Genomic DNA, 72,089 nt, shown 5'->3' with positions numbered 1-72,089 from the left:
CTTCTTCACTGGTTCAATCTTCATATTTTATATTTTCTGTTAAAAATTCTTTAATGGTATTACATCCTGTACTCTTCTTTTGTACCGGAATGGTTTCATCTATTGAGACTATACTATAATTGATTCATTATCACTAATACTTTCATCTACAGGTGTTAAATCTTCATTTACACATTCTATTAGTATACTATTTTTCTCATGATTATTTTGTCTTTTTGGAAAAGTTCTAGCTAGATGTTCAGTACTATTGCAAACAAAACAACTAAGTTTGTTTTTATAATTTCTTTCTTGTTTGAATTTCTAAAATGTATTTTTTTCATCTAAATATGGGTTCCTTCAGTTAGATTTTCTTAAATAATATTTCTTTTAGTTAGTTTTCTTCTACTTTACATAATTATTGCTTTTATGTGGTCTGTTTCTTAATCCATAAGTTTGGGGTGTATATATTTCACTACAAAATTGTAATCAATCTGTTTTAGTTGTTTTTGTATTTGTAAATCTATGCATTTTTCTTCTAATATTTTTATTATAAATGGATCTCGTTGTGTTATAGTCCATAAATTAGTTGGATTATTTTTATCCTCTGGAAATTCATTCCATTTTGTATGAATTTCTAGTCCTAAGGGTACATGTAATTTATGAAATAATTCTTTTCCTATTTCTTTGTTACAAGTGTTTATGCAATAGTAGTTAGATAAACATAATGATTTACAAAAAAAATTTACATATAAGCTACTAGTCCAATTTTTTAAACTTAATTGTTCTAAGTCTCGCATAGCCTTTTTCTAGACTTTTACATGTCTTGAATTTAGATCTGCTGTAGTTGTTAAAGCAACTATTTTGTTAACAAAATTATAAGGATTACTTCCTAAATTTTTTAATTTTATATGTTCTTCTGTTTGTTCAATTTTATAAGCTTCATATATTGGTTTTACACTTTCTCCTAAAAATGTTTCTAAATATTTATATATTTCTTCTTATTCTAATTCTTGAAAATTTCTATAGTAATTTCCCATTAGAGTACTCTTCCAAACATTTATAACATTTGTCCATGTCTTGGGATCATGTGTTATTAGATTTTAAATATATCATTTATGGTCTACTTGATACATTATTGGTTGTTCTAGGGGTCTTTCTACCCCTTTTGCTACATATTCAAAGTATTTTGGTGGATTTTTATATTCAGTATAATTTAACTAAAAATGTAAAATAGAATTTTTGTATTTAGTATAAGTTTTATATTTAGTATAATTTTTATATTTACAACGTAAATGTTCAAATAGAATTTTTAAAATGTTAGAATATTCTAGTATTCTACTTGAATTGTTAGATATGTTAAAATATTCTAATATTTTACTAGAATTGTTAGAATATTCTAATATTCTATTGAAATTGTTTCAATATTTATAGTCTTTCTAGTAGAATATTTAAATATTCTAACAATAGGATTTTTCCACTGTTTTTTTCTAGATCCCTCCACCACCATTCCTACCATCTCAGACCTTACCTTCTGCTCTACCCCTGTCCTCCACTGCTTTTCTTCCACTAATTTGGACCGTCATTTGGTCGTCTCTGGTGAAGCCGACCACATAATGTATTGGCTTCACATAATTCTCTACAAAAATCGAATTGTCGTCATCTCCATAAGGAACTACCTCGACTGAAGCACCGTTTCATACTCTCTTATCTCCCATGCCCTAGCTGTTGAGGAAATCACCTCTTCCTTCCTTACTAATTTCGACCCATCAAATTATCTCGCTCTCTCCATCATCTTTGACAAAAGACAGTAACTAGGTATCCCCATCTTTCATTGTTTTCTGATTCCTCCTCTTACCTGTAAACAGTAGGTGTAATAGATTTATATGATATTTGACTTTATTCTTTTATGTACTTCGATCTAGGAAGGATTAGAGAAACATATGTTTCTTTTTCTATCCCCCAACTACTCGGTATAATGTCAAGGTGAGTTATATTTTAATGTTTTGACTTTTTACCCAATAGATTGAAGATCATTAACCATAGCTGGTATATTCAATGAACAACTGATCATTTGAAGATAATATAAGAGATTGGTGTCATGTTTTATTACTAATTGGAATTTTAATGATTGGATCAACATATGTATTTGATATATGAAAATATGCTCTCACTTGCATATCCATAGGTACATCTGTTGCACGTGGACAGAAACAGAGAAGACGAATATGGGGAGCTACTGATAATGGGGGTGGTGATAAGGTGGCAGACGAGCTTTAGAATTTGGAGGAAAGATCGTTGGATTTTGGGGAATCTAGTTAAGATGCAGGGAATTTTAATGTTATGGCATTCAATGTTCTTTTCAAGATTGTTATTAATAGTTCACATGCTCCATCATCTTGCAATGGATTTAAAAGCAACTGTGACTCATCATGAACCTGTTAGCTCCTATTTTTTCTTCAAAAATGAAAACTGGAATCGTTGTAGTGAACTTGGACCATTTCTTTATCCAATTGTGATAAATTAATAACAATGTTTACTACATCAACCTCCCCTAAGATGAAGGCTTGCTCCCTAACTGTTGGTCACAACTATGATCACCATGATCCAAAACCCAGGTAATTAATGTCATTCTTTAAGTACAACACTTTAATAAGACAAAAAAACATAAAAGTACAATGTTGCAATAAAAAAATGAAAGTATGTTGCTATTCGTCGCATTTAAACCCTAAAAGAAATGTCTAAATTTGGTTGATAACATTTTTTGTAGGAACTGAGGAAACTAGTTCCTGGTCAAAATGAAGTTCGCTTCTTTTATGCCTTCATTTGGTAACTGAATGCTAAAAACAGACTTACAATAATGAAATAATTAATACTTTGAAATTAACATATCTATGGTTAAATCCATTAACTACTATTTGTTTAAATGTATCATTTTCATATATCTTATGTAACGTCCTAAAAATACTGAGTAAAAGTTTCATTTTTAGTTAGTCAAAATCATTCATTCATCAACCCAAAGGATAGTCAGAGTAAAATTATTCTAGAAAACATCATAGTAAAATCATAAATAGACAATGCGGAATAAATCTCCAGGGAATGAAGTGCGATCAAGTTAGACCCATCCTTTTGAAACCAATATTACCTGAAAACATTTTAAACATAAATTGTAAGCATAAAACTTATTGAGTTCCCCAAAACACCACATATCATACATCATACATCCATATCATACTAAAGCATATAACAGGTCTATTTCACCCATGAGCCCCTTCCGACTCTTTGAGTCCCTTCCGACTCCTTTAGTATCTTTCAACCAGTACGGATCTATTTCACCCCTATAAATAGGCATACAATCATACTAGCAAGAGTCACAAAGACAACAAGCACATACAAGCATATCAGTAAGTGTCACAAAGATCACTACTATCCTACAACATAATCCAATGGGCTGACATTGATGCCTTCGACCTGAATCATAGGTTCCTATGACCCATTATTTCGAAACCATAAATTTGAACATCTCGATGATCCTCCAAGCATAATACCTAGTTCTCACCCATTTAGGTTTTGAATTACTACCAATTGGCATTGCAAACAAACCACATCTCAAACCGATTCAACCAGGTACATACCATCCCTGGCTCTTGGAATGTATAACATTACGCAAGATGATATTTCAGATAAAGGCCAAACAAACTCCAAGAGATACTGAGTCTCAGATGGAGACCTCAGAAACTCCCCAATCATAACCGCCTTTAACATCAAGAATCCCTTGCACATGTACAAGCAGTAATTTTAACAATCTATTCATAGCACCGGTCCTCTATCTAGAAACAAATGGGCTATCCCACACCTCGTCTACAAATCCATAGCCATTAATTCATTGAGAGAATCATTCATAAAACAAGAGGCATCATTCTCATATTTAGGATAATTAGAGACAAAAAAAAGTTGTCATTCCCAATCCACCTCCCTGATCACCAGAAACCATCAACTAGCACCTGACCTATCTATATCCAAAGAAAACGGACCCTTGATCTCACCTCAAGATAACCACACCACAAGAATCCTCTTTGTGCATTCTCATACTGCCATACTTTCCGCCAAAACTGCCACCGTCTAACCCCATGTTGGGTCTACATCCCAACTCTGAAAATCACATGTATGCTCTCCCTTTCCTCAAAACATGGAAAACTGAAAGAACATAATGTCACACCTTCCCTTTGCTGCTGGAAAAAATGTCGAATGGTGACGGTACATAGATTACCCAAATCACAGAGCAGAAATGATGATTATCTATTAAACAAAACCTTTCTATCTTCGAGTTGATAGTACTTCATTTCCTTATTCCTTACTCTATCCTAGGAACACATGTGATTTTGAAAACGTCAACTTGATGTTGGTGAGTTCACACGTTTTGAGATAAACATATAATAAACTTTTTCTGAAAACTTTCTAGAAATTTTTACGATTCTTAAATTTCTGGTTTTCTATGCTTTATTATATTATCTCTTGTCTTTTTATCTTTTCAAAATATTATGCTAATCCTATCTTATTATCTCTATAGGGTGCTTTACGAGTCCTAACTTACTATCTTTATAGGATACTTATCAATCCTAATTTACTATATTTGTAGAAAATTTAACGATCCTATCTTATTATCTTTTAGGATATTTTATTAATCTTAATGTGTTTTAACTACCACTCTAATGCATCCCTCTTAGTAGTCAGATCTCTAAGGTGTTTGTAATGTATTACCATGAGCCCCCATAATCGACACTGTTTGACTAGTGATTCCCTGCCACGACGCTTCATCGGAAGTCGAATAGTGATTAACAAGAAAGTTATCCTGTCGGGATTGTAGCTAGCAAATCACAGGTGGGGATGTCAATCCCCATATAGATATGTACATTGTTGGGTTTTTTATACTACAACATCCGATGGTGCACATACAACTCTAAATGCCTTGGATCTATGTTTTCTCTAATTATACATGTAATAGTGTTTCCAAAAGCATTAAGCCTATAACTAGCATGCAAATAACATATGTATAATAAAAACAAGTTTTAGACATACCTCTTGATGTTGTTGATGTTGCTAGAAAGACTTTGGCCTTTAAGAACTTAGTACCCCAAGTGTTTCACCCAAATGGAATCACAACACATCTAGGACAAAGGTGACTCTTGAGAGAGAATTTCCATGCACTAAAAAACACCTCCATGAACTCCAAGAACTAGAAGTAGTCATTTTTAGGTTTAGGAGCTTATATTTATATGTAGGATTCCAAGGGTCATGGGTATAACCCAAATCCATACCCATTGTTTATGATCCATGGTTCATGTGGCCCAACTCTTTATGTATCCATACATAAACTTAGTCCAATATGGATCATAAGCCCAACACATATAAATATAACCGATTACCATAATTAGTTCCCATAGATTTAATTAGTCTCATTTGATCACTAAATTAATTCCAAACTAATTCTTTATCAATAGTAATTAAATCATATGATTTCATATTAATATATTAGAACTTATAATATATTAATAAATCATATATAACCTCTTCTCAAAAGTCCATCCTAACAAATTGTCTTGATGATATGCAACCCAAATGGACCATGCTACTCTCGGGTCGAGTACATACCAATAATATTTATGGGCTTAGACATCTAATCCAGTAGTCTCCCACTTGGATAAGTCTAAAACTATTATTGAAAATACGACTCCAAAATCCCGACTAGTAATCGTAGCTCTTAAAAGCCGTTGTCGAACTCTGACCTAGTCAATGAGGTATCCATTAGATAAGGGATCATATATTCCTCCATTGTAGATATCATATGGACAGAGACATGGATTATAATCCTTCTCTTTGTCCATCTATTGTTTTCCATATTTCTGATTTATGACGACCGACTAATTGAACAAATCAAATCAGTCCAGGCCCGACCGAGCACTTAGGGTTGTCATCAATAAATCATCGAGGGCCTAGAGATATCGCTTTTATCCCTCCAAGGGTAAAAGGAATGGATAAACTTCGACTCATATACTTGCTCTATTTACTCATCAAATCACACACAACAATATGTTTTATAACACCAAGTAACTGGTGTTTTTTCACATTATCAATGTGCAACTGACTTGTAGACTGCAACTCATATCTCTTCGTTTGGAGAATATAAGATATTATCATCTCATGATCACTCGTGATAAAATCCATGAAGTGATTCAAATAAGCATGGGTTTAATCCAATACTCGAATCTTATTCCAGGAGCACTCATGAATACTGCAGCTATGTCTAAAACACCTAGACATACTACAAACCCATTCATGAAAGTCTTACCTCAATACCTACTTCCAAAGTATGATCGACTGTGGATGGTTTCAGTAACCTAGTTATTCGGGAAGTCAAAACATGCAAAGTGAAACACAAGAATAATACTAATCCTATATGGCCCCAAAACTTTTGAGTCATATTGATTACTCATTATTCATTGTATAATGTTTCAACTAATCAACTTAATACTTGAACTAAAACAACAACTGCCCCATGCTACAAGCATGCACACTATGTTTACCTATGGTCCTTTCTTTGTGGAATAGATCAATTGAAAACATTTCAATGATGCTCATTTCATAATTCCAAATCCTTATGATAAATGTAAGAATACAAGATTCTTTTCCATTTACTAAAATTTGTTAGATTCTAAACTTATATGCAATGATCCTCGTGAAATGGCTATGCACAAAAGTCACAAAGACTTGGCAATAGACACTACAAAGTATTCCAATGGAGAGCTATTCCATGGAAATGAAGTCTCATATTCAAAGTACATTCCTTTGAACATCCTTCTTGCATTAAGTTTTCTAATCTTACACAGATTTAATGAATAACTTCCACCTATGGAAACATTTCCATATTCCCATTTTGACTATCACTTCTCAACAAGTGTTGCCTCTTTTCAGAATATGTCAATATGGTCCTTTCAAAATTGACACTATACCTTCAACTGTCCATGAGCAACCAATCTTTGGAAAGCCTCAGATTGTCCTCGACAATTGCTTAATCATTTTAGTCATATCCAGTTCTATTCCTTTTTCCCTCTAAATTCCCTAAGCATTTGGAAAAATTAGAACACATAGAAATATTATAGCATATTCAATTGATCCTATGCCCGAAGCATATGGGATATGATTCATAATGTCTCACATAAATACATGATCCTAGACCAGTCTTTTACTATAACTTTTCTATTTGCCATGTTCTCAAAATTGAGACTATGAAGAGGGATGCCGTAATCATAATCAAAATTTGAGAACGCAATTAATATTTGCATATATAGAATTTCCTTATGTTGAACCATTCCAACATAACATTCATATATACACTTGACTAAATTTGATTAAAATCTCAATCTAAGCTTTTAGAATTGGAATGAAGTATAATTTCCTCTCCCTTAATTATAGCAAAACAACTTTTCAAACCCTGCAACTTTGCAAATTGAAACTTTTTTTTTTCTATAATTAACATTGCTAACTTGCAACACTTAACATAATAATCATGCTCCCACTAACAAGATAATTATATCCTTATCAGCATAACACTTATGCTCCCACCAGCTTTGACATGTATCCAAAAATCAGCTGGACTTCTAGAAATCAAGAATTTATTGACTTTCAATACCAAAGTTCAGGTTTCTGATACGAGAGGCTTCGATAATACTTTATCTAAGCTTCTCAAACTCATACACCTTTCCTTAGACAACTTACTTGTGTGTCTAAACAGTTTTAAGAACTTACAGCAATAACTCTCAAATGTTTAGACTTTTTGCCATTCATCACAATTCGAATTATGAAAAGGGATGTCGTAATCATAATCGAATTTGAGAATGTAAATATCACAACTGCTATCTCCTTAAAATCTACTTAGTGAAAGCGTTTCCTCACCATCATTTTCATGGATCGAAGAGAATCCTTATGAAACTTAGATTTTGTGGTGTATGTGTTCCTATCCATGTGAGTTTGTCATAACCATAATCATAAGACAAGGTTAGTGACAAATCCAAACCCATATGAACTGAACTTGTTCAAGCTTAATTTCTTGTCGCTGGCAGCACAAGGGCCTACCATGTCTTCCAATTTGTTATGCAAACAATTGAGAACTCATAGAACTCACATGCATAGTCAACTTTTAACTGGAATGAGCACGGAAATAAGAATATGTCAACACGACAGGTTACAAACCTCAAGTCTTGTGCTAGTGATAAACAACAAGTTTTATTCTTGATTAGTTCTTGAGACCCTTTTCAAGATCATTAAGACTCCCACTGACTCCTTGACATATAAGATTCACTTTGTCAAGGAACATTACTTGACAAACAAATATTCAAGAGTTAGTGCGGATTCTAATCAAGACAAACACTTCACTCAATTGGCCTTAGTTGGTCTTTGTTTTATCCAAAACATCACAACTTACCAATTTCAAATGTACAAGAGTAGAAAACATTTTACTCTGCATTTTACAAGTGTTATAAACCTTTCTTAAGATTATGTCACTCGAGTTACAATCTTAAAGTATGACTCTAAGAATTGTTTTTGGAACGAAGTATGACTCATCTTCTAACCATTTCAACAATTAACGATTCCTATTCTTAGCCAAAAAAATGCACCAAGATGTCCTTAGAGGATCAATTGTGATATGGCTTTCCATAATCTTTAAAATAATCATAAAACATGATACCGAAGTACTCTCCCATCTTTTCAGATTAGAGAAACTTTTATCTTTCTGTCACACCCCAAAACCGGAACGGCAGAAACGTTCTAGGGTGGATGACGTCATGTCAAGTATCACAACATATGCAGTATAGTAATCAAAGTACAACAACCATTGCATTAATAGTAATAATTTTACATAGGTTACATGTCATAGTAATATCAAGGTAATTACATAACATAACATATATGCAGCTCGGTACTAGGCTGACTTCGCAAAAGCTCCCGGGATGTACCTGTCTATCGATGACCTGTGAATACAAGTTATTTTGAAAGCGACTATCAGCATTTTATAATGCTGGTGAGTTCATAAGTATTTAATGACGTTAGTATAAATACACATTGATATTCAAAATAACTTCATGAAAATGGTAGTTTAGAATCTATAGAGTATTAGAATTCTTTCCAGAAAATCCTATATTTTTTAAATAAAAGCAATCTTCTACCAAGACCCGACAGATTTATGTTCTAAGGAGTAATTTTCCCCAAAATACTATAATTACCAAAATACGGTATTGACTTTAAAGAAAATATGAGAATATCACAAGTAAAAATACTAGGGGAAAAATAACATATACCTCAGCAGTAATACTGCTGACTAAGGCAAAAGAAATCATAGACTCTAGGAGAGTATCGAATGAATAATATGCCTGGCTCAGTCTAACGAAAGGAAGCACAGACTCCAGACATTATTGAATGAACAACACAGCTAGCAAAGTCTAAAACAAGGAAATACAGACTCCAAACAGTATCGAATGAACGAAACAGCTAGCAAAGTCTAAAACAAGGAAATACAGACGCCAGGCAGTATCGAATGAACGACACAGCTAGCAAAGTCTAAAACAAGGAAATACAGACTCCAGACAGTATCGAATGAACGACACAACTAGCAAAGTCTAAAACAAGGAAATACAGACTCCAGACAGTATCGAATGAACGACACAGCTAGCAACGTCTAAAACATCCGGTAATCCTAAGTGGGTTGTTTCAAAAATACCGTGTTAATTCTTGTTACCTTAAGGCCATGAATTATAAGGTAAACATAGAGATACTCGTAACCATACTGATTGACAATCGAATACTTGACGCCCTGCAAGCGTCGGAATGAATGTGACATTTGTCACCCCTTGGCTTGGTCGGTCGGGGACTGTAGCTAGCAGTCAGGGTGTGGGAGTGTCTGTCTCGTATAGATCTATACACACAATGCCCGCTCTCCCTCCAGGAGACTCTGGTTACCAACTTGACAACGGTGAAATCCGTGTCCTGAAGATGCATCTCATATTTCGAATTCTATTATAAGTATTGGAATAATGATATAGACTCACGAATGAACTGACTCCTTTGGAATTCTCCGTACTGGAAAGAGTACATAGAATCTCCTAACTATTCCTATAATAGTTACTAATGTTTCAGGTCTATGAATGATGAATGGAAGGACGCCCTTGCTACTCAAGGGAAATTAACTGGTCGATGGAAACCTTTATGTCTATACATGTATACATGATATATAGTTAATGTTTAAACGACCTTTGTACGGATAACCGATACCCACCAGACCACATCCCAACGAGGAAAAGGAAATAGGGCGAACTAGCCTTCCTAAGTCCTTTAACCATTATTTATATAACTATACAAATATAGGCATGCATTTAATGAAATAAAAGCATAGAAGAAAACTTTGATGAAAACTTTGGAAAACCTTTATACATAAGAGATTTACGACTTGGTGTCATTTTGTAAAACACGTTTTGAAAATCTTTGGAATCCTTTGAAAAACCTTTCATAACCGCTTTGAAAATGATTTTTATAAAACAGTTTAAGTGAAGAAAACCTTTGATAAGAAATTACGACTGGATGTCTCTTTATTAAATAAACTTTGAAAAACTTTGGATAACCTTTAATGATCTAAAAAGGGATATTCATACTTTAACAAGATTTGAAAACATGATTTGGAAATCTTTAGTTGGATAAACAGTTTAATATGCAAAATCTATTTTGCTATACAGTTATTAATCACATGTAATTTATCTAATAACTGTACGGTTCAACTTGTAATCACCCCCTATAAAAGCAGTTAAAATCATTTAAAAGGTTATTTCAGGGGTATGAACTCACCAGCTGCAAGTGGATCGGATGGAGGTGTCGGTTGGGTGCTCGGTGTCAAGTAAAGAATTGAACACACTTAATGACCTAATAACATATGAAGACATATGTTCACATATAATTAGTGATTATAACACTAATTAAACACGTATAAGCATCCTAATGTGCGGAAAAACACTTTGGTCAAGGGCTTGGAGGCTACTGGGTTACAATAAGGGGGTGTATGGCCTAGTTAGGGAGTTTACTCTTCAAGAGTAAACTCTTAAAGGAGATTTCGGCCCAATGACCATATCCCCATGAGTTTACGGTCGTAAACTAATGGGTGGTGTGTTCTTGGTTGCTCAAAGGTCTTATAACACTTGTGGAATTAGGCTAGGTTCAATTCTAGGGCATAGGAAGTGACTAAGTCCTCAAATGGACCATTTATGGGAGTTTACGGCTGTAAACATAGAGTTTACGGCCGTAAACTCTCACTTGTCTCCTCACTTCATGTTTTAAGGTCTTAAATGAAAGAATACAAGGCTCTATGCATTATTCCAAGCCATATGGGGAAGTTAGGGCATCATTTGACCTCCTTAAGGGAGTTTACGGCCCAGGGACCAATCCTTGGGGGGTTTACGACTGTAATCTCCTAAGGTCATGGTTTCCTTGGTAGTTAAGGGTCCTACTTCGATGGTGGTTGGTTTAGACATTACCTCAAACCATAGGAGGTGTTTAAGGGGCAATTTAACACCTTAAAGGGTGTTCACGGCCTATGAAGAGGGGTTTACGGTCCAAGAATGTTCTTGGGTCGTAAACTCATGTTTACTCCTCAAATGACAAGGTTTTGGTGTTCTAAACTCGGACATGCAAGCCCTTAAGTCGTAGCTAAGCACTAGGAGTGATTTGGAAGGGTTTTGGGGCTTCAAAACCCCATTTATGGGTGTTTGCGGTCCAAGAGTGTTCTTGGGCTGTAAACACATAACTTTGAGGCTTTTGGATGATTTAAACACGAATTTGCATGTATAACAAGCTAAACAACAAACTAGGATAGATTACTTACGATTATGGAGCTTGAAAGGGGCGTTTTTGGATCGAAATCGGCTTTGAAGAGAGGGAGTAGAGAGGGTGGAAAGGGTGTAAATGAGGTTCCCTCACCCTCATATAGGGGTTTGAGTTTGTAGCCTGGTGGAAATCTACCCGATACTGACGTTAAACGGGGCTTATGGTCGTACCCGATTAAGTGGTCGTAACTCGACGTGGTTGTAAACTAAAAACTTTTCAATTTAAATAACCTAATCCAAATGTTAACGGAAAGGTTTATAAGAACGAGTTGTATTAACGAAAGAAGAGGTTACAATGACGGGATAAATTTCAGGTTGTCACACTTTCTGCCTAATTTGATTCTTCACATTCGTCCTGCCATGCATTGAAACTTTTCCAATGTTTCATAATTATACTTAAATTTGTAAGCACTACCAAATTTACTAAACTTTAGTAAATCATGACAAGTAGCCTTATTGTTCTTTGTGGTGGACCTGATTAGCACACAACCAAGTGTACCCGATCTCCTAGTCCTTCACTTGACTCACATATACATGTGAACAAGGAATTAGTCTTAATTTCCCAAAGATGAAGATTCTCATTCATCATACAATACAAGTTGCATGATTCCAAGTTTCTATCCAACTGAAACATGGGTGATGAGAATCTTTCCTTATTTGGTAAATTATGACACTACCACAAACGAAAGAATCAAATCCATTTTCCAATATTTCTATCAATGGAATCATATAAACAACAATTTTCACAAATGCCATTGTAAGGATACTTAAAATAAATAAAAACCTTTCTTTATAAAATTTGCAGAAAAGCTTTTCCTTATAATGCAATGAAAACTATGTTGTTATCTATTCCTAAGAAATCTATCATAACTCTTAAGCAGCAACTCAAAATTCTGATCTTCGAATCATGCGATCGAAATCCATCTTTGCGATCAAATTCAACATACTCTTCTTCTAAGCTTCCTCTCTTTTTTCCGATTCTACAAAACATCAAAATGTGACCTAGTCACATCATGTAATAAGAATCTCCAAATAGGAACTTAATAGATTTAGATAGTGGACTTACCTAAAGTAGAGTCAAACTTTTTGACTTTACCATCCTTATGATCTCTCAGGTAAATAGGGAAGCTTCGCAATCAATGCCCCGTCTTTTGGCAATAGGAACATATGGACTGTTTAGGAATGGTACACATGACTATCTAAGACTTAGCTTTTCTCTTTACCATTTGGTCAACCTGGTTGACTATGACCGATCCCTTTCCATTGGGAAGAGAAGACTTTTCTGGGCTTCTAATGTTTCCATTGTCAATGTCCATGTAAGTTTGGGAAGTAGATCTTCCAATCAAATTTGCTTTACCAGTGCTCCAAATCATTGCTGATTCAGCAACATCAAGCAAACAGGTAAGATTATTAAGGATCATGTCGTGATCTGTCATCAAGGAATGACTGAAGAACCAAGTCAACAACCAACTTCCTTGAGACTGCGACACCCAACTCTCCCAACTTGTCAATATGTGACTTCATCTCCAAGATGTGAGCACATATAGACATTGCTTGTCAGTAGGGATTGGGTGACCTTGAACTTTTCAAGAACTTGTGGGCTAGCGAGAATAATTGGAGGAAGTGGAGGAAGTGAAATATGATTTGTAGTTCCCATTAATGCACAACAAATGGATTAATCTTTCAACTTGATCGCCATTTGGGATATATTCAAAAGGATATGGAAGACCATAGTTGTCATAACTAGACATCTATGAGGGAGAAATTCAAGTTTAGTTGATTTAAGTCCTTAATATAACACCCAATATGAAATATTAAGGCTAGGACCCAACACAATATTTTATAACTTGGAAGAAGGATGCCGCAATCCAAGCTACACAATATTTGAAGATAGGTAAATGACGATTTACCAATTTACACCATGAAAAACGAAATTTAACATTAGGTTTTAAATGAATTGAAACTCCTAGATCTTTTGAGATTCATTGAACTATTCAAAGGCATGTTTAAATCTCGATTGTGCCATTCAAGTTTGTGACTGGGATGTCGAGGATCACAAACAAGGAGTGAATAACCATGCAAATTAACTTGGTACACTTAATGTTTCAACCACCTAATCAATGTACCGGTTAACCACACACGCTCCATTGATCTATGATTAACATCGAGCTACCCTTTGCCACAAATTCTCAGTCCCAGATTAGTGTGTCGGTTAACCACACACGCTCCACTAACGACTTAACAAGGTGCAAAGTGTAATTTCATGGGTTAGCACCAAATTCACATTTTCCTAAAGTAAGTAAGATTGGGAATTCAATAAAGTTTAGTTACTTTATATTTATCATTATACTTTTAATGAAGGGATAATTAATGTCATGTCCTGCCCATTCGGCTAACGACCCTCCACCAGTTAAGGAAGCGGTGGGTGAGAGTGGACACCCATTAAACCACCATTTTATAGACAGTAACCTTATACCCCCCCCCCCCTTATAGACCGGCTTCGTAAATGAGGCCTACTAACGGTAAGACTGATTTATTCTTATACATATATATAAATATTAAACCTATAATATTATAATAGTATAAGGATTGGATTTTAAACTATTAAAATTCTAAGGGTTTGAATTAAAGTATACATGGGAGGGTAACTTTACAAATTCCAAAACTTGAGGGCAAGTTTTGAACAATTTAAAAACTTTTGGTTTCCATAACTTATGAGTTTAATATGGTTTTTATGGAAGACTTTTCAAGTTCCATAACTTGAGGACAAGTTATGGAAGACATAAAACTATTTTATGATGACATTTAAAACAATATCTTTCATTTTTTTCATAACTTATGAACTTTAATGAATCTTTTTAAAAGAAAAACTCTTCATTTTCCATAACCTGAGGACAAGTTATGGAGTTCATAAAAACCATTAAGATCAATTATTCCAATTAACACAATAATCAAATAATTTTTCTATGATCTAGATTAAACTCATAAGTAAAGATAATTCACATTAACAATTTTCAAGAAATTAGCTAATCACATAAACTAATACAAATCTTGAAACTTTGACAATTATCCTATATTTAGATGAGGATAATCACTACCATAGCATCAAAATCAAATTTTATGAACAAAAACATTTTGTGGTAATGATATTAATCCAAAACAAGCCAAAAAACTCAAAAATCTGCACTCAGGACAGCCAACTCATCGAGTCCCTTGATGTACTCGACGAGTCCAAGAGTATCTTCAAGCAACTCGTCAAGTCACCCAGTAAACTCGGCGAGTCCTGCTGACAGAATGCAGAAAATACGATTTATTTTCTTCGAAAACCAATAATAACATCAAATATAATAGAAAACAACATATGGCTCTGATACCACTATTGGGTTTTGTATACTACAACATCCTATGGTGCACATACAACCCTAAATGCCTTGGATATATGTTTTCTCTAATTATAAATGTAATAGTATTTCCAAAGCATTAAGTCTATAACTAGCATGCAAATAACATATGTATAACAAAAACAAGTTTTAGACATACCTCTTGATGTTGTTGATGTTGCTAGAAAGACTTTGACCTTTAAGAACTTAGTGCCCCAAGTGTTTCACCTCAAATGGAATCACAACACATCTAGGACAAAGGTGACTCTTGAGAGAGAATTTTCATGCACTAAAAAACACCTCCATGAACCCCAAGAACTAGAAGTAGTCGTTTTTAGGTTATGGAGCTTATATTTATATGTAGGATTCCAACACATATAAATATAACCAATTACCATAATTAGTCCCCATAGATTTAATTAGTCTCTTTTGATCACTAAATTAATTCCAAACTAATTCTTGATCAATACTAATTAAATCATATGATTTCATATTAATATATTAGAACTTATAATATATTAATAAATCATATATAACGTCTTCTCAAAAGTTCATCCTAACAAATTGTCCTGATGATATGCAACCCAAATGGACCATGCTACTCTCGGGTCGAGTACATACCAGTAATAGTTATGGGCTTAGACATCTAATCCAACATACATATCTTTCTAACTCTAGCAAGATTAACGATTACATGTTCGGGGTAGCAAAATTTAATAAGGATAAGGATGAATAATATCAGCTCACTAATGCATTAACCTTAGGTGTTTTATCTTTTATCTTTCTTACTTAGTGATCTGCTATAATTATCATAATATAATCCCCTTTAATTTTATATTTGATAATTATATCTTTTAGATCTAATAATTATCTTGTTGATATATGTATATAGTTTGTTTTTTGATACATGTAGATAACCTAATTATGGTTAACATGATATTTAGGCAGAGTAACGATTAGGTACCATGCATATCCTTATATTTGACCAGGATTACTTCTAGGTACTATGTTATCCTAGGGAGTTGGCAATTATAACATCTAGGTAATATCTCTTCCTAGACTATCGGGCATCATCTCTCTTAGGCATAATATTGTAGCTTACAACTAGGTATAGTATTTATAACTACTTTATCCTAAGGTTTCAAGCTTTATAAAATGATTAATATTTACAAATATAAATATATATTCATAAAGCAATTTGATAAGCATGTATTCTCCCTCGTAAAACTTATAAAACACTAAAATAGGGTCATGAACTCACTCTAGTAGCGAAATTTGAAGCATGCATCTGAAGGTTCGTGTCATTAAGAAGGCATTGAAATAGCCTGAGAGACATAGAGAGAGTTTTATGTGTGAAGAAATAAAAAAGTGATCACTTCTATTTATAGTGGTTATGCGGACGCATACTTCATGCATTTACATGCACTCGACTTGTGGCTCCATCCAAATTTTTCCACGTGTCACGCTTCTGATAGTCCACGTCTCTCTAATCTCAACGAATCTAGGTGTCAGATGTGCGCGTTGAGCATGGTGCGCACTTGGCGTATACCTATAAATATTTTATAAAAATTCATATCTTCCTTATATTAATCTTGTTTCTTACCCTCTTTATATATTTGTGTAGATCTCTACTAGTACTACAACTTTCCTTAAGGTTGCGTTGCCAAATTTTAGCTTTCATTTTTAATCGATATTTTATATTTTTCCAAAATCATATCTCCTTCATACAAACTTTGTTTTTGACCTTTTACCTTTCAAAGTCCTTATCTCTCAAAGTACTATGATTTTCCTTTTAGTGACGTTAGCCGAAACTCAACCGATTTATTTATACCATTTTGACGGTAATAACATTATTAAGGTGGTTAATTTTTATCTTCTATAAAATCATAACTCCTCCAATCTGAGTCAGATTTGTGCGAACTAAAAAAAACATGTGAACTTGTGAACTCATAATCAACTCATCATTTTTCAAAACCAAAACATCAATCTTCTCTAAATGGTGCGTCTAAGCTATATCTAAGCTCAAAAAAAAGATTTGACAATTTTATTTTTATATTTTCAAAATTTGTATGTATGCACAATCAGTTGTCATATGGACTGCTGATGAGCACAATCAACAGTCATATGGACTGTGAATGTGTAACATCATGATAATGAGGTATTTCCATTTTAAACCCTATGTATGAGAAGTATTTTCATTTTTGACCTTAAATGATAATTAATTGCTAAATTGGACGAGATGGCATTTTCGTAATTATTGGGGCCTGCTTGCAAACGACGGGCATACGTGTCACGACCCCAAACCCTAATATTTAGGGTTTGGACCCTATTTAAGCTTCCTTAAGTCCCCAACATGCTTTCTTTCATCATCCTCCAACCCACTTTCGTCCCCAAACAAACTGTAATATATTGTAGACCCCTCTTGAGCATTTTGTGTGTGTTTTGGTAACCTTGAAGGAGAGAGGAAGAAGAGAAGATCATCTTGGAGGAGTGGGACTATTTAGATCTAGAATAGCAACATCATTTGACACCATTTGAAGGTATAAATCCCTGAACTCGATAAAGCATTGATTAGATCTTGTTTAACCATGAAAAATGTGTTCTTTTATTCCCATAAGCTTGGTATTATGATTATGGATTACTCTAATCCATACAAGCTACCCTTTCAGACGTTTTGGAGCATCTAGAAGCATAAAAATGTAATCTTGATTATTAGGTTCCTTCCATGCATGAGTTGTGGTGTCTTAATGAGTTAAGAAGTTAGGGTTTTTGTTGTTGGGCACTTCCTAGCCATGATATACCATAAAGTTAGAAACGTTATGGTTAAGGACGTAAGTTAAGACCTAGATCTAGAATATAAGCTAAAGAGCTTAAGGATTAAGCTCTTAATAGGAAGGAAGGTGGCCAGACGCGTATGTTAGGCGTACCAAAATGGTACGATGCACGTACGGCTAATGCCTCGCTTTTTGGTCTAGATGAGTACTCCCCACGTACAACAGAGTACGCCCACCATACTCAGCTAAGTTGACTCGACTGGTTTGTTGAATTTTGACCTTGACTAAGGTTTGATTAATTTTGACCAAAGGGTATTTTGGGTATTTTGATACTAAGTTAAGTTAGGAAATGATTTCATTAATAGGTGACGAACAGAGCCTATATTCGGAGCAGAGATTTATTCAGCTATCATTCGAATTGAGAGATGAGTTTTCCTCAATGTACTTGTGGGTTGAAGGCACCAATGTTGGCCCACTAGGTTATGTATCCTGGTTTATAAGATGAGGTTATGCTAGTTAGATGAACATTTGTGTGAATCCAGACTCAAACTAAGGAACTGCAAAAATTTTAAAATGGATTTCAAAATTGTTTTCAAAAGTAACTAAGGAAGGATGCATTGTGTACGATCAGCCGAAGCAAGAAAGTATACCCTAAGTTACCCACACTATTATTTGATATAATGTTTATGGTATAACATCATGCTAGTGGTAGGATAGGGATCTTTAGGAATTGCATTATAGAATTCCTAATGTATGATGCCTGATAGCCTAGGAATACTTCTTATATGAAATTGGCATCATTACTTTAGTTGCTTACTGTGTGCATCATAGTTGTACATAACTAAGATTTTATAGCCTGAGAATGTTTGGTTTAGCCTTATTTCCATTTCTTGTCTGATTAAGGGCTTAGGGTATGATCAAGTATTCGACTATCTATAAGATCCAATGTTATGTATGAGTAGCATGCACAAGTGGTTGCAGGGTTGGTGGAAGTTTCATGGGTGAGTAGGTGTGAGCAATCGGTCAGGTGAGGCGTAATTAGCCACTCTCTAGGAAGTGAGGGTAGGATGTATGTGTGTCCTAGTTTTTGTATATATTTTGGGCAGTTGTGATGATCTTTGAGACAAATACAATTAGGTGTGGAAGGCAGTATCAGCCCGTACTACTGAAAGCATAGGACTCGTATGCATAGTAAAGAAGTCACAAACCCAAGGGTTTGTATGTCTGGAATGGCTTTTATGTTATGAATTATGACATCTCTCATATATTATGGTTTATTTTCATTATGGTTTTCATGAGGGGATCAGGTTTAGGAGCCAGAGCGGGTGGCCAGGACAAGCCAAGATTGATTGATGAGTAGTTTCGATAGATGAATGATGCTGAGGTGGCTATTGCTGTCCGAGGATCGATTTCATAGTTGTTTGGGTCTATCAAGACCACCATGATTGAGCTTTTCGACAATCGACATGTTGTACTTTCTAAGGATGTTGTTTCTGCAACTACCGTGACTGTTGCTACTATAGGGGTTCGAGGGGAGAGAACTTTCCAATACTGGTACTTCGACAATATGAAGCCTCTGTGGTTTGATGGGGTCTGGGACCTGATTGTGGAGATAAGGTGGTTGTGTGATGTGGAGGGTTGTTTCTTCACATGTTCATTCCCTACTAACCAGAAGGTCAAGTGCGCCTGAACCTTCTCTGGTTAGGTGCGATGGATTTGTGGAGATTGGTGACTAGCTGTTACACTCCTTAACAGAGGGCTATTGTTACTTGGGTGCAGTTCTCTGAGATGTTCCGCATGAGGTATACTCCATTATTAGAGAGGGAGACGTTGGCTTAGGAGTATGTGGATCTGAGACAGGGGACTGAGATGGTGACAAACATTGCCAAGATATTTACTGAGGGGGCTCCTTTTTGTCCTGAGTTTGCTCCTTTTGAGTGAGCTCAGATGACCAGGTACTTGAGCATGCTCAAGACGGATATCCGCTAGTTTGTGTCCACCCAGTGTTATGGTACTCTCACTGAGCTATAGGAGGTCATGAGGAGGCGGGAGATTGAGATAGAGCTCTAGGCAAGGGAGTTGGGGCAGGCTACTATAGTCACAGCCTGCGGCAAAGCGGTTCAAGCTCGATGATTCGAGATATGAGAGACAGAGGGGTCGCACTTGTGTCAAGTGTGGCAAGGTTCAAGATGGTGCTTTTCAATCTTCATCCAGATGCCACAAATGTGGCAAGGAGGGGCATTATGCCAAGGATTATTGTTAGCAGGCCCCAATACCGATCACCATGATTTGTTTCTACTGTGAGCAGGTTGGCCATATTAAGACCAACTATTCCTTGCTCACTGTGAGGCTGGAACAGGCTCCTGCATCAGCTACCTTGAGCATCACATATGGGCGCCAGGGTAGGTCGAGCCCCTGAGGGCTCAGGTTCGTGCTTTCCAGCTCATAACAGCGGAGGCCAGGGCGACACCAGATGTTGAACTGGTATGTTTCTATTTATTATTCTGTCAATTATTTTTAGTATGCTTATGTTTATGATTATTCTAGGTACCTTCTTAGTGAATACCTTGTCTGCTCTTGTGCCTTTTGACTAGACTGCAAGTCGGTCCTTTATATCTCAGTCTTTTAGTAGGGGTTTTGATATGACTCTTGGATAACTAGAGTGTCCATTACGGGTTTCTATCGCCAACGAACACGGGATTTCTGCATCGAGTGTTTTCCAAGGTTGTGTCTTGGAAATTTTTGGGGTGCCTTACCCGATTGATCAAATCCTTATTCCCATGGGAGATGTGTGTGTGACTATAGGGATGGTCTGACTGAGTAGATTCAGGGCTATGATCGATTGCGAGAGTCAGTGAGTAGTAGTTCAAACCCTAGGTGGGGGAGAACTGGTTATTTATGGAGAGGGAGAATGGGGTCAGCTTTTTGTTCTGCTGTCAGGGCTCGGCAATATATTCAACATGGTTGTATGGGTTATCTTTCCTATCTTTCATATTACGGGATGATGGTCATTTTTACACACACACACATGACACCAGAGCACATTGGGTGGAGGAATTTCAAAGGTTTTTGCGAGGATTTAATCGGTTATCATTTGGAAACATTATTTCCCTTAATTATAAGGTGTAATTGCACATCATTTCCATCTTTACAACTTGTGATTTTGTTCTAGCCATGTGTGGCTAGAACCCTAGTTTCTCCAACTTCATGTCTTGACTTCTTAGTTGTGATTTTAATCATATGACTTGATGTTTGCTTTTAATTTCTATCTAGTGAATTTGATTTTGCTTTAATCGAATGTTTGATTCTAATTGTGATTCTTATTGGCCATTTGAATTAGGGTTAGGTCATTCAAGTTATCTCTTTTACAAAATCTGTAACTGTTTTGTGAAATTGAACAAGTAACAAGCACTAAACTGATTTCCATTGAATGAATTTAGTATAAATCTTATTCACACACTCTTATGCTCCCGAGCTTGTGAGGAGTATTGGGTGTTGTTGGGAACATTCACATAAAGTTTAATGCAATCTTTCAATCTAATTCTAAGAGCTTGTTTAGATTAGGTTAGTAAGGTTAGGTTTAATCAAAGAACTTGTTTTGGTTAATTAATGTGGTGAATGGGAAGTGTTAGAGCTTGTTAACACTTTCAAGTACCAACTTAGATAGAATTGAGCAAATATCATGTTATCTTGGAATCGCATTGCTAAGTTGTCATACATAGAGTTGGAGTCCTTACAAATTTTGAATTTAATTCACTCATTTAGTTGATTACTTATGTTTTTAATTGTTTGTTTAATCATAACATTCTAAACCCCCATCTATTTACTATTGGTGACCATAGTAACTTGTGCAAAGAGGTATAGACCAATTGTCCCGTGTCTCTATGGATCGACCCTACTTGCCTTGTACTACCTTTTAGTGCAATATAGTAGTGTTATAAAGGAGTATATCGTACCCCTTTATTTGTTGGGTCTGACACGCCTAACAGGGGGTGTGACAGATTGGTATCAAAGCATGGTTTATAGTGAACTAGTATATCAAACCATACAAGATATACAACTATAAATACAATGGGACTAAAACACTCTAACTAAAAGTATACTTTAAAAATATAAGTATTTCATAAAACTGTACATACATGCATGCATATTAGAAAAATAATGTTATAATAAGAAGTTTTTAGAAGAGTTGGACATCGCGATTAAATATGGATAGTTATGTAATCATATCTAGGATAAATATAGCCTGATTAACTATATTTATTCAAGATATGACCAACATGTGTTTATGAGTGGTCAAGGTGGACAACAAATCTGAAACTTACCAACCTTATATTAAAAAGCCCTAAGAAACAAACATAAAAGAATTAAAATACTATAGGAGTATTTTGGCACATTATAAACCTTTCATGTACTTCTCATACTTATATTCTCGTACAGACACAATGGCAGGTTTCCATGCTCTAGGAGATCCCTACTTCCCCAACCAGGGGAATGGAGGATGGATAGAGGAGGATCCCGAGGAAATCGTAGAAGAAGAGCCGGAGGAAGAGTTTAAGGAGGAGGCAGAGGAAGAGAAGGCGGAGGAGGATGAGTTAGATGCGGAGTCCGAAGTCATCGATCCTCCCAACATTGCTAGAGTACCTGCACATCATTGGGGCTATAATGGCCCTACACCCCGATGGGCAGAGGACCTCAAGAGACGGAGCCGACATCAGAGGTAGCGCCCACCATTTGGTATGGAGCGAGGTTTTTATGACCTCGGAAATGGAGGACCTGCTGACCGAGCCCTTCCCGTCATGATCCCGTGGATTTTGGACATTGATGATCAGACGCAGGCAACAACCAACCGAGTTTTGGAGATGAGAGTTGCTGTAGAGGTCACAGATGCACACACTCGAGACCTCGAGAGGGATTACTATCCCATGGACCGACTCATCGAGGAACTTACCACCACCCGAGCATAGGTAAGGGAATATTAGGAGAGGCATGCAACACTAGAGGAGAGAGTGCTCGTCGCCAAGCGTCAATTAGCTGAACAACAGGGAGCCTTTACTTCATCCCAAGGACCACAGTGGACTACCTGTCATGAGTAGGATACATCCTACTAGCCAATTGTCATAGACTAGGTTTATGGGTATGCGTTGGTGCTACCCCTTTTCTATTTCCTGTATGTAGGATCGACCCTATATCTAAGTGACTACAATATTCGGAGGATCGTTATGCTGCAAAAAAAATCTTTTGATGTACTATAGACCTCCTTAGAGGTCAGTTTTCCCCAAAACATACGTACTAGCACCTTGTATTCAATGAAACATATATGTATTTCATTTTCTTGGATGTTGTTATCTGCTATGTCTTTTCTTTTCATTTTTATTTGGTATGGTCAAATTTCAATTATAAAGTACCAACGACTCCCAATAACAACTAGATTCAATACAAGCGAGGTGTTCCATTACAGTAGTGTATGTACCATAATTCATATCAAAAACTTATCATCATTTCACCTTGTGGCAGAAAATGTCTCCCCCGAAGATACAATAGGCGCAAGAACAATACATTGGCACCACCACCATCGCCGCCTCCCCCGCAAATGGATATTGTAGTGTTCCAAGCTGTAGTGACCGCTGTCGTGGCTCAAATAAGTAGTAGCAAAAATGGAGGAGGAAATGGAACAAACAATTCCAATCAAAGTGAAAACCAAGGGCACCCAAGGGAATGCACTTATAAAGACTTTGCAAAATGCAAGCCCAAGCCCTTCAATGGAAGTGGTGGCGTCATTGCTCTGACGCGGTGGTTAGAAAATACAGAATCAATATTTGAAATTTGTGTCTGTACCGAGGAAAGAAAAGTAAAGTTTGCAGCTTGCACTTTTTCTGATAGGGACCTTTCATGGTGGAATAGCCATGTCAAGGCTCTAACGCTCCCGGTGGCGAATCCGATGACATGGGAGGATCTCAAAACTTTGATACTTGAAGAGTACTGCCTAAGGGGCGAGGTATATAAACTCAAATAGGAGTTATGGAATCTTACTATGAATGGCTCGGATATTAAAGCCTGCACCGCCCGATTCAGCGTCCTGGCAATCCTGTGCCCTGGAATGATCATACTGGAAAGTAATAAAGTATAACGTTTTATCTGGGGGTTGTCTCCCCAAATTTCGGGGAATGTAATTGCTGCCAACCCGACGACCTTCGACAGCGCTAAACGTCTTGCCTAAAGGCTCATTGATCATGGGGTTCGACAAGGCGTAATGACTCCCATCCTTGAGCAGGCGAAAGAAGGTGGTAACAAGAGAAAGTTTGGAAACAAAAAGAAGGTCCAACCAACTCAGGAGCCCTCTAAGAAGCAACAGATTGTGGCAGTTCACGCCGCTACCGCCCCTGCCGCACCAGCACCCACTAAGCCGTATGTCGGTAATTTCCCAAAGTACGACAAGTGCCCCTTTCATCACCACGGAGCCTGCCGGGAGATGCAATGTACAACCTACAATAAGAAAGGGCACACTACCCGATACTACAAGGCACCAACACAACAGGCCACCCAACCCACTAATGTTGGGGTGAGACAAGCGTGTTATGGTTGTGGGGAAACAGGCCACTACGAAAGGAACTGCCCAAAGAAAAACAACCGAAATGTTGGGGAACATGAAAAGTCCTAGCAATAGGACATGGGAGGTGATTAAAGATCTTGCATTGGTCACTGGTACGTTCCTCCTCAATAACATTTATACATGCATACTTTTTGATAGCGGGGCGGAGAGAAGCTTTATGAGTCATAGGTTTAAACGTCTAATCAAACAAAACCCTCAAACACTAAACGAAACATATACTGTGGAAATGGCTAACAGAAAAACTGAAACAACAAACGATGTATTCATAGGATGCATACTAACTTTGAATAACCACTCCTTTCAAATCAACTTAATGTCGGTTACCTAAGGAGTTTTGATGTGATCATCGGCATGGATTGGCTAAGTCCTCACCATGCCGACATTATGTGCTATGAAAAGGTCGTTCGCCTTCACCTTCCAAACAGCGAAACCTTGGTCATATACGGTGACAAACCCAGTATGAAACTTCGCCTCATCTCGTGTATTAAGGCACATAAGTGTTTACACAAGAAGAACCACACCTTCATAGCCCATGTGGTCGACAAAAAGAAGGGAGAAAAGAACATTAAAGACATCCCGGAGGTATGTAATTTCCCCGACATGTTTCCCAAAGACCTCCCGGGAGTACCTCCCAAACGACAAGTCGAGTTTAGGATCGACTTGATACCTGGAGCTACACCAGTCGCCATACAGATTAGCTCTTGTTGAGATGCAAGAACTCTCTAGTCAATTGAGCGAATTACTAGACAAAGGATTTATAAGGCCAAGCTTCTCACCATGGGGAGCTCCAGTCTTATTCGTAAAGAAGAAGGATGGGTTGTTTCGCATGTGCATCGATTACCGAGAACTAAACAAGTTTATCGTAAAAAACCAATACCCTCTTCCTCAGATCGATGATCTATTCGACCAGCTACGAGGAGAAAGCAACTTTTCAAAGATAGATTTAAGATCCGGGTACCACTAACTACGATTCCGAGAAGAAGATATTCCCAAGACCACCTTCCGAACTCGCTACGGTCATTATGAATTCGTAGTAATGCCCTTTGGTCCAACAAATTCGCCCGCGACATTTATGGACCTGATGAACCGAGTCTCCCGAACCTATCTTGACAACTTCGTGATAGTATTTATCGATGATATACTAGTTTATTCACGAAGTAAAGAAGAACACAACCAACATATGTGGCAAGTTCTAGAATCATTAAGGGCGGAGAAGATGTATGCAAAATTCTCCAAATGCGAGTTCTGGATCCGAAGGGTGGAGTTTCTAGGTCACGTGGTTAGTGAAGAGGGGATACATGTGGACCCTTCCAAAATCAAATCAATCGAAGGTTGGGAAACCCCAAGAACCCCAACGGAGATCAGGCAATTCTTAGGCCTCGTTGGTTACTACAGGAGGTTCATACAAAATTTCTCCAAAATAGCTAAACCACTCACCGCCTTAACATAGAAAGGTGTAACTTTAATCTGGGAGAGGAAACAAGAGGCTGCTTTCCAAACCTTGAAACAAGGTTTATGCAGCGCCCCATTCTTGTCTCTCCCAGAAGGGACAGAAGACTTCGTGGTCTATTGTGATGCATCCAATCAAGGATTAGGCTATGTACTCATGCAACAAGGGATTTTCATAGCCTACGCGTTAAGACAACTAAAGAATCATGAGGTGAACTACACTACACATGATCTTGAGTTGGGAGTAGTCGTGTTTGCACTGAAAATCTGGAGGCATTACCTCTACGGTACAAAGTGCATCATTTTCACGGATCACATAAGCCTTTGGTACATTCTAAACCAGAAAGATCTCAACATGAGCCAACAACGATGGGGTAGAACTACTGAACGACTACGAGTGCGAGATCTGATACCATCCGGGCAAAGCCAACGTGGTAGTCGATGCCTTGAGTCGAAAAGAATACTCGGGATGCCGAGTAAGAACACTAAAAATGACCATCCATTCCCACTTGTATTCGCAAATCAAGGAGGCTCAACTAGAAGCCTTGAAACCAGAAAATATCACAAACGAAGCCTTGCGAGGGATGGACAAGAACCTTACAGTCAAAGATGACGGATCCTACTACTTCATGGATCGAATATGGACACCGAAGTTCGGTCGGTACAGAGACGTGATCATGAATGAAGCCCACAAGACAAAGTACTCCGTCCATCCAGGTTCGGAAAAAATGTACCTGGATCTCAAGAAACATTATTAGTGGCCGAACATGAAAGTCGGAATCGCTACTTATGTGGGCAAGTGCTTGACTTGCTCCAAAGTTAAAGTAGAGTACCAGAAGCCCTCGGTTCTACTACAAAAACCAAACATACCCGAGTGGAAGTGGGAACGGATAACTATGAATTTCATAACCAAGTTGCCCAAGACAGCTGACAGCCTAGACTCTATCTAGGTAATCGTCGACATGTTAACTAAATCCACACATTTCCTGCCAATAAAGGAGACGTACAAGATGGAAAAGCTGACCAAGACCTACATAAAAGAAATCGTGAGATTACACAGCGTGCCAAAATCTATTATCTTCGACAGAGGTAGTAGATTTACCTCACAGTTTTCGCAGTCACTTCAAAAGTCCTTGGGAACTAAGTTCGAAATGAGTACAACTTACCATCCTCAAACAAACAGGAAAAGTGAGAGGACCATCCAGATATTAGAAGATATGCTAAGAGCATGTGTGATAGACTTCGGCAAGGCGTGGGATAACCATTTGCCATTGATTGAATTCTCATACAACAATAGCTATCACACGAGCATCAAGGTCGCTCCATTTGAGGCCCTATACGGACGTAAATGCAGATCACCCCTGTGTTGGGCTGAGGTGGGAGACACACAACTGGCAAAAGGGAAAATACCCAACAACACTCTCATTGACCACGAGATCATAAAAGAGACAACCGAGAAGATCGTTCAAATTCGGTAACGACTAAAGGCCTCTAGGGTCCAACAAAAGAGCTACGCGGATAAACGACGGAAGCCCTTGGAGTTTCAAGTCGGTGATTGTGTGCTGCTAAAGGTCTCTCCTTGGAAAGGGATGGTACGCTTTGGAAAGCGAGGAAAATTGAATCCAAGATACATCGGACCGTTCGAGATCCTTGCCAGGATTGGTCCGGTGGCTTACAAGCTACAATTACCACCAGAGCTCAGCAATGTACACCCTGTCTTTCGATGGAACGCCAAACGAGGGCCCGAGTTCACCTGGGAATGCGAAGATCAAATTAAACAAAAGTACCCACATCTCTTCCCCAGTTCATGAGTGCCTACTCTAATCTAATTCCAGGACAAAATTCCCTTTAACATGGGGATGATGTCACAACTAGAAATTTTGGGTCAAACCAAGCCTAAGGAGTCTTGTATGTAAGTATATATATATATATATATATATATATATATATATATATATATATATATATATATATATGTAACTTTGATGCAATAATGTTATTTGAAAGCCAAGAGGACACCATTTGTATAACTAAAGATAATATACACTTGGAAATTCATGTTGAATTAAGCCTCGAAAATTTCATGCAAAGCAAACAAGAATCAAATGGTTATAACATAACAACATGTAATTATGCAAGGACCTTGAATTATTGAGTTTTAAGGCCATCATATTTGTGATCTATATTACTCAAGACCGAAATCGTAATGCCTAGGAAGTATTAAGACCAAAATCAATCCCAAGCAAACCCACTAGGGCTGAAAACACACATTAAAGATCCACTAAGGCCGAAAACACCATGGGGGAAAGGTCTAGGATCGAAATCAATTAGTGGAATCAAGTCTAGGACCGAAATCATGTATGATTACGGTCATGCTAAAGTAATTAGAAGTGTTTGCGGCCATGGATGAGGATAAGACAAGAAAGGTTGACTTTATGAGTTGAAAGCTCACCCATTTCCATCACAATCACAGTAAACCATGTAATAACCACCAAATAACAATGCTTTAACCTCCAGTTAACCAAGCACCCATCTTATCATATCCATCCTTTTATTATGGACGAAAACCACTCCCTCACATATCACAATTCCATTCTACTTACTGTGAAAACTCCATTGCTCTCAATAGGTCAACTTCCAAGCATTAAAGAGGCTTATTTCTTCAAACATTCTTCTTAGATTTGGTAAGTAAATTCGAGACTTCTTAGCATCCTTTACACTCTTATGTTTAGATCATTCCATTTACACACTTTAAATGTGTTAAAACCTTCGGATAACATTATTCTCAAGGAAGATCATCAACTCCATTCAAGTATTTAGGCTTGAAAAACTTCTCAACACCCCTTTGAATCCACACATCAAAACCACTCAAGGTGAGTTCATAACCCCCACATTTTCAAGCTTTTTCATGTTTTAGGGGGGGGGGGGGATACAAGCTAAAAATCTATTTACTACATGATATTTGTTGTTAATTCTTGATGTTGAAGTATAAACCATTATTTGTTCAAGATAAGATTATCACTACTTTTATACAACATTTGTGATAAAATAGTTTTGATATGCAAAGTTAACCAAAAACATAACTTATATTAGGTTACAAATATCATCAAGAAAATATGATTGTAAAATTTCAAGGTTTTGGAAACTTTTCACCTAAAAGATAGTTTTTCTAGCAAAAATAGTTACTTTGTAGTCACTTACTATTTTGGTGGGTTTCATCCCAAAGATATCAAGTTTTACCTTCATATTTTGACACTAGATAAGTTAACATCTTTATATTTATATAAAAGATTATATAAATGGTCTCAACAAACATACAAGATAAACTATAATTGGTATAGTTTGGAGAATCACAAAACTACACTTTCATTTCAAAGGAAACATTTAGTTTTCAAAGGTATAATTATTTTTACAAGAAACAGGGGTCATAGTTCATGTAAATCTGTTGATGCTCTTGTGAGACATTCCTTCACCGTACTTTACCTAAAGTACACCTTAAGTCCTGCATTGTAACCAGAGTCTCCTGGAGGGAGAGCGAGACCGTTGTGTATAGATCTATACGGGATTGACAACCCCACACATCAGCTGTTCGTTACAGTTAGACCGGTAAGTCTAGGGTGACAAAATTCTATCAATTCTGACGCCAGAAGAACGTCGTTCAGGCATATCAATCATATTAAGCATGATTATAATAACTCACATAGGGATTAACGAAACGACTTGGTTTGCAGAGTAACTTACACCTCATTTGTTTTATATAAAAATAAAACTACATACTATTTTCCCGGTTCAGTATAACTTACATTTTTGGTCTTAGAGTTTAAGACTACATCTTACATTTAGGAAAATATTGGATTTTTTGGAAAACTCTACGCTATCCATTACAATGAAACATTACTGATTTTTGCATACAAAAATGCTTATGAACTCACCAACTTTAATGTTGATGCTTTTCAAAACTACTTTGTATTCTCAGGAAACCAGTGAGCATGTATAACAAAAACATTTTTGAGGGCAGGCGTAACAACATCATGATTTCTACTTTTCAATTGTTTGTACTTAACTTTTTAGTAAACAAAGTTTGTAAATAATGTAAACTTGTATTCTCAATGTATGAATGTTTATGATGCTATGATTCATTTATATCCAACTATTATGATATTATACATGAAGTCACTCCATCCGCCCCCAGACGTTTCTGCCGTTCTGGTTTGGGGGTGTGAAAGAAAGGGTAGGCATGCACCCATATATGCTTGGTTGTATGTTTGTATGGTATGTGGTATCTTGGGGAACTCACTAAGCTTTGTGCTTACGGTTTTCAATCTATGTTTCAGGTGCCTCAATTTCAAAAAGGAAGAGCTTGTGATAATTGCATTACACACACCACATTGTTTCACATTTTATAAAGTCTGATGTATTTGGATGTTTATTGGCATACTTTAAGTTCACTATAATTTTATGATATTGTTTTGGATAATGGTTTTATTAATATAAAAAATCGATTTTTTTGGTTGTAATTTTTGGGACATTATATATATATATATATATATATATATATATATATATATATATATATATATATATATATATAGTCTCCAAATCTATTTCAGTCCTAGCTTTTACATGATTCTACCACCATGGATGTGTTTGAGTATTCCAATTGGGTTCACTGTCATCAAACATAATATAGGTCATTGAATCTATTCCAATCTAACATACAAACATGAAATCCCCAATTTGAATTTCTATGGTTCATGAGGATTTTCACCTAAATCCTTAAATCTATCAATGGGATGATTGGATTGAGGCTGGGATCATCAAAGCAACTCATGGGAGGTTAGAAAACCAAACCCAAATCATTATAAGAGGCTAATTTCGAGATTGGGTTTTTCTCCATACCATGAATTCGAAAAATAGAGTTAGAGGTGAAGATTTTATACCTTTTTAACATTAGATTGCTTCTGTTCTTGCTTGGATGTTCCAATCTCCACTTGAATCAAATCCTAGAAGTTGAAGGAGGTGAAAATCACCATTAGATCTCCCCTGGAATCTCAAAAGTTGAAGGAGGTGAAAATCGCATTAGATCTCCCTTGGAATCTCAAAACACGATATGGGAGAATGAATGGGGCGTTTGCATCTTATTTCTAAATATTTTCATAATTGGTCCCTCTAGTTCATTCATTTTTTCCATTTTTACCAAACTCAAGTTTTTGACATAGTAGTCCTCCCTCATACATTTTTATAAACTTGTTGGTCTCTTCCATTAATTCAACCCTTTGGTCAACTCACTTTGCCAACTTGATAATATTGGTCCTTTAATTTTTTAAATGTTATTATTTTCACTTCTAGCTTTCCAAACTTCATCCCACTAAATATATGATTAATCATTGATGATTTACCTATATAAATCATCTTTCATTTATTTATTTTATTAATTTAATATCAGGCTTAAATTTTAGGATGTTACAAAAACGGAGATTAAGAAATTATGTTTCTTGTTAATCAAGTGTTAGATGTTTGGTAAGGTGGTGGAGTCAATTTGGACTCGGGAAACCACAATCGTTGTAGCAAGTGTAGGAGGACGAATGAAAGTACATGTAGTGGGTCTAGAATCTTCAAGTTTGGACATGAGGGTCGTTACAGTTGAAGTTATTAAACAATAAAAAAGTGTGGATTATCTCAGAACTAGCAGGAGGGGTTGTATGGCCCCAATACCTGTAATTTTTATGACTGATTGAAGACGTCCAGGAAACTTGGGGTCGAGTCATTCATTCCTATTGCGTGGGGTACACGAATTCAGAAGTGAGATAATCCAAGAATATAAACACTTCAAATTACGAGCCTAATTTGAATCAAGAAACACATAATACTTTGCTTTGATGTATTTTCAGAGAGACACAAAATACAAATAATCGAATTTTTGAGTATCAAGTATGTAACCTTTACATGGAACATCCGTCTTCCTTTTATAGAAGGAAGATGACGGTTAGAAGTTGGTTACTTCCTTCTTGACGCCAAAAATTTGGTTAGGATGGTTGTTATACACCAAAAATGGCTTGTAAGACATAACCAACTATTACATCATCACGATGTCATAGCCCCTTGGACTCCCGTATTATTAAGTTTATATTTATCACTCCGAATATACACCTATCTCTAGTCTCAAATAATAAATTGAACTCAACTAATCTTGATTACACTAAAATATATTAATAATATTAAATCACCAAAATTCAACTTTCTCGTTGTAAACAAAAAAGTGATAATAAACCGACTTGTTTAAAACGACAGGGTAATCAAGTTTGATATGATAGATTAGATATAATAAAAAATAATGAAATTTTAAGATGATTTTATTAGATCAAACTGAACTAGTTAAACACAAAATAACTAAAATATACGTAATAGTGAACGTTTTTTCGGCCATTTTCTATTCAAGACGTCTGTCATGTGGCATTTCCGTTAATCCTTCCAGGAATAAGGATGTTCTTGTTAATGCTTGGATTTGCTTGTAAAGCACTCGAGCCACATGTGACTGCAACTCATCGATTTTGGCGCCCAGCACATGACTCTCGGGATTTGATCACTTCCAATGCTCAGCAACACACGTAAATGGCGATAAAGTGAATACAGACACACGGATAATCGATTTCTCTGCCTGTAAAAACCGGTCATTACTGGAAATTTAGCAAGAGAAGCTTTACTGCTAGTAGCAAGGGTTTCACTGATCTCTACAGTGTGTGTGGAAATGGCGTACTGTGCTTCAATTTCAAGCCCTGGTGGCGGAGGAGCACTGACGTTACCACATTGTTCTTCAATTTCAAGGTTGATCAATTTTAATCTCAGCAAGAAGACGTCAAACCATCTGTTCTTCACCACCGTTGCCGATTTCAGAAAACGGCGTTTTTATGTGAGGAGTGAGGCAAAGCCTACGCTGAAGGATCCGGTCACCGTCGAACAAGGTCCGGTTCTACATCCTACATTTCTCCAGTTATAATTCGTGGTCTGTGTATGTTTACTGTGTGTTTTTTTGAACTTGAATCCCAATTTCTGGAATTCTCATCAATGGAGGCTTGTGTGGGAGCTGAATGGCTCCACAAATGTTATGTTTGTATGTAAATTGTTGATCAATCTAGTAAATGTTAAGTTCTTTGATTCGTGATATGTGAACATGTATTTAAATATCTTGTGAAGCATTCATGTCATTTTCTAGCACTAGATGAGCTAAAATATAAGATTTAGAACTGTGGATCTAAAGAAGATATAAGATATTCAGTGTGTGTATGAACATATTACAGGGTAATGTGTGCTTTCTAACAAACTGGATTCATCAATATGGACAGGGTAATACTAGTATATTTATATGATGTTTGAGAGTTCTGAATTGACAACCTGTAGATTCACTACTTTAATTCTCATATTTAAATCCTATCAAACTTGTTTGAAATTGTGATCTTCAATGAAACATAATCCAACTGGTTGTTGTTTGCTTGATTGATCAGGAGATGCAGGGAGTAATATTGAAACATCAAAATCTGATGCTGAAGCTGTGGCATCAAGAATTACTTACCATGCAGAGTTCACACCATCATTTTCTCCTGATGGATTTGATCTTCCCAAGGCATACTTTGCAACTGCACAAAGCATACGTGACTCACTCATCATCAATTGGAATGCAACTTATGATATGTACGAAAGGATGAATGTAAAGCAAGCTTACTATCTGTCTATGGAGTTTCTACAGGTTTGTCACAGTGATTACTCAACATAATCTAATATAAATCCCTATCATTCAACCTAATTACCTTTTATTTACATTTCATCTTTCACATATCAGAAAATAACACAACGAAAATACATTACATTATCATTCAAACCTAAATCTGAGATGCTTTCTTGAACCATCATTCAAATTTCAGTCATCCTCTTTCTTTGTCAACTCTTTTTAGAACAATAACTAGTCTCTTTTATAAATGCAAAGTATGAAAGCCCAAAATTAATTTAATCTTAGAGTATGTGGTTAATTTATATTTGTACTATAATGACATACTTTGTAGGGAAGAGCTCTACTGAATGCCATTGGTAACCTAGAGCTAACTGGTGCTTATGGAGAAGCTTTGAGCAAACTTGGCCACAAACTTGAGAATGTGGTTTCACAGGTGAAAAGTTTATACTTTATACACTCGTATACAAACTTAAATTCTATTTTTTCTTTTTCTTAAATGACATATATACTTAATACTAAACTTTTGTGTCAAACATTCACAGGAACCAGATGCTGCTCTTGGAAATGGAGGACTTGGTAGGCTTGCTTCATGTTTTCTTGACTCTTTAGCAACATTAAATTATCCAGCATGGGGTTATGGGCTCAGATACAAATATGGTTTGTTCAAACAGCTAATCACAAAAGAAGGGCAGGAGGAGGTTGCTGAAAACTGGCTTGAGGTATGTTGACATGTTGTCCTTTTGTTTTCCATGTGAGATTATGAGCTTATGAAAACTTAATTTTGTGATTATAGATGGGAAATCCATGGGAGATTGTGAGAAATGACATCTCATATCCCATTAAATTCTATGGGAAAGTTGTCACAGGTTCTGATGGAAAGAAACGTTGGATAGGGGGAGAAGATATAATTGCAGTTGCAAATGATATTCCAATTCCAGGATACAAAACAAAAACTACAATTAACCTTCGTTTATGGGACACTAAAGTTCCACCTTCAGACTTTGATTTATCTGCTTTTAACTCTGGAGACCACACTAAAGCATGTGAAACCCAAGCAAATGCAGAAAAGGTTGATGAAATTATTTGTACATTTCATATGTTTTACATGGTATTGAATATTGATTTAAAATTTAAATACATTTATATATTTCCTTCCACCAGATATGTTATATATTATATCCAGGGGATGATTCATTGGACGGAAAAACTCTTAGACTGAAACAACAGTATACATTATGCTCTGCTTCTCTTCAAGATATTATCACATGTTTTGAGAAGAGGTCTGGGGAGAATGTGAAGTGGAATGAGTTTCCAGAAAAAGTTGCTGTTCAAATGAATGATACCCATCCTACCCTTTGCATTCCTGAGCTGATGAGGATATTGATGGATTTGAAGGGCATTAGCTGGAAAGAAGCTTGGGATATTACCCAAAGGTATTTCTTTTCTTTACATGCACAATATTGATATATTTTCATATATGTATATAACCTTTTCATCTCTATTTTAAAAACATTATATAATCAGATTTGATAATTTTGACATGCTGTTGGGAATTTGTCAGAACTGTGGCTTACACCAATCATACTGTTCTACCAGAAGCATTAGAGAAATGGAGTTTAGAACTCATGCAGAAACTTCTCCCTAGACATGTTGAGATCATAGAGATGATTGATGAGGAGGTAAAGCAAAATGGGTTTCCAAAATGACCAAAATGGGTTTCGGATAATCACAAAAATGAGTGGGTCCCAAAAAAAAAAACAGAACACTGCAAAAAAAGAAAAAAAAAACTTTTTTTTGCGAAATGACATCATCATTTGGCAAATGGCAATACAAAATTGACCCCATTATGAAATTGATGGTTAAAAGGGTAGAAAGGTCAAGTTGTTAAACAAGAAGACCCAATTTGGTCATTTTTGTGATTATCCCTTTATTAAAACTGTATAATAAATATATTTGACATGCTAATATATTCTTACAGTTAGTGAATGGGATAGTAGCAGAATTTGGTAAATCAGATCCCGAATTGTTGGAAAGAAAGTTGAATGCTATGAGAATTCTTGAAAATGTTGAGCTGCCATCTTCCATAGCTGATCTGTTTATCAAACCAAAAGACGTTTCTGCCCTTGATACAAGTGAAGTGTCTGATGATGAAGAAGATGATATTGTTGGAGAAAAGGAGAAACTGGTGGATTTGGAAGAAGCTCCAATTCCACCAAAATTGGTCAGAATGGCTAATTTATGTGTTGTTGGTGGCCATGTTGTCAATGGGGTTGCTGCAATTCACAGTGAAATTGTAAAGCAGGATGTTTTCAACGACTTTTATAAGGTAAGCATATTCTTTCAAGTAAATTACAAAAATGTCCCTGAGTATCGCTGTTTTTTGAAAATTTGGTATAAAATGTTTCCTCTTGCAACTTTGGTCCTTATTTTGATGGATCATGACGATTTTGCTCCTTGTCTCAAGTAAAACAACTATATTGCCCTTTATCTGATGATGTTTAAATAAATATTTGTTATTTACTTTAATTTTATAATATTATTATAAGTTTATAATGACTTGGCCCTACCACCCACCACCACCACCCCTTCCTGTGACTCCGCCTCCACCTTCTTCATCTTGTTCAACACCACGAGACCGAAAGCCATGCCTCTTTTCTAATCTGATTTCATAATTGAATAAAACATTAATTAAATAAAAAGTAATTATAAGATAAATCAGAAAATGGTAATATAGTTTAATTTGAACAGGGACCAAAACATTACAAAAACCTCAAATACTAACCATAATTGCAACAGGAAAGATTTTGGACCAAAATTGCAAAAAAAAACAGTTCTCAGGGACCATTTCTGTAATTTACTCTATTGTCTAATTTCTAAGAGTAAATTGCAAAATTGGTCCCTGTGGTATCCCAAAAAGTGCAATATGAGTCCTTTTTTAGACGGGAAGTTAATCTCAAGTAACCAAATCTGCATGGAACTTTCAATTTTGGACTGAAACTGCATTTTTAAGGATACCACAGGGGCCAATTTTGCAATTTACTCAATTTCTAATAATGTCACAAACATCTTAATGCCATTGTTGTTGCATTCTCATATATAAAACAAAAATTGATGAAAACATCAATACTTAGGGACCATTGATGTAATTTACTCGATTGTTTAATTGCTAATAATGATTAATAGTATCACACATCTTAATGCCACTGTTTTCCTTGCATTCTTATATATAAAATAAAACAAATGCAGCTATGGCCTGAGAAATTTCAAAACAAAACAAATGGAGTGACACCAAGAAGATGGATATATTACTGCAATCCTGCCCTCAGTAAAATCATAACCAAGTGGACTGGTGGAGAAGATTGGGTTCTCAACACTGAAAAATTGGCAGAATTGCGTAAGGTAATAAATTTAATTTTATCTTTTTCCTTTTTTCTATATATTCATCACTATTCATATCATTATAAATTTTTTATCAGAAGCTTTAAAACGAGTCCACTATTAATTATGATATTTCAAATCTTGATTTTAGAATCAAGAAATGACTAATTACACATTGTAAATGCTATTATTTTTTAAAACAGTACAATAATAATAATAAAATATATGTTAGTTTTATTTCTAGAATATTGATATTTTTTGATGTGATTATGAATAAATGATGCCCATTTGGATAAAGACAAAGTCTGTGATCTGGAACTATTGACCCTTTTTTTTTTTTTTTTTTTTTTTTTAAAGTTTGCAGATGATGAGGATCTACAAAGTGAGTGGAAAGCTGCAAAAAGGAGCAACAAAATCAAAGTTGTGTCATTTCTTAAAGAGAAAACAGGATATTCTGTTAGTCCTGATGCAATGTTTGACATCCAGGTTTGCCATTTTCATTTTGTACTTTTAAATTCTTTTTATCAAGACATTGTATTTTAAGTAACCTTTTTTCCTTTTTAGCTCCTTTCTTATTCAAAGTTTTGATTATTATTTTAGGTGAAACGTATTCATGAATACAAGAGACAGTTGTTAAATATCTTGGGAATTGTTTACCGATACAAGAAGATGAAAGAAATGACCCCCATTGAGAGAAAAGACAAATTTACCCCTCGGGTTTGTATATTTGGAGGGAAAGCATTCGCCACATATGCACAAGCCAAAAGAATTGTGAAACTCATCACAGATGTTGGGGCCACCATAAACCATGATCCTGACATTGGGGACTTACTCAAGGTATAGTTTAGGTAGTTTTTGCTAATGCTCTGATGGAATCGAAGAAGGAATGGAATTACTCATTCCATTCTACCTTTTCCATTCCATTCCTTACAGGTTGTGTTCGTCCCTGATTACAATGTCAGTGTTGCGGAATTGCTGATTCCCGCAAGTGAGCTTTCACAGCATATAAGGTAATATTCCAATTCCAAGTTTCCAGCTCTCATCAGATCAATTCCACTATATATAAAGCTTTACAATTACAATTACAATTACTTACTCTGATCTGATTCCATTCCAGTACTGCTGGAATGGAAGCCAGTGGAACTAGCAACATGAAATTCTCCATGAATGGGTGCATCTTAATTGGGACATTAGATGGGGCAAATGTGGAAATTAGGGAAGAAGTTGGAGAAGACAACTTTTTCCTTTTTGGTGCTCGAGCACATGAGATATCAGGGTTACGAAAGGAAAGAGCTGAGGGAAAGGTATTTGATTTCTATCTTTATTTCCTATTTTTAACATTCTTCTTTGAAAAATAATAATAACATTTTATTATTTATTATCAGTTTTAAAGTATGTTGCTATTTCTTGCAGTTTGTGCCTGATCCTTGCTTTGAAGAAGTGAAGGAATACATAAGAAGTGGTGTATTTGGGGCTTACAATTATGATGAATTAATGGGATCTTTAGAAGGCAATGAAGGATTTGGTTGTGGAGACTACTTCCTTGTAGGGAAAGACTTCCCAAGTTACATAGAATGCCAAGAGAAGGTCGATAAGGCTTATAGAGACCAAAAGGTTAGCATTTAATGTCACAAACTTACTATTTTTAGTAAATTTTTACATTATATCTCAAGTTTGTTACATTAAATGATTAAGGGGATGTTTGGTATGTCTCTTACTGGGTCTGGTAGAAGCCTCTTCTTCGGTCTGTAGCCTTTCTTACAGGGTCTGATAAGAATTTATGTCTGACTCAATCAGACATTGACTCAATAATGCTACAAACTTACAATTTTTAGTAAACTTTATATAATATAGTAAGTTTGTTACATTAAATGGTTAAAAAAAGTATGTTGCATAGATTGGTAAAGTTTACCAAAAATGGTGAACTTTATGTAAACTTTATATTAAAGGTAAAATGGTAAGTTTGTAGCATTAAATGGTTAAGAGTATGGTGAAAGTATCAAAGAAATGTTACAAAAGTATGTTGTATAGAGTGATAAAATGGTGAAAGTAACATAGAAATGCAAAAAATTGCTATACACTTTCGCCATTTTACCAATCTATGCAACATTGCTTTTAACCATTTAATGTTACAAATTTACCATTTTTAGTAAATAATACATTTTGTGGTAAGTTTGTTACATTATAAGGTTAGAAAAGTTTCACCCTTTTGCCAATCTATATCCAACATACTTGTTTTAACCATTTAATTATGCATTATTGTTTACCATTCTTGGTAAATTTTTATATAAAATGGTAAGTTTTTTATTTTTTATTTTTACATTAATTATGTTTTTCAGAGATGGACAAGGATGTCGATTTTGAACACAGCTGGGTCCTACAAGTTTAGTAGTGATCGAACAATTCATGAGTATGCTCGAGACATATGGAACATTCAACCACTTCAATACAACTAGGTAACCATGTCATACGTCATTTGTTGATGTCAATAAAAACAATATGTTATTTGGGTTTAAGTTTTCTTAAATAGTTTGTAACTAGTTAAATAATTTATTAGCAAATAATAATAATTACAAAAGTAATTAAATTTTATGAGAGGTAAACTTGAACAACCAGCTAGTTTGTTTAATGATTTGATAATAATAGGTGTGATTGTTTTTTCGTATATATCAATATCACAAGAGGTGGGTAATAGATGGATTGAACGATGATGAGTAACAATTATCAAAATGAGTTTTAGTTAAAAAAATAAATAAATAAATAAAAAATAAGTAGCTTTTAGTATGAATCAAGAAATGGATCGGGTTGGTTGACCACTTGACTATTTCTATGTTTCTTTTGAATTGTATTAATAATCAAGGTGTTAAAAACTTAAAAAGTGATTATAAAAAATAAACTATTACAATAATAATAATATAATTATTTTCAAAGGGAAAACAGGTAAGAAAGCACTATAGTTTGGTTAATTTTTCAATTTTTTTAGCACAATAACAATCATCGTTTCTACTTTTTTTTTTTTTTTCAAACTTGACCATTTACTAGGTCATCCAGTAAATTTTTTAGTACGAATCAAGATGAGTCTGATCGTTGATGATTTACACGTTCTTAGTCTTCCAAAACACTGATAAAACGCTTTGGACAATTGGCAACTTCTTCTCTTTTGGGACCATGGTTATCATTTTACCCATTTGGTAAAATTTATTGCGGTTTTAGTTTTGGTTTGAGGGGTGGGTTGGGTTTCGTCACTAGATTCATTGTTTTGGTTTTGAGAGATGAGTTACATTACGTCGGATGATTCTTCGTCATCGAGCACATGAAAATACAATGTGTCGGAAACGTAATATGGCATAGGGGTTTGGGTTTCGGGAGTTGACATTGGGTAATATTGTGAACCCCTTTCACTTTGATGTTTTCTTTGTTGGGTAGAACTGGTTTTTTAAATTTGTCACAATTAGAATCCATTTGAAACTGAAAGAAAAAATGTTGGAATGGAATTAAAGAGTGTAGAATGTTTGTGTGGTTTATGAAATGATTGAGAGTGGTTTATATAGGTAAACAAATTGAAAATATAGTCGACCAACGGCTAGTTTGTGTGGGTTGGGAGAGACCACCAAATCGGCGAACCCGCTCATAGACGGAATGGTGGTATTGTCGGTACCCGCCAGATCTAGTGCCAAAAAAACCACATGTTTGTCCACCCTAAAGCTACCGAGTGTGGGCAACATGTTATTACATGTTACCACATCCAAAATGTGTGATATCATCATCTTAGTCATACATGAGTGTTATAACACCCAAGGTGGAAATGAACAACATCAAATAACATGTGATAACATCATTTATTTTCTATTTTATTTTTTAATTTTATTTTTTTATGTTTTTAATTTCTATATTTCCAATTTTTTATTTATTTATGTCATAGTATTTAACCTATAAATTAAATCATAAATTAAATCATAAATTAAAAATAAAATTTAAAAAGTAAAAATAAAATTTTAATAAATCCTAAAGTAAAAACAACATTAAAAAAATTGCAATTGAATGTGTCCAGGTTCCGTAGGCGAGTATCCCGCAATGTTTCGTTGGTCTTAAATGTCAAAGACTATATGTAAGTATTCTGCTGTCCCTGGTTGAAATTCAATGTGTCAAGGTTCCGTAGGCGAATACTCCGCAATGTTTCGTCCTTTATCTTTAATCACCATGTTATGCATTATGATACATGCATAAATAATATATCGTAAAGTCTCCAAGTGATATGGTCGTGCCACATGTTCAACTATGTGTCATTTTGTTTTTAGAACTCCGAAAGCATGTTCCACGTCCTTATGTGTTTCTTCTTGTCTTCTCTTGAAAAATTTGTTTCTTTCTTCTATCGGGTGTCGAAACGCCTTCATAAACGTGGAATATGGTAGATATATTCTATCCGTGAGGTAATACCTAAATGTATACTCATGAACATTCACTGTGAAAGGAGCATCTGATGCCTTTCCTGTCAAAAAGTCATGAAATATTGATGAGTGATCATGAACATTTATTTCGCTGTTAGAACTCGCAACTCCGAAAAAAGCATGCCAAATCCATAAGTCTTGTGAAGCAACAACCTCTAATACCAACGAAGGGGCTCCAAGATGATCACTTGTGTATTGACCTTTCCATGCCACAAAACAATTTCTCCATATCCATTTTGTGTAATCAATGCTTCCAAGCATACCTGGAAAACCATGTCGTTCTTCATGCGCCGCATATAGTTGTTGCATGTCATTCAATGAAGGTTTGAGCTAGTATTTGTCACTGAAGGTTTCGATAATACCTCTCGCCAATCTATACAAACTTTCTCATGCAGTTCGCTCCGACATTCTCATATAATCATCAATGGAATCGGGCGACTCCCCCATAGCCATAAGCTTGATTGCAGCAACATATTTTTACAACCCTGTAAAACCTCGTTTACCTCTCGCATCATACCTCATTTGGAAAAATTCGTACCTAAACATATATTTAATTTGTAAAAAATGTGTACTTATGTTATCTAAAAAACAATTATCTAAAAGGTATACTTATGTTATCTAAAAAACAATTGTCTAAAAGGTATACTTATGTTATCTAAAAAACAATTGCCTACTTTCCAATGTATTGGCTATCCATTGAAACACATTTTTTCGCAAACAAAACCTTCTTATTGGCGATAATAATAGCTCATCATAATTAGATAATTGTGTAGTTTTAAATTCCCTGTTATATAGCTAGTTAGTTGTATATGTATATCTATAATTCATTATATATACTTAATAATAATGAGAAGCATATTCAAGGGAAAGTAATTGTTACATGGTATCAGACAGGACACGATAAACCCTAGTCGTCTCCCCTTCACCTCTCTTCTTTTTCATCAATTTGCTTCTCCGATGTCTACCTTTGAATCTCTAATCTCTCTCAACACCATTCTATATCTTCTCACCATCACACTCTCCTCCACAAACTACTTATTATGGAAGAATCAGATTCAACACCTTTTATCCTACCAAGATCTGTTGGGTCATATTGACAGCACCACTCCAGAGCCTTCAAGCACCATTGAAGTTGAAGGTAAATCTATTCCCAATCCTCTTCATCCATCATGGTAGAAAGCCGATCAACAAGCTCTTCTTCTGATCCAATAATCTCTTTTTGAAGAAGCCATGGCAGAAACCCTTGGTTTAAAAACTGCTCACGCCATATGGAAGGCACTTGAAGATGCCTACAGTTTGGATTCGATGGAACGAATGCACAGTCTTCGTGATTCATTGAGACAACTTCATAAGGGTTCCTCTGCTGTTACCGAGTATGGCCGCATGTTTAAGGCCATATGCGACCAATTATCTGCCATTGGACAGCCCATAGATGAACAAGACAAGGCCCATTGGTTTTTGCTTGGCTTAGGGCCTAGTTATGAGTCTTTTTCTACCACACATCGAGCCCTCAAACCTCTACCGTTTCGCAGCCTTCTTTCACAAGCTGAAAGTCACGAGTTATTTATCAACTCGATCCATCAATCCTCTAACCCTCCTGCTGTTGCTTTCAAATCTCAACAGTACCGATCCTCGCAGTCATCATCTCGTGGTGGAACTTTAAATATGGGCAATTTCTCAGGGGGTGGGGGTGGGGGGCAGAAACAATTCTTCTGGTGGCAGAGGACGTGGGTGCAGACCCCCACATTGCCAGCTGTGCCGCATCAATGGGCATTATGCCTTTGTATGCCCCGATCTTGCTACCTATCAGCAAAACACTCCCATCAGTGCTAATCTAGTCCATGATTTTCAAAATTAGTGCAATCTTACTCAGTCTCAACCAGACTGGTATGTCGACTTAGGTTCATCGGCTCACATGACAAACTCCTCAGCAAATCATGATCACTCATCTTCCTACACTGGGAAAGATCAAGTCATGTTTGGCAATGGTAATGTTTTAGATATCTCTCATATTGGTACATCAACTGTTAACAACAAAATTAAACTACTGGATGTTCTTGTTGTTCCTCACCTCACTAAGAATCTTCTTTCTATTAGCAAACTAATAGATGATTCTCCAGTTGATATTCTTTTCTCTAATAAATGTTTTTCCATTCAGAACCGCCACACCAAGGACATAATAGCAAAGGGAAAATGTGAGGATGGGCTTTACGTGTGTGAACAAGGAAACAAGGCATTTGTTGCAACTTTAAGGAATAAGAGAACCATTGCATCTTTTGAAATTTGGCATAGTAGATTAGGACATGTAGCTTTTGACACTGTTTCTTTGTTAAATAAATATGGTTCTTTGTCTATTTCTTCTCTTTTGCCCAAACCTGGTATATGCACTGCTTGTCAAATGTCCAAAAGCATACGTTTACCTTTCAGTGATAATCCAAAAAGAGCTATACATGTTCTCGATCTCATTCATTGTGATTTGTGGGGTTTGGCTCCTATTGAATCAACTGATGGATATTTATACTATGCTATCTTTGTGGATGACTACTCGAGATTTACATGGTTTTACCCATTGAAGCTCAAATCTGATTTTGCATCGACTCTTTCTACTTTCCTTACATTTGTGCAAACACAGTTTAGTTGCAAAGTCAAAGAATTCCAAAGTGATGGAGGCACTGAGTTTCTTAATAAACGAGTCGTTCAACTATTCAGTACCAATGGCACACATCATCGCATCTCATGCCCTTATATACCTTAGCAAAATGGTCGTGCTGAGCGCAAACATAGACACGTAACTGAAACTGGCCTTGCTATGCTTTTTAATGCCCACGCACCAGCAAATCTTTGGGTTCATGCATTCAGTTCTGCAATTTATATAATCAACATGTTGCCTACCCCAATCCTCTCCAATAAAAGTCCATTTGAGGTCCTCTTTCATACCGTACCTAACTATGAGGTTTTCCAGATTTTTGGGTGTAGGGTCTTTCCATACTTACTAGATTATTCACCTTATAAGCTTGCTCCTCGTAGTACTCCATGCATTTTCCTCGGTTACTGCACTCAATACAAAGGTTATAAATGCTTAGATCCTACTTCACAATGCATTTACACCACTGGCATGCTCAATTCGATGAAAGTATTTTTCCCTATACCGGTGTCACATCTTTATCAGATCTTGCCACTATGGCTTTCACAACCTTTGATGATCAAGGTACTCCATCTATGCCGACAGTCCCTAACATCAATAACAACTCATCATCTGTTGTTGTACCTTCTACAACATCGTCTCCATGTAAACTGTGCGCGACCCTTCCTTTGCCGGTGCCTCAACATCAGCCGGTTGCCACTGCTGCTCCATTCCAGCTTCCACCAGAGCAGCCCATAGTTGGTCCCACACCATTCACCACAACTTCTGTCTCTATGCATCCTATGGTCACACGCTTACGAGATGGAATTTCTAAAAAGAAACATTTTGCTGATTTAGCTTCTCTTGGGAATACGTGTCTCATTAGCACTCTTTTTTCTTCAACAGTCCCCAAAGGGTTCAAATCAGCTTCTAAACACCCATAGTGGCTCATGGAAATGGAGGAAGAAATGTCAGCATTAAAATCAAATGACACATGGACTTGGTGCCTAGACCTAAAAATTCAAATGTTGTAGGTTCCAAGTGGATTTTTCGAACTCAATTTAATTTTGATGGCACTATTGAACGGTACAAGGCGAGGCTTGTCGCTCAAGGCTTCACTCAAATTCTTGGACTTGATTTTTCTCATACATTTAGTCCCGTTGTTAAAGCCTCCACTGTACGTATTGTGTTATCAATAGCAGTCATGCAACAGTGGCCTCTACATCAACTGGATGTCAAAAATGCCTTCCTAAATGGCTGTCTCACTGACACGGTGTTCATGGAACAAACCCCGGTGTTCATTAATGATCAGTTTCCGCTTCATGTGCAGGTTAAAGAAAGCTCTATATGGTCTTAAGCAGGCCCCTCTTGTGTGGTTTCAACGGCTTAGTACATTATTGGTCACTCTTGGCCTTTATTGTAGCCGTGCCGACACTTCATTATTTGTACTCAAACGAGGATCAACACTTCTATATCTCTTGGTATATGTCGATGATATTATCCTCACAGGTAATGATCCTGCTATCATTCGCACGTTTATCTCTCTTTTGAACAATGAGTTTGCTACTAAGGATCTTGGAACATTGAGTTACTTCCTTGGTCTTGAAGCTTCATATACCGATGATGGACTCTTTCTTACACAAGCCAATTATGCACATGACATTCTTACCCGTGTCGGGCTGCTTGATGCCAAACCCACCACCACACCACTTTCTCCAACCGACCAATTTTTAACAGCTGGCAATCTTTATTCCGACCCCACTCTTTATCGCTCCTTGGTTGGTGCTCTTCAGTATCTTACCATCACTAGACCTGACCTTTCTTATGCGGTTAATCAGGTCAGCCAGTTTCTTCAAGCACCAACTGATGATCATTTTCAGGCTGTTAAACGAATTATGCGTTATGTAAAAGGCACACTCTCTTATGGCTTACACTTTCGTCGACCACCATCCGCATCTATTTTGGGCTATTCTGACGCTGACTAGGCTCGTTGCATTGAAACACGTAGATCCACGTATGGCTACTCTATTTTTTTAGATGGTAACTTGGTTTCTTGGAGTGCCAAGAAGCAACCTACAGTCTCTCGCATCATTTGTGAATCCGAATATCGGGCTATGGCGAATACCACAGCAGAAATCATATGGGTTACTCACTTGCTACGTGAGCTACATGCCTTGCCTTCATCTGTTCCCACTCTCTTATGTGATAACAAGAGTGCGTTGTTCTTGAGCCAAAATCCGATCTCTCATAAGAGGGCAAAGCATATTGATATCGACTATCACTTCGTCCGTGAATTAGTCTCCTATGGCAAACTTCAAACCAAGCACATTCCCACTCATTTACAGCTAGTAGACATTTTTACAAAGAGTCTACCTCGACCTCTTTTTGAAACTTTTCGAGCCAAGCTTCGTGTTGGACCTCCACCGCTCCGCTTGAAGGGGGGTATTGGCGATAATAACAGCTCATCATAATTAGATAATTGTGTAGTTTTAAATTCCCTGTTATATAGCTAGTTAGTTGTATCTGTAATAAATTATATATACTTAATAATAATGAGAAGCATATTCAAGGGAAACTAATTGTTACACTTCTTTTGAAATCGCTGGGTTGGTAGACACAATTATCCGCAAAATAATCGTATACAAGACGTCTATGCCCTTCTTAGCGATCTTTGTTTGATGCCGCATGACTTGTCAGTAGTGGATCTGGCTCTCGCGGTGGCATGTCCGTAGAATATCGGTACATCATACTCACGAATATATCATCGTCGTCGTTATCTTCATTATATCACGTATGGACCATTTATGTAGTTTATTGCAAGTTTACTTCCTATAGTAAATGCCAAAGTTATGCATATACTATGGTTTTATTGGTAGTATTGTGGTCATTAAACTATAGTTTTTTGCAATGTTTGACTCTGCCTCCCTGCACTAACGGGGTGGTTAAAATGCAGACGTTAAGTCCAGTTTAAATGATTATTTGCCTCTATATTTACCTTCCTCGTCTTCTCGGGTAGACCTTAAAATGTTCTTTCCATTCACCTTAAAACCAAAAATCAAATAAAATTTAACCAAAGCCTTAATGTCAATATATATATATATATATATATATATATATATATATATATATATATATATATATATATATATATATATATTAGTAGTATACACACACGATGCATTGGATAGAGAGTAGTGTCATTCTGGCGATTGTTTTTTTTTTCATGAACGACGAATTGTTTGGTTTCGATCTATTTTGGGAGATCTTAGCTGCTCTTTTTCATATCGGTATTTTTTGATCCGGTCTTTTTCCTGACTTGTCTTTCTTTCCGATTTTATTTTGTCCTAGATCATTTTGGTATTGTGGTCTTTTCTATTTGCTTTTTTTGGTCGAATTCTAGTTTTTTTTTTTAGTTTGGTTTCATTTTTTCCGTTTCAGTTGTAACTTTATGACAAATGGTTTTGAGCACAATTTAGTTTCCATTTTGCATGAGAAGAATAGTTATCTTTAGATTTTAGGGTTTAAGAGGTGGGGTGTGCAATAAATATAACTAACATCTATTTGATTTTTCTAGGGGTGGTTGGCTTATGATTTTAGTTGTGTATTCATGGGTTGTAGAAACTTAGATGAAATGTGATAATTTTTTAACTATGATTAAGACATTTCAAGAATAGGTTGCATGACTTTGTTTTTATTTTAGACAATGTCATGTAATCATTACTCATATTTGCTGATAAAAATAACAATAATCGTAATATAAGTGAAGGTGAGTATCGATCAGATACACTTCAAGTACGAATAACAAAGAACTAACTAACTAAGCAAAGGTTAAACAGAAAAACAAAGAACACAAGTAATCACAAAGATGCTTTCACTAAGAAAGAATGTTCTCACCAAGAGAACAAAGGTCACAAAGACTTACATTAGGGTTTCACCCTAATGTTGAATATATACGATTACAATAATTGATATTCCACTAATTAAGGGATGTATATCTATCTAAGTAAAGGTCTGATTCTAATCACAAAGATTATAGATCATATATCTATTCTATATATATATATATATATATATATATATGTATAACTACGTAATATACAAATATCATCGGGATCATTAACTTTACGTTGACGATGATAAGATCTTGTGTTGGCGATGATGTTGGTGTTGACGCTGGTGCTGGTGGTTAGCGGGAAGTGTTTGACGCATCAGGTCATAAGGTGATATCTTACAATCTCCACTATCTGATGATGTCAAAACTAATATTCAACAAATTCTTCAGGTTATGCTCCCCATGTGAATAAGATTGAAACTTTAAGTTCTTCAGCTTTTGCTTCTACTGAGAGTAAGAATTTTCTTGTGTTTTTGAGGCTCTCCCCCTGAGATAAACAACAACTGAGTTTTGCTCCCCCTTGGATGAGTAATGATAAACTTTTATCCCCCTTGGACGAGTAACCTTCTTCTTTTAAGAGTGTATGCTATTGAATGAATGATAAACTTTTCTTCCCCCTTTTGGCATCATCAGACTACCAGAATCATGATGATAATAGTAGAATTAGTGAGACATAAGGGCAACGAAACAATCAGCATATCATGAGTTGAATTATCAGAGGATCAAAGTTGCAGCTGACGAATGAGTGATATTGAGATGTCTCCTGATAGCATGGTTGTGAACTATCATTCACCGACATAGTATTGTGAGGTCTCATCCACGTATGGTTTTATACGTTGAATCATTGATGTGCACGGAAGTACCCACTAATTTTAATATTTATAACCTAACAAATTTAGACTAACTATGCACCTATGGCAGTGTACCTAGTCAGATTACAGTATAGCTTGGGTAAGTCGGGTATCGATCATAGGGAACAGTGTTATTAATTAATCTAATTGCTACTAAATTAATCTAATTATTAACAAGTTTAAAAAGGGTTTTATCTGATTTTACAAGATCAGACGAACTTAACTCAAATTGAATCAATAAGTAAAAACACTCTTGTTTAGTTCGAATCCACTTCGTCCTTATGGCCAGCTAAAAATTATGGATTATCAAGTTGGTTATAATTATATTAGTAATTTAACTCTAACTTTGCCAATAATTAATTAATTCATGTAAAACTATGTATGGTCACGCACAATTAAACACCGAACCAATTATGGTTATGAATATGTTGTGTAAGATTTATTATGTAAACGCAATTATAGTCATAATCTACATTCTCTAGAACAACTAAGTTTAATTACTTTAATTACTAACTAAGATTGTCCAATCCTAGCTCTAACAATTTAATGTTCACTAAATCATTAGGTAAACAAGTTCATGCAGTTACTGGTCACTAAGCTACACAGAACATGAAATTAAGCAACTAAAGAAACAAACATAAGCATGCTAGGTAACTATAAATCAAACACAAACAATTTACCCACTAAATAAATCCATAAAAATTAAGCTATTCATAAGTTAGAAGGTTTATCTAGCTAAACAAGAGTAGCTAGATTTAGCTGCTCATAATAGCAACTAACATACTATCACAAATCAAAGTATAAGGAAACATGTTCATAAGTATCAAATAAGTAAATTAAATTATGAAACTTCACTCTTTTGGTGGTGAAACCCTTTTTCCAGGACCTTTCTTCTGCTAGAAATCGTCTTCTGGAACCTCTTTCTTCAGCCAAAAAGTCCTCAAGTCGTAATGATCAAGGATATATATAGTTTTTTTGATTTCCCGAGTTCACGTCGTGAACCTTATAGATTCACATCATGAATATGAGATAACAGTGTTCGGCAAGGACTCTTCCACCCGCATGCATATCTTCTAGAACTCTCTATTCTCGTCGTGAACCATGACTTGTTCACGTCATGAATATGTCTTTTGGGTGATTTTCTATTCTTCATTTCTTCAATCCTCCAAAATTCCATATCTTGTCAATTTCAGTCCCTATCTTCGAAGATGCTTCTATTTGGCTACAATATAACAATTAAAACTCATAAGTACCATTATTCTATGCAAACAATCAAAATATCAATAGAAATGTAAATAAATATTGCTTAAAAATATATATAAATATAGCAATATCAATCATCAACTTCTTTTATTTAGAAGAATAAAAGGCAAGAATGGAATGATGCGTTTAATAGATTTTGGTATGAAATGTATCCATTGGCAAAGAGTGTCAAAGTTTTATCAGTGTATGGTTGATACATTAAATCATTAACTTCTTGGATAGAAGATTTGTTGGGAGAGAATGGGTAAGTGTGTGTAATACATCACAGACAATGATATACCCATCGGCACAGATTATTCGAATTCTCATCAGCGTCTGGTTTCATATGTTGAATCCTAAAATTATAAAGAACAATGTAAGGCGAGAATGGATTGGTGCGTGTGATAAGCTACAGTACATAGCCTAACCATCGACACATAGTTTTCAAGCTCTCATAAGCGTATGGTATGTTATGCTAAATCACAAGGCTTTTAAGAAGAATTTAAGGGCAAGAATGGGTTAGTGCGTGTGATAGCCTACGGTACATAGACTAAACGTACACATAGAGTTTCAAACTTTTATTAGTGTGTGGTATGTCAATGAATCGTTAAGTTTAATCAAGAAGAAGTTGAGGAGAGAATGAAATGTTTCAATCACGCTGACATGGAATCAACGTGAATCATTAACAATGTAAACTTATCAACAAGAAGTGGTTTATCTTCTGTATCATAAAGTTAAGTTTCAGTCTAGAATTTTGTAACATCCGGACTCCCAGGTGTATTATTACGTATTTAATTTTTTAAGATTTATTGAGTGAATTGACGAGTTGTGAGCCCAATTCGTCGAGTAGAGTCGAGTTGACCGCGTGGGATTAATGAATGGACTCGACGAGTTAGAGAGCCGACTCACCGAGTTGGTGTTGTGTTGTGAAACCCTAATTTCCCGGGGTTGGGGCCTATATAAGGGAATTTATGCCCCCATTTCTGCCTCACTAGCTGCCTAACCTTCCTGTGTAAAACCCTAAATGTGTGTAGTGAGCTAAAAGAGCCTTAGAAGTTAAACTTGGAGTAACCTAGTGCATCTTTTGAGGAGAATAGGAGATTATCCAACAAGGAATCCAGATAATCGATGGGATATAAAGTATCCTCATGCTAGGGCTTCAGTGGGAGGTAAAATCTTGCACCTTTCTCATTTATTTGCCTAGATCTCATTATATTGGAAGATAAAATATACTTGTAATACAAATAACTTGATGATTCATCCATCTTATGCTCTCGCGCCACTACCTGTAATACAAATAAAAGCGAGTGGGTCAGGCTTGGGAGCCTGGTGAGCATATAGGGTTTTCAACCCATAATAAATAATTATATTTAATTTCAACAACCAACAATAACCCGATTACCCATTCTCGTTATCCTCACTTTACGTTCCTAAAACAACATCTATTGCCAGCGACCTAATCTGGGATTTTCATCGGGGATGGACATTACTGCAAAGGGGTTTCCTCAACGATAGATGTCCTAAAGGCAACCATGAGGGGGATAGAGTACATCGGTGAACACATCGTTCACAACACCTACAGGTTATGAACCTGTCGGCGTTCCACTGGACAATCTAGAAAGAGTCCGTGGTTGTCATCCATACTCCGCTAGATGACTAGATTAACAACAACATCAAGGCCTCTCATCATTTTTATTTCATCACACATCACTATCTACCCATGTTCCACCCAACATATTTGTAGATAAAATATACTTGTTTTATACATAGTTTAAAACCTGTATTGCATGCTCATTCATACTCAATCCAAATAACAGAGGATACATAAACACATAACACGTATTTCATAGAGAATAAATCATATCTATGTGTTTAGAAGATAACAATAATACACTCACATAAAACATATACCTAATACATTCAGTCGATACTTGTATTAAATCGTGTATATGAAAGGGACTATGCAGTTACTTGATAAGATGATGCTCGGACAACACTACCGCTCTTTAAAACAATATTCTTCGGTGAAACCGGGATGCTTCACAAAAACCGGACTTCTCACGGGCAGAGCTTCGGCTCAAAACTTTTTTCTTCTCGGGATCTTTGGAGCTTCGGGACTTGCTTCGGGTCGCAAGATGATACCGGGGCTTCGGGGGGTTAAAAGTAGGCTTAAAGATGAGCAGAGTAGGAGAGAGGTTAAGGAATTAGCAGCCAAACCCGACTGCCTTCGGTTTCTATTTATAGGGCTGAAATACTAAATTCACGTCGTGAATCTCAGAATTCACGTCGTGAGTTCAGTAGTCATCAGGTGCGTCATCGCAACTTGCATCTGTCAAGCTCCAGAAGGCATTATTACTGAGTTCACGTCATGAACACTGTGTTCACGTCGTGAACTCTGACAAAGTGTCATGGTTCGCGCCCCGAACTTCGAGTAACTCGAGCTTGTAAGCTTGGTTCCCAATCCTCTGAAGAACTTTAAACGGTCCAATAAGCACTGGACTTAACTATCCCCTTTTTACAAATCTTATAAGTCCCTTTCACGGCGAGACTTTAAGCAAAACCGAATCCCCAACTTCAAAAGTCATCGGCCTTCTCTTGTTGTCAACATATCTCTTTTGACGATCCTGAGCTGCTAACATTCTCTCCCTAATAATCTTCAACTTTTCAGCAGTTTGATGGACTATCTCGGGTTCCATAAACTAATTTTACCCAGCCTCAAGCCAACAAGACGGCGTACGACATTTTTGTCCGTACATAGCTTGATAAGGTGTCATCTTTATGCTTGAGTGGAAACTATTATTGTAGGAGAATTCTACCAAAGGAAAATGTTCATCCCAGTTACCTTGGAATTCCAGGGTACATGCTCTCAGCATATGTTCAAGCGTTTGTATCGTTCGTTCGCTCTGACCATCAGTCCGTGGATGGTAAGCTGTACTCAAACACAACTTAGTACCCAATTCCTCTTGTAGACTTCTCCAAAATCATGAGGTGAAACGGCTGTCACGATCTGACACAATCGTTAACAGAACACCGTGAAGCCTCACAATTTCCATCATGTAAGAATTCATAAGCTTATCTGTAGACCATTTCTCATTGGTTGCTATGAAATGCACACTCTTATTGAAGCGATCAACGACCACCAAAATCATGTCGTGACCATTCTTTGTTCTGGGCAGTTTAGTGACAAAATCCATGGAAATGTCTTCCCACTTACCCATCAGCACAGGTAAAGGTTCTAAACTCCCGTATGGTTTATGATGTTGTGCCTTGAATCTTGCACATGTCACACACTCGGCCACATAATTTGCAATATCAAGCTTCATCGTCGGCCACCAATAGTAGGGTTTTAGGTCCCTATACATTTTAGTGCTACCGGGATGAATCAAGTACATGGTTTTGTGAGCATCTTCTATCAGAAGATCTATTATTCCTCCTGACTTAGGTACCCAAATACGATTGTGGAATACCTTCAGTTTGTGACTGTTTGTACCGAACACTAACGTTTTGCCCAAATGTTCTCCCTTTCGGTCATTCTTCTCATAAGCTTCCTCTTGAGCTTTCTCTATACTCTCCATAATTGTCGAGACAACTTCTATTCTCAACACTCTTGGCCTTTTTCTTTCAAGATTGGCTTTCTGACTGAGAGCATCATTGACAACATTGTCACACCCCAAAACAAGAACGGCGGAAACGTTCTGGGGCGGAGGACGTCATGTATAATATCACAACACAGTATAATAGTAAACAAGTAAACAACATCATCCATTGCATTAATAATGTAATTTTAATACAAGTGTGTTTTGTGGTTTATAAGGCACCAAAATATGAATCAAAATAAAAGATGAGTCTTGTATGCGCTCCATCTTCTCAAAAGCTAGCATTAGTACCTGTCTACTGATGACATGAGAATACAAGTTATTTTGAAAGAGTTTATCAGCATTAAAGCTGGTGAGTTCATAAGTATTTAGTGTCGATGATTGTATCAAAATGTTTGAAACAGTGTTTGAGGTACGAGTTTATAAATGTTTGTAGTAAAAGTATGTGAATGTTTGTAAGTGTTTGTAAAGGTTTGTAACTCGTAGAAAACCCTATATTTTCTACTAAAAGTAGCCTTCTACCAAGGCACGACTGTTTTGTATGTTTGTTTCTTGTAAGAGCGTATAATTTTCCCAAGTGTAACTTTCATTATCAAAATATAGTTTGTACATTAACGTTTAAGTGAAGTGATCACCAAATAAATGTAAAGGGTAAGTTAATGTAGTACTATAGTGTTGTATTATAATAACTACTATTGTACTAACTACCTTAAACCAGATTTATATCAAGGTATTATTTGATTAATTGTACCATACTATCGACTATGAACACGACAATGTAAGTCGTCAAAAGAAATGACATTTGGCACCCGAAGACCTGCAGGTCCCACTGTAGCTAGCAACAAGGTGTAGGATAGTCAATCCAGTATAGATTTATACGCAAACTCACGCTCTCCCTCCAGGAGATTCTGGTTACAACTCGGGCCATGGCAATGAAGACATGCCCGATACAATGGATCACATTTATGTTATAGTATACTTGTATATGTAATATATGTACTTGTGTAGTGAGTGTATTGTTTCTCATCATAGTATCGTTGTATAGTTTCTCATAATAGTATCGTTGTATAGTTTCTCATCTTAGTATCGTTGTATAGTTTCTCATCATAGTATCGTTGTATAGTTTCTCAACATAGTATAGTTGTATAGTTTCTAATACTAGTAAGTAGTGACTCATGAATGAACTGACTCTTTGTATGCTTCATTGGACTAGAAGTAGTAAGTAGTATAACCCTAAACTATACCTATTATAGTTTACTAGTAGACTTGTTTGTATGACTGAATGTATTGAAATGAGATAAAAGTCTTTATATCTATACATATATACATAATATATAAGTAAGGATTCAACGACACTCAGACAAACAACCGGGTACTCCAAGTCCACAACCAAACAAGGAACAAGAAATAAAGTGAGTTATCAGTCCTAAGTCCTTCAAACCTTATTTATATAACTATATATGTAGTAGACATGGTTTTAACAATATATAAGTTTGTAAACTGTAACAGAAAGGTTTGCTATAAAAAAGTGAATTTGATAAAGAGTTTAACATGTAAAATAGTTTGATAAGCAGTTTGAAGTCATATGTTTGTTAAAACAGTTTGAAAGTATATTAAATCTATCGATTGATAGTTATTAATCACATGTGATTGATATAATAACTATGATATTCAACTTGTATTCCCCCTATAAAAGCATTTAAAATCATTTAAAAGGTTGATTAAGGGGTATGAACTTACTTGTAGTGAATGATGCGAATGTAAGATCGGACTAAAGATGCTAAGTGTCAAGTGAAGACTTGAGCACCCACGGATCCTATTTAGCATATAAAGACACATATATGTATGTAATTAGTGTTTATACAATTAATTAAGTAAAGTATTACTCCTTTAGGACTAAGAATTTCTTAAATGGAAGTGTTACAATCTCTTAGGATTGCATAAAAGGAGTGTATAGCTACCAAATGGAGCTTTCGGTCCAAGTGGTATTCATTTCTTAGGGTCCTCGGTCGAAATGAGTTCTCGGTCCAAATGACCTTTCGGTCATGGAGTTCTCGGTATAAGGAGATTCAACTGAAAGTCATCAACTCTTGTAAAAATGATGCTTTTCAAGAGTCATGCTCAATGGGGTCGGTTTCTAGGGTTCATGCTTTAGCCTTAGGAAAGGTTTAGAGTCATATTGCACCCTTCATGAGGGTTCTAGGTCTAAGGAGATACACTAAACCGAAAATTCCTTTTTTTTTTCATGGATAAGTGTCGATTTCAAGTCCTAAATCAAGAGTTTTAACTAGATAACAAGTATAAGAGAGTAATACTTATGATTTAGAGGCTTATAGAGTTGTTTCTGGACCAAAACACTAGTGTGTGTTCTTGGTGTTCTTGAAGAACACTTGAAGATCTAAGAAAATGGAATGATTTCACGGATGAAATCATGTAAGATCACTAGATAATGGAAGAGATCAACTAAACAAGGAAGAAAACACTTACTATCTTGAAGATCTTGACAAAAATTCGGATGATACTTGAGAGAGAATTGTTCTTGACTTGGAAATGGAAAAAGAATGGTAAAAATGACTAAGTGTCATTTATATACCCTTTAGGGTTTTCGGTCCAAACACTAATTGGGCCGAACACTCCTAACTCTTGGAGTTTTGTGACTTAAATGTTGTACCATTAATCCTAAAGTATACTTCCTTTCATTTATTCGTTCGAAGAATAAATATTTAAAAATACCCAAACAGACTTCAAACCGAGCTAAAAATTAGCAGAAATGAATTTGACTTTTAATTGAAGTGTTTGACTGTAGAGTTTGTACAAACAAAAATTTCAGGTTGTCACAATCATTAGCTTTACCGGGGTGGTAAAGTATCCCACAGTCGTAGTCCTTGAGTAACTCTAGCTAGCGTCGTTGCCTCAAGTTCAATTCTTTCTGATTAAAGAGATATTGGAGACTCTTATGATCAGTGAAAAGTTTGCACTTTGTGCCATAGAGGTAATGCCTCCATAGCTTTAGAGCGAAAACTACCGTTGCCAGCTCCAAATCGTGAGTGGGGTAGTTCTTTTCATTCTTCTTCAGCTATCTAGACGCATATGCTATGACCTTTTCTCTTAGGGTCAAAACACAGCACAACCCAACACCAGACGCATCGCTATATACAGCGAAGTCTTCAACTCCATCGGGTAGAGAACGAATCGGTGCCTCACATAGCTTCTTCTTTAGCAGCTCGAATGCTTCTTTGTGCTTATCACTCCAAGTATAAGTAGCTCCTTTGTGAGTCAAAGCTGTTAAAGGAGTCGCGATCGAAGAAAAGCCTTGGATAAACCTTCGGTAATATCCGGCTAATCCCAAAAAGCTTCGGATCTCCGTGGGACTTTTCGGTTGTTCCCACTTCATCACAACTTCAATCTTTGCTGGATCAACCATTATCCCTTCTTGGTTGACCATGTGACCCAAGAATTGGACTTCTTGAATCCAAAAATCACATTTGGAGAACTTAGCATACAAGTTCTCCTTCTTCAAGACTTCCGACACTTCTCGCAAGCGTCTGCCATGCTCCTCTTGGCTTTTCGAGTAAATCAGAATGTCATCTATGAATACTATCACAGATTTATCAAGGAACGGATTGCAAACTCTGTTCATTAAATCCATGAATGCTATTGGAGCATTGGTTAGTCCAAACGACATAACCAAAAACTCGTTGTGTCTATATCGTGTTCTGAATGCAGTTTTCTCGATATCCTTTTCTCTTACTTTCATCTGATGATATCCTGACCTTAGGTCGATCTTTGAAAAATAATTTGAACCTTGTAGTTGATCGAACATGTCATCAATCCTCACCAACGGATATCTATTCTTTATTGTTGCTTGGTTCAGCTCTCTGTAATCGATGCGCATCCTCATACTCTCGTCCTTTTTTCTTAACGAATAACACTGGAGCTCCCCAGGGTGATGAACTAGGTCTATGAAACCTTTGTCCAATAACTCCTGAAGTAGCATCATCAGCTCCTTCATCTCCGTCGGTGCTAGTCTATAAGGTGCTTTGGCTATTGGTGTCGTCCCTGGTAACAAGTATATTCTGAACTCCACTTGTCTATCAGGCGGTAATCTGGGAAGATCTTCGGGAAATACTTTCGGATAATCACACACGACAGGAATGCTCTGCATCTCCTTTTTCTCCTTCTTAGCATCGATCACGAATGCCAAATATGATGTACATCATTTGGCCAAACACTTTCTGGCTTTCATTAGAGAAATGATTCTAGAATTTACTCTGCGTTTGTCCCTATACACCATAAATGTCTCTTTTCCTGGTGGGTTTATTTTTACTATCTTCTTCTTGCATAATATCTTGACATCATAGGCACTAAGCCAACCTATTCCCAGCACGATGTCGAAACCATTCAACTCAATAGGCAATAATTCCTCGTGGAACTTATTCCCATTCAAATCAATTCAGATGTTTTTCACACGATGGCTAACAGGTACAAACTAATAAAACATTATCTAGTCTATCGACAGCCAAACCTAGTTTTCTACCAAATTCATGCGAGATAAAGGAGTAGTTGGCTCCAGAATCAAATAAAATTTGGGCAGACAATTTGTTTACGAGAAAGGTACCTGAAGCGACATCAACTTCGTCTTTAGCAGCTTCCAGTGTCATCTGGAAGGCTCTCGCCTTCAGCTTTGGTGGAATGTTGGGCTTTGCTGCCTCCTTCTTCTTCAGACATTCCCTCAAGATGTGCCCTTCCTCACTACACCCATAGCAGACTTTCTTGGTAAGGGTGCATTCGTTGGCATAGTGCCCTAGCTTTCCACATTTGAAGCATGTGGCTTCCCCGCCACATTTCCCAAGATGCTTCTTCTTGCATTTTTTGCACCATTTCGCTTCGCCTCCTCCACCTCCTCTCGAAGTAGACTTCGAGAATTTACTCTTTTTGCTGGACCCTGAGGGTCCGTCGAACTTCCTCTTCTCACCAACCTCTGACCTCTCCAGAACCTTCTCCTTGATCTGAGTCTCAACATTTCTAGCAGCTCAGCCGGCGGCTTTCAATGTGGTTGCTTGCTTAACAATTGGACCATAGTCCACTGGTAGTCCGAGGGAAAACTTGTTGACCTTAGAGAGTTCAGTTAGAACTAAATATGGGATAAGCTTCATCTTTTCTGTGAAACTAGCAGCATATTCAGTAATGCTCAATTTTCCCTTCTTCAAATTCTGAAACTTATTATTGATTCCAGAAGGTCCTGCTTGGAGCAGTATTGCAATTTGAGTTGCACCACAAAGTCTTCCCAAGACATTTTGCTCGCTTCTCCCTTGAGCATTGAGTCAGCTAACAACTTCCACCAACTCAACATGCCAGATTTTTAACTGAGGGATCGCAAGAGCGGTCTTCTATCGGTTGCTGCATTCGCAACTCTCGTACATTGTCTCCATTTCGGAGATCTAGTTTATAACTTCTAACGGCGTCGGGCTTTCGGATAGACATGGTGGCTTGGATGCCATGAAATCCTTGTACTTGCACCCACACCCATCATTTCCTCCATCCTGGTTGATTTTCCTAACAATCGGTGGGTTGGCTTGACCAACAATCCCACTGAAGTTTCCTCCTTCCGAATGCCCTTCATTCAATTCGGGCTGTTCAATCGGCATTGAAGGTTCTTCACGATTCTGCCGAAGCAGACGTCTAGTTTCTTCCATTTGACGATCCAACATCATTTGGATCATCATTTGTACCCCCATCCATTGTCATTGGCTCAGGTGTTGTTGCTACAATAGGTACTCGCTTAATCACAGGTGGTTGATTCCTGTTTTCATCGGTGTTTCCAACGCCACTTCTGGTTCTTACCATTTTTGATCTATACACCGAATAAGGTGAAATTAGATCCGCATCCATGATAGATAAATAAATCATCCTTATCACTCCTAAATGTTTACATGCTAGTTCTAATACCTTCGTCATACGCTTAAAATCCGAAACATGTAAGGTCTCCAGATCCGGTTGGCAACAAACCGTAGATCTGAACAAATAATATCATATATGGCAAACATATAACATATAGCACATAAAAGAATTTTAGGCATCTTTCCTAAAATAAACTAGTGCTCGTGTCTAAAATATAACAAACACTTATCTCACAATCTTCACTTAGCATTCTAAGTTTAAGTCTAGAAATCCTACAAATTCCTAGTTCGCTTAAAGTAATGCTCTGATACCAACTGTGATATCTCCAAAATCACGGCCAGAAAAAGACTGATTTAATTTATGCTTTTAAAATAATTTTTAAAGTAATCCTTTGATTTAAAAGAGTTGCAGAATTTGTTCCCAAGACAAAATACGATAAATAAAATTTATCAAAGCATTCCTTAAAGAAATGTATTTTCATATATAACAAAACTCGGGATGTCATGTTCCGATAAAAACCAAAAGCATAAACGGCACATTATAAGCCTTACAATAGTTATATACAACTATTGGCCTATAAACAAAATAACTTGATGATTCATACATCTTATGCTCTCGTGCCACTACCTGTAACACAAATAAACCTGAGTGGGTCAGGCTTGGGATCCTGGTGAGCATATAGGGTTTTCAACCCACAATAAATAATTATATTTAATTTCACCAACCAACAATAACCCGATTACCCATTCCCGTTATCCTCACTTTACGTCCCTAAAACAACATCTATTACCAGGGACCTAACCTAGGATTTTCATCGGGATGGACATTACTGCAAAGGGGTTTCCTCAACAATAGATGTCCTAAAGGCAACCATGAGGGGGATACAGTACACCGGTGAACACATCGTTCACAACACCTACAGGTTATGAACCTGCCAGCATTCCACTAGACAGTCTAGAAAGAGTCTGTGGTCGTCATCCATACTCCGCTAAATGACTATATTAACAACAACATCGAGGCCTCTCATCATTTTTCTTCGGTGAAACCAGGATGCTTCACAAAAACTGGACTTCTCACGGGCAGAGCTTCGGCTCAAAACTCTTTTCTTCTCGAGATCTTTGGAGCTTCGGGACTTGCTTCGGGTCGCAAGATGATACCGGGGCTTCGGGGGGTTAAAAGTAGGCTTAAAGATGAGTAGAGTAGGAGAGAGGTTAAGGAATTAGCAGCCAAACCTGACTACCTTCGGTTTCTATTTATAGGGCTGAAATACTGAATTCACGTCGTGAGTTCAGTAGTCATCAGGTGCGTCATCGCAACTTGCGTATGTCAGGCTCCAGAAGGCATTATTACCGAGTTCACGTCGTGAACACTGTGTTCACGTCGTGAACTCTGACAAAGTGTCAGGGTTCGCGCCCCGAACTTCGAGTAACTCGAGCTTGTAAGCTTGGTTCCCAATGCTATGAAGAACTTTAAACGGTCCAATAAACACTGGACTTAACTATCCCCTTTTTCCAAATCTTATAAGTCCCTTTCACGGCGAGACTTTAAGCAAAAAGGAATCCCCAACTTCAAAAGTCATCGGTCTTCACTTGTTGTCATGTGACATCCCTAATTTCACGGCTAGAAAAGACCGATTTGTTTATGCTTTGTTTTATAAATCAGAGTGATCGTTTAAAGAAAACGGTTGCAGAATTTGTTCCCAAAACAAAATATGATAAGAGTTTATCAAAGCATTTCTTTAAAGAAATGTATTTTCATTATATAACAAAATCATGGGATGTCATGTTCAATACATACCAAAAGCATAAACAGAACAAAATAGACCTTACAACAGTTATTTATAACTACTGATCTATAATCCATAACCTCTCGTCAAGTCCACCAACCTATACTCTTGTGCCATTACCTGTAATGCAAAGAAAACTGAGTGGGTCAGGCTTGGGAGCCTAATGAGCATATAGGGTTTTCAACCCACAATAATATAATTATTATATTCAATCATCAAACAATCAACCCAATTACCCATCGCCATTATCTTCGTTTATTCTTAAGTACCTTCCCTAAGGAATTATCATAAGGGTCATCTCCTACATCGTATTTACCTCTCAACTTCTTACATCGCATTTCCTTTATATATATTCGTTCTTAAAGCATGAATACGCTGTCACAACATCACCTGGACTCGTAACTCATAGTAAGGGTTAGGCTATCATCGCATGAATACGTAATCACAACATCGCCTGGACTCGTAATTCATTGTAAGGGTTAGAGTATCATCGCATGAATACGTAGTTACAACATCGCCTGAACTCGTAATTCATCACCTACAGGTTATGAGTCTGCTGGTGTTTCAACGGGGTTATCTAGAATAGTCCATGGTCGCCATCTATACTCTGGTAGATGACTATATCGCCAAATTGCCACATCGCCGGTATGGTATCTCCTCTCATCTCACATCCCCTATTTATCATCACCGATCTATCATCACCTAATTATCATCACCTTTCTATCATCACCTATCTCTCATCACCTAATTATCATCACCTAATTATAACTACCTACTTCTCATCACCTAATTATCATCACACCTCATCTAATTCATCTACCCATGTTCTACCTAACATATTTGTAGATATAAAATACATTTACAGATTAACTCATTTAACACCTATATAAAACATCCATTCCATACTCATCTCAAATAACCAACAATATATAAACACATAGCACGTATTTCATAGCAAATACTTAATATATATATATATATATATATATATATATATATATATATATATATATGTTAGAAGAAAGTGATCACATACTCACCCAAAACATATACTTAATACATTCACACAATACTTGTATTAAAATCGTGTTATGAAAGGGACTATACACTCACACATATAAACAAAAATATATATACACATAAAACGTATTTTATAAATAATTCATATCTATGTGTAAGATGAAAGTGACTATACACTCACTTGATCAGAAGATGATCGGACAACACTACGACTCTTCAAATAGTATTCTTCGGTGAAACCGGGATATCTTCATACACCGGGTTTCTCGCGAGCAGAGCTTCGGCTCGGAAACTCTTTTTTTCTCGGGATCTTCGGGCTTCGGGACTTGCTTCGGGTCTCGGGGTTGATACCGAGGCTTCGGGGGTACTTCTTTGCATGTAAATCGAGGTAATATGGGTGAGAGATGAGAGAATGAGAAACCAAACTCGGCTGGCCCTTCAAATCTATTTATAGGGCAAAATTTGCCCTTGCTACGTCGTGGCACCTTTTTCCACGTCGTGGGCTTGGTTGTCACTGCATGCATCATCGCAAGTTGCATCTGGGGGACTCCCGGAGGTGTCAGAAGACTGGCCACATCATGGTATCTGACAGTTTTGGGGTTTCGCGCCCCGAACTTCAGAAATTCATAACTTTTGCATACGAACTCCGTTTTCGATGTTCTTTATATCGACGCGATGGTGAGATTATGCTCTACAACTCTCGTTTAGACCTGATTGGCTAATTTTGACTTTATTTTTAATATATTATAATTATATTACTTATATATTATGTTTAGTAGGCCGGGACAGGAAAACTCCGTTATAAACTCATAACTCCTTCGTCTGACGTCCGTTTTCGTTTGTCTTTCTATCGTTGCACTGCTATCGATGAGATATTAAATTCTCATTTAGATTTTTTTGGATAAATATTGCTATAATGTAAATTCACTATTTACATCGCGCAATGTCATGACGGTTCTGTCACGAAACTTCGACAGGTCATAATTTCTTTGTTATAACTCGGATTTCGGCATTCTTTATATTTTCGGAAACCTTGAGACATATACTACAACATGGTTAATATTAATACTTCTAAATAATCTTCCATTATAAATTCATTTTTGATGCTTATTGTCTCTAAATTGACTAGCCCTAATCTACGGGCGTTACATGTCAGCATAGCCCTTTTGACGATCCTGAGCTGCTAACATTCTCTCTCTAATTATTTTCAACTTTTCAACAGTTTGATGGACTATCTCGGGTCCCATAAACTGCTTTTCCCCAGCCTCAAGCCAACAAGATGACGTACGACATTTTTGTCCGTACATAGCTTGATAAGGTGTCATCTTTATGCTCGAGTGGAAACTATTATTGTAGGAGAATTCTACCAAAGGTAAATGTTCATCCTAGTTACCTTGGAATTCCAAGGTACATGCTCTCAGCATATGTTCAATCGTTTGTATCGTTCGTTCGCTCTGACCATCAGTTTGTAGATGGTAAGCTGTACTCAAACACAACTTGGTACCCAATTCCTATTGTAGACTTCTCCAAAATCACGAGGTGAAATGGCTGTCACGATCTGACACAATCATTAACAGAACACCGTGAAGCCTCACAATTTCCATCATGTAAGAATTCACAAGCTTATCCATAGACCATTTCTCATTGGTTGCTATGAAATGGGCACTCTTAGTGAAGAGATCAACGACCACCCAAATCATGCCGTGACCATTCTTTGTTCTGGACAGTTTAGTGACAAAATCCATGGAAATGTCTTTCCACTTACCCATCAGCACAGGTAAAGGTTCTAAACTCCCGTATGGTTTATGATGTTGTGCCTTGACTCTTGCACAAGTCACACACTCGCCACATACTTTGCAATATCAAGCTTCATCATCGGCCACCAGTAGTAGGGTTTTAGGTCCCTATACATTTTAGTGCTACCGGGATGAATCGAGTACATGGTTTTGTGAGCTTCTTCTATCAGAAGATCTATTATTCCTCCTGACTTAGGTACCCAAATACGATCGTGGAATACCTTCAGTTTGTGACTGTTTGTATCGAACACTAACGTTTTGCCCAAACGTTCTCCCTTTTGTTCATTCTTCTCAGAAGCTTCCTCTTGAGCTTTCTCTATACTCTCCACAATTTTCGAGACAACTTCTATTCTCAACACTTTTGGCCTTTTTCTTTCAAGATTGACTTTCTGACTGAGTGCATCAGTGACAACATTAGCTTTATTGGGGCGGTAAAGCATCCCACAGTCGTAGTCCTTAAGTAACTCTAGCCAGCGTTATTGCCTCATCTTCAATTCTTTCTGATTAAAGAGATATTGGAGACTTTTATAATGAGTGAAAAGTTTTCACTTCGTGCCATAGAGGTAATGCCTCGATTTCTTTAGAGCGAAAACTACCGCTGCCATCTCCACATCGTGAGTGGGGTAGTTCTTTTCATGCTCCTTCAGCTATCGAGACACATGTGCTATCACATTTTCTCTTTGGGTCAAAACACAACACAACCCAACACCAAACGCATCACTATATACATCGAAGTCTTCAAGTCCATCAGGTAGAGAAAGAATCGGTGCCTCACATAACTTCTTCTTTAGTAGCTCAAATGATTCTTTGTGCTTATCACTCCAAGTATAAGTAGCTCCTTTGTGAGTCAAAGCTGTTAAAGGAGTCGCGATCGAAGAAAAGCCTTGGATAAACCTTTGGTAATATCCGGCTAATCCCAGAAAGCTTCGAATCTCCGTGGGACTTTTTGGTTGTTCCCACTTCATCATAGCTTCAATCTTTGCTGGATCAACCATTATCCCTTCTTGGTTGACCACGTGACCCAAGAATTGGACTTCTCGAATCCAAAAATCACATTTGGAGATCTTAGCAGACAACTTCTCCTTCTTCAAGACTTCCAACACTTCTCGCAAGTTTGTGCCATGCCCCTCTTGGCTTTTTGAGTAAATTAGCATGTCATCTATGAACACTATCACAGATTTATCAAGGAACGGATTACAAAATCTGTTCATTTAATCCATGAATGCTACTGGAGCATTGGTTAGTCCAAACGACATAACCAAAAACTCGTAGTGTCCATATCGTGTTCTGAATGTAGTCTTCTCGATATCCTGCTCTCTTACTTTCAGCTGATGATATCCTGACCTTAGATCGATCTTTGAAAAATAACTTGAACCTTGTAGTTGATTGAATAGGTCATCAATCCTCGGCAACGGATATCTATTCTTTATTGTTGCCTTGTTCAGCTCTCTGTAATCGATGCACATCCTCATACTCCCGTCCTTTTTCTTTACGAATAACATCGGAGGTCCCCTGGGTGATAAACTTGGTCTAAGGAAACCTTTGTCCAATAACTTCTTTACGACTTCCGTTTAGATCACTAAGGCTAAATATCGCTTTATCGTAAATTCACTATTTACGTCACGCAGTGTCACGCCGGTTCTGTCGCGAAACTTCGACAGGTCATGACTTCTTCTTTTTTACTCGGATTTCGGCATTCTTTATATTTTCAGAAACCTTGCCACGACCACTACGTCGTCATGTATCAATATCGATTTTATCTAACATTTTATCTTTATGCTTATTTTTATTCTTAATTCATTTAAGTCATACAATTAAGCATAAAACACATAATACTCAAATAATACATTCTTATTATTTCAAAATGAGTTACAAAGGTTAACCTAGACTATTACATCAACATTAATGCCTAGCCTAGAAACACGGGCGTTACAGTTTAAACGTCAGATCTGGACCTTGTGAGGTCCCTAGAGTCCAAAGGTCCCAACTTTATTCATCCATGAGGGTTATTGTGCTTCACACCTTGTGAGAGCATGTTTTGGTATATTGGAGCAAAAATAACCATACATGAACGTAAAGATCGAAGCTTTACGTGACAACTGAGTCTTGAGATGCTAGATCTAGTGTTTGGAGTGGTAGATCTGCTTTGAATCGTCTGAATAAGGAATGAGTTTGAATGGACTCGCCGAGTCGATGAGCCGACTCGACGAGTCGGTGAGAACTCGACGAGTTGGGGGTCAACTCGACGAGATGAGCTGGACCTTCACCAGACTTCTGAGGAAAACGAGTTGACTCGACGAGTCTCATGGGTGCACTCGGTGAGTCGGGTCAAACATGGGCTGTTGACTCGAGTTTGGCTTCTGTTGACTTTAGGGTTGAGTCAAACATGAGTAATGGAGATCATGGACGGGTAAAATGGTCTTTTATCCACTTTAAGAGTTAGAGAGAGAAAGAATAGCCTTCGGGTATTAGAGTCGTGAAAAGGGTATTAATTAGAGATATTCATCCTTTATGTTAAGCGGAGGTTAGTTCGAGATTCGAGTACGAAGTTATTTGCTTTCTTGCTTGCGAGGTGAGTTTTCTCACTATACTTACCATGAGTGGTATCTTTGTGTTACTGATATGTCTTATGTGTTTATATTGAGTACTAAGATATCCTGCATTATGTCCATCTGATTTTTGTTGTGTATTATTCTGCGCTTACTGAGATAGGACCGGAGGGTCCACCCGAGTTATGGGACCGGAGGGTCCCACTGAGACACATCGACCGGAGGTTCTTACGGTGTTATAGCCTCGAGTGGCTAATGAGCCGTGTGTGGTATTTTGGGGAACTCATTAAGCTTCGTGCTTACCGTGTTATGTGTTATGTGTTTCAGGTTAGTTTTTCTCAGGATCGCGGGAAGGCACCGACTTGATTTTACACACCAGTGAAAGAGTTATGTTTTGAGGATCATGGATTTTAATCAAACAATTATTGAGTTGCGAGTTGTAAATTAAGTATATGAGATTTTTGTGAAATGGGTTATGAGAGTTATGTGATTTTAAATGAAAATTTTGTTTGAAAATTTTCGGTGTTACAAGTTGGTATCAGAGAATTGGTTTGAGGGATTCAGATAAACCTTCAGGTATGCTTGGACTCAAACTGGAGATTTGAGAAAAAAATTTTAAAAAAATGATTTTTCTAAAATGAGCAAGAGTTTCTAAGAGAAAATGAGAAGGAGTAGTGTGTACAATCAGCCAGAGCCCGAACGGTGATTTCCCAAAATACCCTTACTTATTTGTGTTATGAGTTATTATTGAGATATTGGTGATGCATGCTAGGAGATAGGCTAGGTATTTCATGTTTTAGGGCTAGAGTTTCCTGATTTGTGATGCCTTAGCCTAGGAATTTTTCTATCTGTCATGTGCTTTGAGTATATGCGGAGTAAGAGTATCCAACAAGAATATTTCAGACATAGAGCTTTGAGTAGAGGAGTAATCTAGGATAGATACCTAGATGAGCATTAGAGGAGCCTACTGAGAGAGTAGTTAGATATCCATGTGGGGTAGAGTTGCTTGGGTTTGATGACACCTTTTTAGTGTGAGTAGAGAAAATAGAGAACCTAGAGTGGTTTTACATGCTGGTGGAGATTATTTGATGGCCGAATGCTGCTTGCTTCGTGCTTTGTGGAACTCTCGATGATGGGAGTCAGCTACTAAGTGAATATGAAGATATTCAGGAGTTAAATGGCTAACATCATAAGGAGTTCTTTAGCAGCTGATGGCAGAGAAGTGTGGGATCATAGGAAGAGCCTATGAAGTGGCCTTAGTCAGATGAGTACGCTTATAGAGGAGAGTATTCACTGGGGAGCGACCAGGTTTAACGGGATTGGTGATCGAGAAGGTTGACTAGCTACTTAGGAATTATGGGACGATCCGTGTGGAAAGTATGTGTAGATGTGGCAGGTAGTATGGGCCCGTACTATTGAAAGCAGAGGACCCATACTCAAAACAGGGAGACTTCCAGAGGTTCTAAGTAGCAGATTGAGAGGAGATAACGTGGTTCGGGTACCATGATTCGTAGTAGATTGAGAGGAGATAACATGGTACGGGTACCATGATTCGTAGTAGATTGAGAAGAGATAACATGGTTCGAGTACCATGATTCGTAGCAGACCGAGAGGTGATCACATGGTTCGAGTACCATGATTCGTGGCGGTTAGTGCTTCTGGTTTTACCAGTTATCCCGTTGTGTCTGACTAGAATGAGAACAGATGTGATAGAGTGCGGGGCCTGAGGGCCCTGTTGAACAAGTTTCATTGGAGCATATCTTGAGAAGGAAATCAAGTTAGTTTCTGAGAGATATTTGGTGAGATGCCAGTTGCAGTCATAAGACTTAGGGATGAGTAGAGATGATGCTTATTGGGGGATCGCGGTCTGAGTTGAGCAATCGACTGGTAGATGAGACGTCACCTTCTGTGACTAGAGTTGCATTGTAATTGTTTCTCGGAGAAGCGAAGGACATAACGACTTTCCGGTTTCAGAGTTTGGAGGTAGACCCTGTAGGGTAGCATAGGGTTGCAACCATTTCGCCAGAGTATTTGGGTAGTATGTTTGCTGCGAAGTATTTTCATACCATGAGAGATTCATTAGTACGACTAAGATAGAAGAGAACAAGGAGGTGCATTATTGAGGGAGGCATACTTTTAGCAGCAGTTCCAGGTGATCCAGAGGAGTATATCGGGGCGGTGACCCTCGTTGTCTACCTTGTGTTTTGACTGTGAGAGTGAGGTATCTTGCTTTTATGATGATTCCCATGGTGGGAGGATGGTTGAGGAATCAGTAAAGAGGTGTGTGATAGTGTATTATTTTTTAAATTGAGAGTCAGGTCTATTCGAAATAGATGGGGTATCCGGGGGTGTGTCAGTTTGTGGCTTCGAGATGACTAGAGGCAGCCACTTTGGGAAGATTACGAGATTTTTGTCTGAGTTGCGGGATATTTGTAGTTGGTTGGTTTCCATTGGGAAAATCGTTGAGTGATTACATGGTACGTCCAAGAGTCAAGTGTGATGTACATGGTAAAACAGTCTGGAGTAGATTGTTGGTATGCCAATTGGTGATGGTTCGAACCCTGATTGGGGGAGAACTGGGTATTCTATTGGGAGGATCAACGATTCGCTCAAGTGCAGGTAGAAAACTAGTTATGGAGATCTGCGATGCGGACACATAAGACCTGGGTTATTGGTGGATGAGGCGATGTGCAAGGTGGGATGACGTATGAGTATGTGCTTAAGAAAGGATGAGTGAATCCACGGCGGGTAGCCGTCGGCCAGAGAATTTATTGGGACTAGGGAATTTTTTTTCGGGTTTGCAAATGTTGAGTTCGAGGTGGTTGGGTCGTTGAGTTCAGGGTGCAATAGCTGAGATTTGAGGGTATAGGTATCGATTGTGATCTATACTCCAGAAGGGGCATTAGTTGATTTGTTAACCAATTTCAGAGTCGATATGAGTAGTTTCCTATGGGTGGTGATCAGTAGAGGATGGAGCTTCGGATTTTCGTCAACGTGTATTCAGTCGTTGATGATTCCTTCGTATTTCCATTTGGGAGATGAGAGTATTTCGAGGTTTCGAGTTGCGTAAGTGGAAGATCAGTGGTTGAGGCAAGACAACGTGAGATGTTGTGATGGTGTACTGAGGTAACCAAGTATGATGTCCTAATTTTTGGTCATCTTGAGACTTGAGTGTGAGATGGCAAGTGGAGTACCGAGAGATTTTGTTCCATTAGGGAACCCATCAGTTAAGTGTGATTGGAGTGGGACTGTCTAAGGGTGTATCTGTGCTGAGAAAAGTGCCTTGCCTTCGAGAATTTACATCATTGAGTGGTGGTGCATAAACTGGGTAGGTGTAAGCACCTGTCTAGGTTGAGTTCCGGAGCATGAGTTGGTGAACTTAGTGTAGTGATGTCTCGATGATGAGAGTATCGGGTGATAAGAGAGCATGTGGATCTAGGTGGGAGTATTCACTTGGGATTATCAGGAGAAACCATGGAGTGAGCCCATGGTGAGTCAGTGAACGAGAGAGTGTTGTAAGACTATGGGGAGCCGTAGCATTCATGAGTCAGTGGAAAAGAGTATCGTGGTACTACGGGGAGCCGCAATATTCGCTAGTCATCGAGAGAGTGTCGTGATATTGCGAGGAGTCGTAATACTCACTAGTCATCGAGAGAGTGTCGTGATACTGTGGGGAGCCGTAGTATTCACTGGATAGCGGGAGAGTGTTGTGATATTGTGGGGAGCCGTAGTACTTACTAGTTAGTGAAGGGGTGTCATAAGCCTATGGGGGATACCGTAGCACTCAGTATTCACTTGTCAGAGTATGACGCGAAGGAGTTCTTAGGCTTGGGTAGCCTTACCACTTGAGTCTTCTGGAACCTGGCTGCCAGACCAGGGGCAAGACTGGGGTCTCCGTGTCGGACGAGAGTTGTTGTATCCCAGATTGAGGAGGGATTATTGTTATCGGAAGGATTTGGAGAGATGGTGTGTGCATAAATTCACGAATCGCGGGTACGGGTTGAGTATCAGATTGAAAATGAGTGGCTTGAATCCTGCTATTGAATCAGACTCTCGAGCTTGAGTCTGGATCCATTCGTGTATTGAGTAGGTAAGATGAGGTTTCAGATTCGTGGATGGGTTTCATTTTGGGGGGTATTGATCTCCATCCGATGTCTTATTTGGATTAGGTCAGTTTCGTTGGTATGGGAAGAACCGCGAGATGCATGGAACTAATGAGCAGTAGACGACAGAGGTTGAGGGTGAGATGATTTCAGTTGGGGATGTAGTATTCGCTTGGGGTAAAGTGAACTTCGTGACTTGTGTGTCACACTAGCCCAAGATAGTTAGTGTGAGAAAGAAGCCATCGAGACGTTTTGAGGTATGCAACGGGTAACCTTTGGAGGTTCTGCTGTTGGGTCGGGAGTTGACCTGGTGCTCAGTTTTGAAAGGGATATTTGAGAAGGGAGATGGGGCTTATGACTGTTAGATGTCATAGGATACTTCTGAGCAAGCATGATCATTTTCATGTGTCTGAGGACTAGGTTTTGAGAGTTCATTATTCAGATCAGTTTTGATTGCAGTACAGTGGATGGGTCCCTGTTGTGATGTGTCACTTTCGTTCCTTGGAGTATGATCTAGATCGTTTAGTATGTCTGGTATGAGTGATTGGTATCCAAATTTTGGGCATTAACTTGTTTCTATCAGACACAAAAGAGAATCAAAGGGGTAGTAAGTTATCGGGGTCTGTTATTTGAGGGACGAATAACATGGTGATATCTTGAGAGGGAGGTCTGGCAGTGTGTCAGGCCACTAGAGTCTCCAGGTTCTGGAGAGTAAGACCGGGTATCGTTGCGGCAGAGGGGTTTGTCTATTTCCGGGTTTGGGAGTTCCTGTTTGGATCTAGGTGTCCATGGAGGAAGTTAATGTTGGATAAGGTGTCTAAGTCTAAGTATTTCCGATATGTACTTGACCCGATTTGGCATGGTCCATTTGGGTTGCATGGCATCATGCATTTGGTTAGACTAAAATGAGAGAAATAACACTTATGGTTTATTAATATATTATAAGTTCTAATATATTAATAGTATTATTTATTTAGTATTGATCAAGAATTAATTTGGAATTAATTAAGTGATCAAAAGAATACTAATTAAATATATGGGTTGATTGTGTAAATCACTCAT

At 37.1% G+C, this 72,089-nt stretch overlaps 2 protein-coding genes and 1 long non-coding RNA gene across 3 annotated transcripts; 2 read left to right on the top strand and 1 right to left on the bottom strand.

The window, feature by feature from the left end:
* The first annotated feature begins 1,486 nt into the window (after positions 1 to 1,486).
* On the top strand, positions 1,487 to 2,807 carry LOC145094720 (uncharacterized). Its single transcript, XR_013703513.1, has 3 exons — positions 1,487 to 1,794; positions 1,902 to 1,962; positions 2,165 to 2,807. It is a non-coding gene; the product is annotated as an uncharacterized LOC145094720 (long non-coding RNA).
* Positions 2,808 to 32,600: 29,793 nt separating this feature from the next.
* LOC145093325 (Glycosyl transferase, family 35) lies at positions 32,601 to 39,832 on the top strand. Its single transcript, XM_079031427.1, has 15 exons — positions 32,601 to 33,078; positions 33,619 to 33,860; positions 34,174 to 34,275; positions 34,385 to 34,561; positions 34,636 to 34,911; positions 35,004 to 35,275; positions 35,404 to 35,521; positions 35,821 to 36,168; positions 37,089 to 37,241; positions 37,578 to 37,706; positions 37,821 to 38,057; positions 38,154 to 38,230; positions 38,338 to 38,524; positions 38,634 to 38,834; positions 39,560 to 39,832. The coding sequence occupies exons 1-15, from the start codon at positions 32,865 to 32,867 to the stop codon at positions 39,674 to 39,676; spliced, it is 2,850 nt and encodes a 949-aa protein (XP_078887553.1). The 5' UTR covers positions 32,601 to 32,864; the 3' UTR covers positions 39,677 to 39,832.
* Positions 39,833 to 41,503: 1,671 nt separating this feature from the next.
* On the bottom strand, positions 41,504 to 41,977 carry LOC145095840 (uncharacterized). The gene has a single exon (XM_079033662.1). The coding sequence runs from the start codon at positions 41,975 to 41,977 to the stop codon at positions 41,504 to 41,506; it is 474 nt and encodes a 157-aa protein (XP_078889788.1).
* Between the last annotated feature and the right edge of the window lie 30,112 nt (positions 41,978 to 72,089).

The sequence above is a fragment of the Lactuca serriola genome, chromosome 3 (genome assembly GCF_051521515.1).
Source record: "Lactuca serriola cultivar US96UC23 chromosome 3, Lser_US96UC23_V15, whole genome shotgun sequence".
Lineage (NCBI taxonomy): Eukaryota > Viridiplantae > Streptophyta > Magnoliopsida > Asterales > Asteraceae > Lactuca > Lactuca serriola.
The sequence above is the reverse complement of the archived record's forward strand: the minus strand, read 5'-3'. Positions and strand labels throughout refer to the sequence as shown.

What these genes read in the sequence shown, in the direction of transcription:
- LOC145093325 (XM_079031427.1), top strand. Translation starts at nt 32,865, where the DNA reads ATGGCGTACTGTGCTTCAATTTCAAGCCCTGGTGGCGGAGGAGCACTG. An exon ending in CCCAAGCAAATGCAGAAAAG is followed by an intron (nt 34,912 to 35,003) that starts GTTGATGAAATT and finishes TCCTTCCACCAG; the next exon opens with ATATGTTATATATTATATCC. An exon ending in ACATTGGGGACTTACTCAAG is followed by an intron (nt 38,058 to 38,153) that starts GTATAGTTTAGG and finishes CATTCCTTACAG; the next exon opens with GTTGTGTTCGTCCCTGATTA.
- LOC145095840 (XM_079033662.1), bottom strand. Translation starts at nt 41,977, where the DNA reads ATGCAACAACTATATGCGGCGCATGAAGAACGACATGGTTTTCCAGGT.